Source organism: Gossypium arboreum, chromosome 7 (assembly GCF_025698485.1).
Source record: "Gossypium arboreum isolate Shixiya-1 chromosome 7, ASM2569848v2, whole genome shotgun sequence".
In the NCBI taxonomy this organism is placed as follows: domain Eukaryota; kingdom Viridiplantae; phylum Streptophyta; class Magnoliopsida; order Malvales; family Malvaceae; genus Gossypium; species Gossypium arboreum.
In genome coordinates, this window is record NC_069076.1 from 63,762,364 (window position 1) to 63,834,452 (window position 72,089).

The 72,089-nt window shown below is 32.2% G+C and overlaps 2 protein-coding genes and 1 long non-coding RNA gene across 5 annotated transcripts; 2 read left to right on the forward strand and 1 right to left on the reverse strand.

The window, feature by feature from the left end:
- Positions 1–15,173: 15,173 nt before the first annotated feature.
- Positions 15,174–17,631, forward strand: LOC128295123 (uncharacterized). The gene is made up of 3 exons (XR_008285441.1): positions 15,174–15,399; positions 16,319–16,360; positions 17,371–17,631. It is a non-coding gene; the product is annotated as an uncharacterized LOC128295123 (long non-coding RNA).
- A 24,284-nt stretch (positions 17,632–41,915) lies between these two features.
- On the forward strand, positions 41,916–43,638 carry LOC108474136 (piriformospora indica-insensitive protein 2). The gene has a single exon (XM_017776060.2). The coding sequence runs from the start codon at positions 42,027–42,029 to the stop codon at positions 43,407–43,409; it is 1,383 nt and encodes a 460-aa protein (XP_017631549.2). The 5' UTR covers positions 41,916–42,026; the 3' UTR covers positions 43,410–43,638.
- A 1,280-nt stretch (positions 43,639–44,918) lies between these two features.
- LOC108487170 (serine/threonine protein phosphatase 2A regulatory subunit B''alpha-like) lies at positions 44,919–51,614 on the reverse strand. Of its 3 annotated transcripts, none has more exons than XM_053031127.1 (14): positions 50,777–51,614; positions 49,555–49,797; positions 49,303–49,408; positions 49,065–49,164; positions 48,828–48,933; positions 48,620–48,710; positions 47,466–47,607; positions 47,062–47,209; positions 46,824–46,933; positions 45,989–46,145; positions 45,776–45,901; positions 45,520–45,677; positions 45,231–45,442; positions 44,919–45,154 (listed from the first exon to the last, which is right to left on the reverse strand). In XM_053031127.1, exons 1-12 carry the CDS (start codon positions 50,942–50,944, stop codon positions 45,537–45,539), a joined length of 1,638 nt encoding a protein of 545 aa, XP_052887087.1. In that variant the 5' UTR covers positions 50,945–51,614; the 3' UTR covers positions 44,919–45,154; positions 45,231–45,442; positions 45,520–45,536. The 3 variants fall into 3 exon arrangements, with proteins under 3 accessions (XP_052887087.1, XP_052887086.1, XP_052887088.1); XM_053031126.1 differs by having other exon boundaries at positions 45,231–45,361; positions 50,777–51,610; XM_053031128.1 differs by having other exon boundaries at positions 45,231–45,677; positions 50,777–51,613.
- Between the last annotated feature and the right edge of the window lie 20,475 nt (positions 51,615–72,089).

Consider the following 72,089-nt stretch of genomic DNA (forward strand, 5'->3'; position numbering starts at 1 on the left):
AACACATTTTTATACAAAATCCCAAAATCCACCATTAACGACCCAATTTTTTGCTTTTATTCTAAACATTAGATTTAATGGGTAAAAACTCTATTTAAAAAAGTAGATAAAATTAAAAACTAATGAGGAATTGAACTATGTTGAGTGTTTTTCTTGAAGTTCTATGGAGATTTATGGCGTGGAGAATGATAGAAATCTAGGAATTAAGTTTGGGAATCAAAATTGAATGAAAAGTAGCTTTAGAATGTAATAGACGACAAAACAAAAATACGGAGAAGAGACTAATGTGGGATTTATAAAGATGAAGCGGGAAAATAGCATGAAAATTAAAATTAGGTTTAATTGCCTTTTAAAAACTCATAATTTAGAACCTTTTACAAATCAGTCCTTATTTCAAAATTGAAAATCTTTTGAACATTATTTTCAAAATTTGATTTAATTTTCTGAATGCCATAGGCAAAAACATTTTTGAATACCATGCTAACAAAATTGCCGAGCTTACTAGAGCTAAAATCCCCATTTTACCCTAAAAACTCCCAAGCCCAATTTTGGGGTGTGACACTAACCCCACGAAGTCCAAGGGGTATGAAATTTCTTGGGACATGCTAGGTTTTACAGGCGATTTATAAAAGATATTTCTCACATATCCAAATCATTAAATTAACTTTTTTAGAAGGAAACACCATTCATATTTAATCAAGAGTGCATCCAAGCTTTTGAAGTAATAAAAGAAAAACTTATTTTTGCGCATATTATTATTATTACCCCTGATTGAATGAAACCTTTTACCATAAGGTGTGATGCTAGTGATTATGCTATAGGAGCTATGTTGGGACAAAAAAGGAATAACATATTCTGGGCCATTCATTATGCAAGTAAGATGTTAAATTCAACACAATGTATTTACACTACTACTGAAAAAAATGTTTGTTATTGTGTTTCCATGTGAAAAATTTCATCATTATTTAACGGTGAATAGTGTTTATGTTTACACTGATCACTCTGTATTGAAATATGTCATCAAAAAGAAAGAGACAAAAGCTGGATTAATGACATGGGTGTTATTGTTTCAAGAGTTTGATAAGTGGATAATGGATCAGAAAGGAACGAAAAATCAAATTGCAAATCACCTTTCTAAATAGGAAATGAGATGGAAGAGAAAAACTTTGAAGAAATAAAAGAAACCTTCGTCGATGAACAACTATTACGAGTAGACATGTATTAGGCAAGACAGAAGGATAAAAAGATACCATGGTACATGTAACGCCCCAAAATTTGTGTTTTTGAATTGTTAAAATTTGTCAAGCTAATTAATATGGTTAGTGGTTAAGTGCTAGAGTTGTGTATGAGAGGTTTTGGGTTTGAATCATTTTCCTTGAATTTTTTTTAATTGTGCTCCAACCCCTACTTCTGAGTATCTAGAGTTTATATTATTTTCTCTCATTTATTGACAAGAATGAGCTTACTACTTCAGTGGTAAGGCTTCAACTTACCTAGAGGCCTTGTGTTTAAATCCCTGTATGTGCAAATTGGAAATATTTTCACTATTTCTTAGAGGTGTCATCTATGTGGTAAGGATTGGGTCTCCTCAAAAATCTCCTTCACAACCGTCCACTCCTCTTCCCACTTTTCTCATTTGTTTTCTTTCCACGTTAGTTTTCTAGTAAAATTTTCTCAGTTTTCTTTCTCTTTCTTTTTCCAAATTTTCTATTCTTTCTTGCTATTATTCTTTGTATTGTCCAAATTTTAGTAGTTGGCTTTTTTTTATCTAGTAGATTGTACTTCGTTTCTTGTGTAAGTATCATATACCTTTCTTTCGAAAACAAGATTTTTAGTTCTTTTTGTTCAAAGTTAATGGTTTTTTGGAGCTTTGTTTCTCATTTTTAATCGCATTGGTTTTTCTAGGTGAAGATCTTGAGACATCTAACCCTTCGGCGATTTATTTATTGCCCATAGTTGCATTTTCTTTAAGGGTAAGTGATCAATGTTTTGGTTGGAACCATTTTCTTTGGTGTAGGGTCTAATGCCTAACATTTACGGTCATTTTAGTGTTTGAATTTGGAATGTCTATGTTAATTAAATTCTTTCGAATGTCGATTTCGGTACTGGAATCCTCGTTGTTTTGGTTTCATCGAGAAATAGTCAGGTGTGTAATGGAAATCCCAAAAAGCTGCGAACGGCGTGAAGTTGAAAAGTGTACTGTCAACATCACACGGTCGTGTGCTAGAATGTATGAGTCACACAACCGCATGTCAGGCCGCGTAGGCCATACGGAAATGTGTTAAGCCATGTGCCAAGCCATGTGGACCACACGGGCTAGGCTAGTTAAGCCGTGTAGGCCACACGAGTATATGGGCCCATTTTCTTTAAATTTTAATTAGGGTCGTAGTTGAAGTGCGATTCAAGGTTGTTACTTCATAGGGCTTATTACGTGTTTTTTTTAATTTCTGTATGCGATATCAATTGTATAAATAATGTATGTGTAATTACTACAAGTATGTCAAAAAGGTAAAATTCATATTTAATTAATAACCTGATAATTCTATTAGCTTGTTCTGATTACTCAAAGCATGGCTCATCCGTATGCATCTGAGTATGTATTATGTTCTGCATATGCATCTAGTATCTGAGTAGTATTGCATGTGCATTGGGGTGGGATAATGATGTGATGGAGGAAGTTTGGTAGTTTAATGATCTGCCTTACTTGGTGGTTAAAACCACATATCTGTCCTGGCGGCTTGGCCACACTTATATGATACTGGCGAGCTACCACATTATATATTGCAACTTAACTACACTATTCTGAAAAGTGACATACAATCACTTATAGGTGTGTGGGGTTGGATGGGTATTTATTATCCTAACTAGGGTGTAAGGATGGATGGAGATAGTGTGTAACAAATGGGGGTAGGATTTAATTCTATATCTGAAATTGCATCTGATTTTGTATCTAAAATTCATTTTGTATCTATAATTCAAATTGCATCTGTATTTGATTTTGAAAGCGTAAACACATCTGTATTTTAATTGCATATGCTCTGTATCTATTAATGTATCTATATACATTCTGTTATCGAGTTGAGTTACACACTGAGCTCTTTAGCTCACCCTCTATTTTATCTTCTCAGGTAATTAGCAAACTTAAGACCAAACAACATGCTAGATCTCGGACTAGATTCTCTAAATAAATGGCTATTAAAGGTTTTTGGTGTTATAATTACTTTTCAAACTTTTTGGACTGTAGTTTATTTTGAATTATATTTTCGTATTAACTTGCTTTTAGTTGGACCTAGTGATTATTATATTAAATTTCAAATTTACATGTTTTGTTTTACAAACTAAATCACAGTTTTCAATATTTTATAACTTAGAAAATTTCCGCTGCAAAATAAGGTGACCACTCAAATGCTTTTCTACAATAAAGTAAATATTTTTAAAGAGTTATTCCCTAAAAACTGGAAAGTGATTTAACAAATGTCGTAATGTTCTACTTACACGATTACTAATTAAAAATTTGGTTTTTAAGCGAACTTATGTAATTCCTCAAGATTCAACCATAACATCTAGGTCGGGTGTGGGTAGTTATAATACGCAAATTATGTGAATTATATTACCAAAGGAGTTTTTCCAATAAATGCATCATGGCAACATGATGGTCACTAAACTAACTAAAATTACGAAAAAAGTAAGCGCACCTATCGAATAATAGTATAGCTATGGTGAGTCGGAATATCGTATCCACGAGAACTAAAAGTACTAGCACATACTATTTTTCTATTATCTAGCCAATAAATTGAAGGAATTGTTTTTAATCTAAAATTAACTAAATTAATTGCTAAGAATGCGACAAAGAATGAATTAGGAAAATAATCGAATTAGACCAATGAGATAGACAATACCCAGGAAAGAATCCACCTACACTTCACTTATTATTCTGAATCTAAATTAAACAATTTATTCCCTTGTGCCTTGATCCGTAGAAATCCCTTAAATTATGTTAATATCTCTTTCGAGAGTAAAAACAACTGACTCTAGGTTGATTAATTGAAATCTCTTTCTAATTAAAACCTTTACTGTCGCATTAACTCAATCTATGGATTCCCCTAGTCGAAATTAATTCAGTTTAGACCCTAGTCAGAATAGTGGTTTTGAGACCACAAATTTGAGTCAAAAAATATTTTAATATTATTTTTTGTGCTTATAATATGTTAATTGATATCTGTGAAAGTTTCGCGTGAAAATTTGATCGTTTGTATGGTCAATTTAGAAAAAGGACCTAATAGCGTAAAATGTAAAAGTGGCTAGTTATTTGTTAAAAGTGCTTAAATGCTAGGTCTTATTAAAGGACAGGTCCTTGTGATGAAATTAGACCATTGATGAGGTTAATGGACATTAATGACCATCTATTAAGTGATTTCATAATAGACCAATAAAGGTTAATGTGGTAATTTAGTAAGTATGTTAATATAATTAAAACAAAACACCATTTTGTTCATATTTTCTCATCTTTTCAAAAAGTACAAAGAAAGAAGAAGCCATATTCTTGTTTTAGGATTTCAGAACTTTGAGCTTGAATTTAGGTATGTGTTTTGATCCGTTTTCGATAATTTTTACGTTTTTGAGATTCTTGCTTAGTAATTTTTCAAGCCCATGCCTCAATTTCTAAATTTGATGATGATTTTGAGTTTCTCCATTATTTATAATGTGATTTTTATGAAGTTAGATGATAGAAAATGAAATATATGTGTTAGATTACTATGTTTTGTATTGAGATTTTTGATGAATTTGAGTGTTTTGGACTAAATTGTGAAAATGAGAAATTAAGGGGCTAAAATTTGAAATAAATGAAATATAGACTTATTTGGGCTAGAGGAAAATTTGGCTAGGCAGTGTGAAAGAAAATTATGCATATTTTGTGATTTTATGAAATAGGGACTAAAATGTTAAAATGAGAAAATGTGTGAGCTAATTTGTAAAATGCCCTAAATATGTGTGTGAGCTAATTTGTAAAATGCCCTAAATATGTGTTTATGGATTTATTTGAATGAATGTGAGATTCAATAAGTAAAATTTGAATTTATTTAGATCAAGAACCAAAAAGAACAAAAGTAGATGGGGGGAAAGTCGAAAGTCGTTTAATAGCCGTTCGTTTTCGTTCATTTCTGTACAAGGTAAGTCTATATACAAATAAATGTGTTTGAAATGATTTATTCATATTTATATGATATTGAATTGTGATGAATGGTTATAGAAGCTGAATATGTGAAATTGAGAAAGTTTCGATAACGTAACAACATCCGAAAGCCCCGCACCAACCATATGAATAGTTAGGATACATATGTCATGACATAGGATTTTCGATATGTGATTTCATGTAAGACCACGTCTGGGACATTGGCATCGATTTTAGATTTACGTGTAAGACCATGTCTGGGACATTGACATCGTATTTGATTTCGTGTAAGACCCTGTCTATGACAGTGGCATCGATATTTGATTACATGTAAGACCACGTCTGGGACTTTGGTATTGTACGAGCTCTCTGAGTTATCCGCGTATCCTATTTGATTCCGTACAGTTCAACGGGAATTTTGAAAAATACGTGATTGAATGAATGAATATCCAGTATGTAGAGATGTTAAAAGTGGCTAGCTATTTGCTAAAAATGCTTAAATGCTATGTCTTATTAAAGGGGGTCCTTATGATGAAATTATAACATTTATGAGGTTAATGGAAATTAATGACCATCCATTAAGTGATTTCATGATTTTGAATTTTCCATTGTTGATAATGTGAGTTTTATGAAGTTAGACGATAGAAAATGAAATATATGTGTTAGATTACTATGTTTTGTATTGGGATTTTTGATGAATTTGAGTGTTTTGGACTAAATTGTGAAAATGACAAATTGAGGGGCTAAAATTTGAAATAAATGAAATATATGACTTATTTGGGCTAAAGGAAAATTCGGCTAGGCATGTTGAAAGAAAATTATGCATATTTTGTGATTTTATGAAATAAGGACTAAAATGATAAAATGAGAAAATGTGTGGGCTAATTTGTAAAATGACCTAAATATGTGTTTATGGATTGATTTGAATGAATGTGAGATTCAATAAGTAAAATTTGAATTTCTTTAGATCAAGAACCAAAAAGAACAAAATTAGATGGGGGGAAAGTCGAAAGTCGTTTAATAGCCATTCGTTTTCGTTCATTTCCGTACAAGGTAAGTCTTGATTTATTCATATTTATATGATATTGAATTGTGATGAATGGTTATAGAAGTTGAATATGTGAAATTGAGAAAGTTTCGATAATGTAACAACATTTGAAAGCCCCGCACGAACCATAAGAATAGTTTTTGAGATTTACATATAAGACCATGTCTGGTACTTTGGCATCGTATTTGATTTCTTGTAACATTGATATTTGATTACATGTAAGACCACGTCTAGAACGTTCGCATTGTACGAGCTCTCTGATTTATCCGCATATGGGCATTCTGAGAAATACATGATTGAATGAATGAATAGCTGATCCAGCTATGTAAAGATGTGTTCAAAACTTATTAATGAAATTTCAGTATATGTGCAAGTGATGATATGTGATATAAGTATGAGAAATTATGCTATATGTGCAATAATTTGGGAATATGTGAAAGGTATATGAACTATGTGGTTTGTGATAGTATTTGGTTGTGGAGTATGTGTATTTTATGATGCTTATATGTTTAAAATGATAAGTTATTTGTATATGGCTTACCAAGCTTTTGAAAGCTTACTTTGTACGTGTTTGCATTGTGTTTTAGATATCGAAGCTGCTAGAGGCTCGGGGATTGTTGAGGATCATCACCACACTATCAAACTTCATTTCGGTATCTTTTTGAAAGTGTAAATATTAAAGTATGGCATCTATGGTCTAGATAATTTGAGATATGTTTTTGAGTTATGAATATTTAGCCATGTGATATGGCTTGGTTTTGGTTGTGTTTATGAATGCCTTTGGAATATAATCTACGTGATGCAATATTGTCAATATGATGTGTTCATGAATGGCCAAGAGAAATGGTCAATTTGGTAAGATTTTGATATGAGATTGAATGAAGTAAATTGAAGTTATGAAACATATGTTTTGGTATGACTTTGGCTTATGAATTGGTATGATTTGGTATGGATTATAAGCATGAAATAAGTTGATAATAATATGACATAAATTGTGTATGTTTTGGGAATGAAATTGGTTGAAATCATAGTGCATTTGATGTTTATTTGGTGCTTGGAGGGAGGACCCAAAGTGGGTGGCATATTGGTCTTGTAAATGGCCTATTTTTTCCCACACGGGCGTGTGTCTCTGCCATGTTGCTCGAGTGCCATTTCAAAATGAGCCTGAGTAGACCACACGGTCGTACACACGGGCGGTGCCAAACCGTATGGCCAAGTCAGTTTCGAGCATGGGCTAGAAACACAGGCGTGTGACTGGCCGTGCGACCCAAGTCAGTAGCTACCTTAATTTTCACATGGCCTAGTACACGGGCGTGTCTAGTGCAGTTTGAGGCGCACAGCCTGTTCACATGGGCGTGCGACCTTTGTAACTTAGAAAAATTGTTAAGTTTCATTAAAATTTTATCTGTGCTCAGTTTAATCCCGACCTCTTTCTAATGTATGATTAAGGTTTTGTTGACCTAAGAAAGAGTCCTTATGTTGAAATTTGACTTTGATATGATAATGTATGACTTTTAACTGTGAAATGATTGTGAAATGTTCCAATATGTCTAGTGATGCCTCTTAACCCTAGTCCGGCGATAGATACGGGTTAGAGGTTTTATATTTGGTTGGTATCAGAGCTACGATTTAGTCGATTCTAAGACTAACGTAGCGTATATGAGTCTAGTTATACATGCCATATATATGAACTCTGATAGTGTGATGATTCTTGAAAATGAAAATGTGTTTTTATATAGTAAATTGATCCTGAACGAGCCGTAGCTAACGATGTTGAAAGTAATGCGCCTGCTCCCACTCAAGGGATAGGGCCATCTGATTCTAGACCTGCTACTAGTAGCCAAGAGAGAGAGGCTAAGCAAGCCATTTACCAAATGATGAATGATCGGTTTCACTTAGTATATTAGAACTAATCTGGCTGTGCCACAACCTTTACCCTCGCCTAATCCTTCATAAGTCTCAGTTGTGCCACAAGCTATAAATCTGATTCGTCTGAATAAGCCTCTAGTTGATAAGATTAGAAAATATGAAGCTGAAGAGTTTTGAGTTACTACCGATGATCATGCTGAGAGAGCTAAGTTTTGGCTCGAGAATACAATATGGGTGTTTGATAAAATGTCATTTACTCCCGAAGAATGTTTTAAATGTGTCATTTCACTTCTGAGAGATACGGCATATCATTGGTGGAAGACATTGATATCAGTAGTTTCGAGAGAACGAGTCACTTGGGATTTCTTTCAAGCTGAATTCTGAAAGAAATACATTAGTTAGAGATTCATCGATCAGAAACGTAAAAAGTTTCTTGAGTTAAAACAGGGTCGTATGTCTGTTACAGAATACGAGCGAGAATTTTTGAGATTGAGCCAGTATGCACGAGAATGTGTCTCGACCGAAGCCATAATGTGTAAAAGATTTGAAGATGGCTTGAATGAAGACATCAAGCTGTTAGTTGGGATTCTGGAGATAAAAAAGTTTGTTGTGCTTGTTGAACGAGCATGTAAAGCTGAAGAACTCAGGAAAAAGAAAAGAAAAGTCGACTCAGAAGTTAGAGATACAAGAAAGAGATTCACAAGTAAATCATTTTAGTCTGCGTCAAAGAAATTCTGAGATGATTATAATCGTTCAAAGGCTAATGTGGGACATTCGGGTAGAGATCGTAATAGATCGGATTCGAGTTTCAGAGCTCTACCTACTTCTGTTGCAAGTGTTGGAAATTTCGATCTGATCGACCCGAGTGTAGACATTATCTTAAAAGACATCCGGGAAGTTGTAGATTGAATGACCGAGCTTGCTTTAGATGTGGATCCTTAGATCACTTTATCCATGAATGTCCTAAGTTTGTAGAACAAGAGATTGTGCAAAATTCGAGGCTTAGTGGCAATACAGCTCGAGGTAGACTGCCCAAAAATACGAGTAATGTGAGTGGCAGCCAGAGGGGAACTAAAGATACAACTGTTAGGTCTAAGGCTCGCGCACCTGCCAGAGCCTACGCCATCTAAGCTCGTGAGGAAGCTTCGTCTCTAGATGTGATTACGGGCACATTTACTCTTTACGATACTTCTGTGATTACTTTGATAGATCCTGGATCAACACATTCTTATATATGCATAATCTTAGTGAGCAGTAAGACTTTGCCTATAGAGTCTACTAAATTTGTAATTAGAGTATCGAACCCCTTAGGCCTGTGTGTTTTGGTTGATAAAGTGTGTAAGAATTGTCCGTTGATGATTCGAGATTCATGTTTTCTGGTTGATTTGATGTTTTTACCATTCGACGAATTTGATATAATTCTAGGTATGGATCGGTTAACTTTCCACGATGCTATTGTAAACTGCAAATAGAAGACTATTGATTTGCGATGTCAGAATGATGAGATTATTTGGATTGAGTTTAATGATCTGAATGGTTTACCAGTAGTGATTCCTTCGATGTTAGCTCAGAAATATGTGAGAAAGGGTTGTGAAGCTTACTTTGCTTATGTGATTGATTCGAAAGTGACAAAAAAAACAAAATTGAATCAGTGCTTGTTGTCTATGAATTTCCTGATGTGTTTTCTAAAAAACTTCTGGGATTACCTCCGATTCGAGAAGTTGAGTTTGGCATTGAATTAGTGCCAGGGACTACTCCGATTTTGATAGCTCCATATAGAATGGCTCCGATTGAGTTGCAAGAACTAAATCTCAGTTGCAATAGTTGATTGATAGAGGATTCGCAAAACCGAGTTTCTCACCTTGGGGTGCTCCCTGGCTGTTTGTGAAAAAGAAAGATGGTAAGATGAGAATGTGCATTGATTATCGTCAATTGAACAAAGTAACAATCAAGAATAAATATCCTCTGCCATGTATTGACAGTCTGTTTGATCAGTTGAAAAGGTCTACACTATTTTCAAAGATAGATCTGAGATCGGGTTATTATCAGTTGAGAGTAAAGGATTCAAACATTCCAAAAATTACTTTCCGAACGAGGTATGGATACTATGAGTTTTTAGTTATGCCTTTCAGATTAACAAATGCACCTGTTGTTTTATTGGATTTGATAAACAGAATTTTTAGACAGTATTTAGATTGATTTATTGTCGTATTTATTGAATCTGAGCATGGCGAACATCTGAGAATAGTGTTACAAAATTTGTGTGATAAGCAGTTGTATGCGAAGTTTAGCAAATGTGAATTCTGGTTACGAGAAGTTAGTTTTCTAGGACATGTTGTGCCAGCATCTGTTATCCAAGTTTATCCGAGCAAAATTTCAACTATCTTTGATTGGAAGCCTCCGAGAAATGTTTCTAAAGTTCGCAGTTTTCTGGGACTTGCCGGTTATTATAGACAATTTGTGAAAGGCTTTTCTATGATTGCTACTCCGTTGACAAAATTGCTACAGAAAGATGTGAAATTTGAATGGTTTGAAAAATGTCAGAAAAGCTTTGATTAGTTGAAAACCCTATTGACAAAAGCTCCAGTATTGGTACAACCAGAATCCGGTAAAGAATTTGTGATATATAGTGATGCTTCGTTGAACGGTCTGGATTGCGTTTTAATTCAGGAAGGCAAAGTCATAGCTTATGCCTCAAGACAGTTAAAGCTGCACGAAAAGAATTATCCGACCCATGATCTGGAATTGGCAGCTATTGTGTTTGCTTTGAAGATTTGGCGCCACTATCTGTTTGTCAAGAAATGTAATGTTTATTCTTATCATAAAAGTTTGAAATATATGATGACTCAAAAACATTTGAACCTGCGACAGAGAAGATGGCTAGAGCTGCTAAAAGATTATGAGCTTGTTATTGATAATCATCCAGAAAAAGAAAATGTTGTCATTGATGCTTTGAGTCGGAAAGCATTGTTCTCATTGCGTGTGATGAATACTCATTTAGTTCTGATAGATGATGGTTCGATTTTAGTCGAATTAAAAATGAGACCATTATTTTTACAACAGATTATTAATGCTTAGAAAGTTGATACTGAGATAATAGCAAAACGAGCTCAGTATGATTTAAATTCTGATTCTGAATATTGAATTTATAATGATGATTGTTTGAGATTTTGAGGTCGGATTTGTGTTTCGAGAAATTCAAAGTTGATTCAGATGATTTTGAACAAAGCTCACAACAGTCTTTTATCCGTACATCCAGGTAGTACTAAAATGTATAATGATCTGAAACATCATTACTAGTGGTCCGGAATAAAAAGAGATATCTCTGACTTTGTTTCAAAATGTTTGATTTGTCAGCAAGTTAAAGCTAAACATCAAGTTCCATCTAGTTTGTTACAACCAATTAGAATTCCGGAATGGAAATGGGATAGAGTGACGATGGATTTTGTTTCGGGTTTACCCTTATCTCCGAGAAAGAAAGATGCAATTTGGGTTGAGGTTGACCGATTGACGAAATCAGCTCATTTTATTTCGGTACATCTGATTACTCGCTTGATAAATTAGCTGAGTTATACATTTTCGATATTGTGAGATTGCACTGGGTGGCATTATCTCTTGTGCCAGAGAGAGATCCGAGATTTAATTCGCGATTTTGGAAGAAACTACAAAAGGTTTTAGGTACGAAATTACAGTTCAGTACTACTTTTCTCCCGCAGACGGATGGTCAATCCGAATGGATTATTTAGCTTCTCGAGGATATGTTGAGATGTTGCATTATTGAGTTTGAAAGTATGTGGGAACAGTATTTGCCATTGATTGAATTTGCTTATAATAATAGTTTTCTATCGAGTATTAAAATGGCATTGTACAAATCCTTACATGGTAGAAAATGTCGTACACCTTTGTATGGGACAAAACTCAGTGAGAATAAGATTTACGAGGTCGACTTGATAGAAGAGACTGAACAGAAAGTAAAAACAATCTGAGAAAATCTGAAAGCAGCTTCCAATCGTCAGAAATCATATGCAAATTTGAAACGAAAAGATATTGAATTTAAGATCGGCAACAAAGTATTTTTGAAAGTGTCTCCGTGGAAAAAAGTACTTCGGTTCGACCGTAAAGGCAAATTGAGTCCAAGGTTCATAAGGCCGTATGATATTATAGAGCGTATCGAGACCGATTGCATATAGATTGTTATTGCCACCTGAGTTAGAAAAGATTGATAATGTATTTCACTTATCGATGCTTCGACGATACAAATCTGATCCCTCGCATGTGATTTCCCCATCTAAGATAAAAATCCAGTCCAATATGACTTATGAAGAAAAACTGATCTGTATCTTGGCTCGCGAGGTTAAAGAATTGAGAAATAAGAAAATTCTGTTAGTAAAACTAACGTGGCAATTACACGGTGTTGAAGAGGCTACATGAGAGCCCGAAGATGCTATGAGACAGCAATATCCGAATCTGTTCAACGGTAATATTTTCGGGGACGAAAATCCCTAAGGGGGGAGAGTTAACAGCTTGGTTTAGACCCTAGTTAGAATAGTGGTTTCAGGACCACAAATCCGAGTTAGAAAAATATTTTCATATTAATTTTCGTGCTTATAATATGTGAATTGATATCTATGAAAGTTTCACCTGAAAATTTTATCGTTTGTGTGCTCAATTTAGAAAAAGGACCTAATCGCGTAAAATCTAAAAGTGGCTAGCTATTTGTTAAAAGTGCTTAAATGCTATGTCTTATTAAAGGGGGGTCCTTATGATGAAATTATAACATTGATGAGGTTAACAGAAATTAATGACCATCCATTAAGTGATTTCATGATTTTGAGTTTTGCCATTGTTGATAATGTGAGTTTATGAAGTTAGATGATAGAAAATGAAAGAGATGTGTTAGATTACTATGTTTTGTATTGGGATTTTTGATGAATTTGAGTGTTTTGGACTAAATTGTGAAAATGAGAAATTGAGAGGCTAAAATGTGAAATAAATAAAATATATGGACTTATTTGGGCTAGAGGAAAATTCGGCTAGGCATTTGTGAAAGAAAATTATGCATATTTTGTGATTTTATGAAATAAGGACTAAAATGATAAAATGAGAAAATGTGTGGGCTAATTTGTAAAATGACCTAAATATGTGTTTATGGATTGATTTGAATGAATGTGAGATTCAATAAGTAAAATTTGAATTTATTTAGATTAAGAACCAAAAAAAACGGAATTAGATGGGGGAAAAGTCAAAAGTCGTTTAATAGCTGTTCGTTTTCGTTCATTTCCATACAAGGTAAGTCTATATACAAATAAATGTGTTTGAATTGATTTATTCATATTTATATGATATTGAATTGTGATGAATGGTTATAGAAGCTGAATATGTGAAATTGAGAAAGTTTCGATAATGTAACAACATCCGAAAGCCCCGTACGAACCATAGGAATAGTTAGGATACATATGTCATGACATAGGATTTCTGATATGTGATTTCATGTAAGACCACGTCTGGGATGTTGGCATCGATTTGAGATTTACGTGTAAGACCATGTCTGGGACATTGGCATCTTATTTAATTTCGTGTAAGACCCTGTCTGGGACAGTGGCATCGATATTTGATTACATGTAAGACCACGTCTAGGACATTGGCATTGTACGAGCTCTCTGAGTTATCCGCATATCCTATTTGATTCCGTATGGTTCAGCGGGCATTCTGAGAAATACGTGATTGAATGAATGAATAACCGATCCAGGTATGTAGAGATGTGTTCAAAACTTGTTAATGAAATTTCAGTATATGTGCAAGTGATGATATGTGATATAAGTATGAGAAATTATGCTAAATGTGCAATAATTTGGGAATATGTGAAAGGTATATGAACTATGTGGTTTATGATAGTATTTGGTTGTGGAGTATGTGTATTTTATGATGTTTATATGTTTAAAATGATAAGTTTATTTGCATATGGCTTACCAAGCTTTTGAAAGCTTATTTTGTGTGTGTTTGCATTTTGTTTTAGATATCGAAGCTACTAGAGGCTCGGGGATTGTTGAGGATCATCACCATACTATCAAACTTAATTTCGGTATCTTTTTGAAAGTGTAAATATTAAAGAATGGTATCTATGGTCTAGATAATTTGAGATATGTTTTTGAGTTATGAATATTTAGCCATGTGATATGGCTTGGTTTTGGTTGTGTTTATGAATGCCTTTGGAATATAATCTATGTGCTGCAATATTGTCAATATGATGTGTTCATGAATGGCCAAGAGAAATAGTCAATTTGGTAAGATTTTGATATAAGATTGAATGAAGTAAATTGAAGTTATGAAACATATGCTTTGGTATGACTTTGGTTTATGAATTGGTATGATTTCGTATGGATTATAAGCATGAAATAGGTTGATAATAATATGACATGAATTGTGTATGTTTTGGGAATGAAATTGGTTGAAATCATGGTGCATTTGATGTTTATTTGGTGCTTTTAGGGAGGACCCAAAGTGGGTGGCATATTGGCCTTGTAAATGGCCTATTTTTGCCCACACAGGCAGGGACACGGGCATGTGTCTCTGCCTTGTTGCTTGAGGGCCATTTTGAAATGAGCCTGAGTAGAACACACGGTCGCACACATGGGTGTGTGCCAAATCGTGTGGCCAAGTCAGTTTCGAGCATGAGCTAGACACACGGGCGTGTGACTGGCCGTGCGACCCTGTAACGCCCCAATTTTCGGGAATCCTGTGAATGTTGGCATAGGTTTAATTATGTTAGTGGGCCTCTAGAAGGCCCAAGCTTAAGATAGAACCCAGTAATTTTAGTTAATTTTTGTTCCATAAGAAAAAGGGAGTGAAATTATGAAATAGGACCTATGTGAAAATGTTTGAAAATGCTATAGGCTAAATTGAAGTGGCCAAATAAATAGGAGTGCAAAATAGGAGGATTTGCATGACAAACCTCCCATTTTACATGAAGTGGCCAGCCATCATGTTGTTGTAGACAAAATGTGCACTTGATATCCATAATTTATGGTACAAATTGATACAAATTGATAATAGGTTAGGTAAATGTTCCATGATAATGGGTTAGGTAAATGTTTCATGATAATGAGTTAGGTAAATGTTTCATGATAAGAATTTCATGTCTTTTGTATTAAAGAATTAAATGGATGAAATATGAAGTTTTATTAAAAGAAAAAGGGGTGAAAAGAACAAAGTTTTGTCCATCTTTGTTCATCATAGCTGAAAGTTAGAGAAGAGAAAGGAGAGGAGAAAGCGCTTGAGTTTTCGGTCATTAGGAGGAGGAAAATTGAAGGTAAGTTCTTGGTACCTTGCTTCTATTTTGAGGTTCATGAGTTCTTCTTGATTCTACCTTAACTCTTGAAGTATATTTTGATTTTTGGTTGTGTTGTGAGCATTTGGTCATGAATTAAAATGAAGGAAATGGTTGTTGTTTCATGTTCTTTTGATGAAAAATGGAAGATATGTGAAGTTGAGCCAAACAAATGAGCATGCATGTGCCTTAGATGCTAAAGGGAAAAATCGGCTAACATGTTGTGCTTTAAAATGATGAAATGGAGATTATGCTTAAGTAAAAATCATAGATATGTGATGATTGATTGGTGATATACATGTTTAAATAACATGCATGCAAGATAGGTGTATGAAAGAGTGATTTGGTAATAAATCTGCTTGGGACAGCAGCAGTAATGTGACTTTGGAAAATCACCATAAATTGTGGGAGATGAATTAGAAGCTGAATAAATTATGTAATTAAATCTTATTGAGTCTAGTTTCTAATGAAATAAATAAGAACATATTTTGAATTCTGTACAATGAGAAATTTGATTTGTAATGAAGAGTGGTCAGATTAGTCAAACAGTGAAACATGGGAAACTTTGAGAAAAATATGGTATTGATTGGCTAAACCAAAAATTCTGAAAATTTTATGGATAGAAGATATATGAGTCTATTTTCAAGGAAAATTAACGGAACTTGATTTGGAGTTTCGTAGCTCCAGTTATAAATGATTTAGTGACTGTTGCTCAGGAAGACAGCTTGCAGTGAAATTATGATTATGTGGCAAACATGGACAAAAATTTGTTAATGAGCTGCTTATTGTTTTCTTATAAGCTTACTATGATCTGTAGGTATGGTTGGCCGAATATTGTAAGGGGTTAATATGTAGTTTGTATTTGAATAGTTAGATTAACGTGTTAGTAATCCAATTGTAGGCGGTTCGTATGTGGATCTCATCAGCATATCGTCGCAAACAGGTGTGTAACTAACACCCTCTTTCTTAGTCTAGATCGGCAAAAGTCGAAAAGCCGAAATGCCAAAAACTGGTATTTTGTAGATTTGCGAGTGTGCGAATGCTCGTGAGGTAAATCGATTAATGTTTTAGGTAAGTTGCAATGTTTGGACTGCAAAGTGCATGATTTCTGTGCCCTCGATATTTTTGGGCTTAATGGGCCAAAATTGGAATGATGGGCCAACGGGCCCAATTCGGTAAGAACCCTTGGTACGTGATTCTGTTAGTACGTGAAAAGTAGGAATATGCATGAAAAACCCTAAAATAGATAAATTACTGCTATACCTTTAAAAGTGGAAAATTTACAGTTTTACCCCTAGTAGATAAATTACCGAAAACCCCTAGGGTTAAATTGACCTAAATGCATGTTTGATTGTTGTTATTTACTGCATGCCATGTTGTTATTATCGATGCATGGGATGGGATATTGACGGAGGAAGTCTTGAAAGTGGCTTGTCCACGTCTTGGAGGCTTTGCCTCAATTTACTATTAACGAGCAAGCAAGGCGCAAGCTGTGGAGTGTTAAATTTGGGTGGGTTGAGCTATTCCCACATGGAGTGTATGGCTGGTACGGGTGGAGTATAGTGGTTGGTGGGTTGAGTAGTCTCCCAAATGGGCTTGCATATGTTTCTTGATGTTGCATGTATTTTAAAATGGGCCTATGGGCCATCTTATTATCTGAATAAGGGGCTAAGGCCGGTTTATTATAATCTGAAAGGGCTCGCCCAGTACCACTATTACCCAAATGGGCTTGCATATGTTTACCGATGTTGCATGTATTTTGAAATGGGCCTATGGGCCATATCATTATCTGAATAAGGGCTAAAGCTCGTTTATTGTAATCAAAAGGGCTCGGCCCAGCATCACTATTACTGAATGGGTTTAGGCCCAATGGGCTTGAGTGACTTGGGCTTTGAATGGGTTTTCCTTACATCGAGTTTCCCCAAACTCACCCTTTTATTTTCATCCACGCAGGAAATCCCCAACCATAGTGGGCTTGGAGTTGTGAGGGAATTCGGAGTGGCCACCCGTTCTGAAAGTTTGATTTTCTTCTGGTGAACTGGACATCCTTTTATTTACGTTTGAAGTTTTGGGCTTTTAAATGTAATAAGGCCGCTTAATTATTTTTGATGGTTTTAATATGTATTACTAAGATAGGTAATACTTATTTTAACTGTTGAAATTGGATAGCTTTAGGGCGCGTTTTCAAAAATAACAATTGATTTCAAAATAACACGACAACAAGCAAAGCTTCCGCAATGAAAGTATTTTCCAAAATTAATCACTTTTCCTAAAAATGACTTAATCAAATCGATTTCCTAGAAATATCCATGACGTTAAGGTGTGGCAATGGCGGTATGCATGTCTAGGATTGGATCCGAAGGGAGCTTGGTACTTAAGCAGTCCGATGGACTCACCACCTCTTTTCCGGTTTCCTACCTGGTGCATAGCTTCCATTCACTTTAACCTTTAATGAATTAATCTTTTGAACATCAAGTACGATTTTCTGGACTTAGAATGGAAAAAAAATTTACGTTTTTGATGTGGCATGCCGGATCCGACCATAACTTCTGGGCCGGGTTTGGGGTGCTACAGACCCAAGTCAGTAGCTACCTTAATTTTCACACGGCCTAGCACACGGGCGTGTCTAATACCGTGTGAGGCACACGGTCTGTTCACACTGGCGTGTGACCTTTGTAACTTAGAAAATTTGTTAAGTTTCGAAAAAATTTTATATGTGTTCGGTTTAGTCCCAACCTCTTTCTAATGCATGATTAAGGTTTTGTTGACCTAAGAAAGAGACCTTATGTTGATATTTAACTTTGATATGATAATGTATGACTTTTAACTGTGAAATGATTGCGAAATGTTCTAATATGTCCGGTGATTCCTCTTAACCCTAGTCCAGCGACGGATACCGGTTAGGGGTGTTACATTCTTCTTAACACTAGAAGAATCGGCAATCATACTGGTTGTGCAGGATTTCTATCTAGCGTTAAAGGAAAGAGAAGCAATGAGACCATATTACAAGATGTGATCGCAAGTTACAGTCAGACAGGTAGATGTTTTGGTAATTGACAGACATATTTATCAATTTTATGATGCTCCATAATACTACGTTGATTTCATGTTCAAGATAGATCTCAATCAATTCAAAAACGTAGACATGGAGGAAGTAGTAATGTCCTTAACTGAAGGGAAAGAAGAACGGATGTAACAACCCTTTTTTCAGTTGTTTCAAGACCACAATTCCGACGAGAGATTCCATAGATATATTTAATTAATATTTACAAGTTAAATATAGTATAATAGTGAATTGTAATTTAATAGATTTTGTTAATTGGTCAGTTAGTTAATATACAAGTGGTGCATACAGAAAATCAAGTGGTTTTAGAAAATGATGTTTCGGGACCTCATTTCTGTAAATTGAGCCCGTGAATATTTTTATTAAATATTTATGGAGCTATTATATTGGTGAATTGAAGTTTGATCCGAAAATGTTAGTATTTGGATGGTTAATTAAAGAAATTGACTAAATCTTAAAAGTCGTAAAAGTTAATCGGGATTGATTTTTATTAGTTAAAATGTTTAATTATTAAATGCTTAAGTATCAAAGTGGCAATTAACCACTTTTTAAATAGTAGTAAGTTTAGGGTTTAGGGTTTATGGTTTTAGTGTTTTAGGGTTTATGGTTTTAGGGTTTTATGGTTTATGGTTTAGGGTTTAGGGTTTAGGGTTTATAGTTTAGGGTTTAGGGTTTAGGGTTTTAAGGTTTTTGGGTTTAGGGTTTAGGGTTTAGGGTTTAGGGTGGAAGCTTTAAATTTGACCAAACGATCCTTCTTCCATGTAAGTCCTCCGGTCACCCTTTTTCATAATCTTTATATTTTTTAGATCGTTGCAACTATATCCAGTTAACCCGTACCTCCATTTTCAAAACTGTCAAAGATTTAAAAAGTTTTCATTTATGTTATTTGAAGTTTTTAAATGTTTATGGTAGATTTTGAAGCTTAGAAATTAAATAGGATTAATTTATTAAATAATTTTTTTAGTTTTGAGTTAGGGACTAAATTATGAATATATTAAAACTGGTATGAAATTTTTGTAAATTGTGATAATAGGAGGCTATATATGAACATAATTGAAGTGGATTTAAAATTTGGAGTTCAAATTTGGAAGATATGATAAGTTCAGTTTTAGGGACTAAATTGAATAAAATTTAAAATTTTAGGGCAATTTGAAAAATGAAATTTAATTATTATACTATTACAATAGGCTACTTGAGATGTTTGAAATTGATAAATTGAATTAGATTGTATTATAGATCGAGATTTGAACCAATTGGTTGATAAGCACGAAAAAGGGAAAATTACGAATTAATCCTCGAAGTAGTGTTTGTGGTTGTTTTGGTTTGGTAAGATCATATTAGACCTATTTTATTAATTCATAATGTGTTTTTATTATATTGTTTTACTTATAGATTGAATTGTTATGTAATTATTGTCTTTTGGTATCAAATGGACTGAATCGTAAAATATTAATTAAATGGAAAATATGGATAAATACATGATATCGAATGAATATGACATTGTTATATGATTGGATAGTATATTTATGATGATGTTACAAGGTTAAAATTGTAAATGGATTGCTATTTGAAAAGTAAAAAGTGTGTATATGGCTGTTAGGATCGTAACAAATTGCATATGGTAAAAATGCCAAAGTGAACATATTGAAGGATAGGATACGATTGGCATACCAATAAGGTAATTTCTACGTTGTATGGGATATATGTGATGGTACAAAGATATTATAGATTATAATGGAATCCAACGTTTGTTGCGGATTACCGAGTTATACTGGTGTGGTGGAGGGATGTATTGATACTGATTATATGATGACTACCAGCTTTGCAGTTCGATGCCCTAGTATGATGTAGTTTGAGTTCTTACGAGTATTTTGGTGGGATGTAGTTACCTGTGTATCTGAATCTATTCTTTATAGTTCATGGGGCTAATAGAATAATGAAAAAGAGAAATGGCGGTGAAATGATACGACTCACACGCTCAATTGGTTATATGATGAAGAAATTATACTAGTGGTAAAATATTGACTAATATATTACATTTTATAATGTTATATTACTCTGTTATACATTGAACTCATCTTAATATTGTAAAATGCTATGTCGTAATAAATTGTATCAAGTTATGAGATTGATATGTTTATAAATGAGCAAAGTTGAATGGCATGATTGTACTTGTATATAAATTGGAAAATATGATCTTATTTTATAAATAGACTAACCTTCTAATGAATTTTTGAAGTTGTATATGTATGCATAAGGACGCCAAAGGAGTGTCATATTTTGTAAACTTGTGTTTCAAATTACTTTAACTAGTTGAAATGCCAAGGTATGTTTAGTTATTTTCATATGGACTTACTAAGCATTTGATGTGCTTACCTTATTGTTTCCCTTTTCCTATAGATCACTAACTTGTGGAACGTGTTAGGTAGATCATCAAGTATCTCACACTACCTTGGTATTGATTCTGTAGTCTTTTGACCATATTAAGGCTTAGTTATGTGTGGCATGTACTTAAGACTTGTTTTGGTTTACTTATATAGTGGTTCAACTTGAAACTATTATTGTTGTGATTGTGACAAAAAAATATGCTTGTTGAAAACATATGCATTAGTAAATCGTTTGAATTATGTACTTGGTATTTGAGATGACATTCTGAGTATGCAATTGTATAGGTAATATGATGTCATGATATAGATTAGTTGGTTTAAAAAAAAGGTATATAATATTTGGCATGTACCTAAGAAAGTTATGTGGTTGTATTTGTCATACTTTGAATGAATTTAGCATTTTAAATGTTATGTGAATATGTATATAACTATGAGTTTGGTAATGATCTTGGTACTTGGTAATCTTTGTTGATTGTTTAAGTATATATGTTATAATTCTTATTAAAGTAACATGTTTGAAATATGCTTAGTAAATGAATGGTATGTATATGATTGGTTTGAATGAATTTGGTAAGGTATCGTGCATGCTTGAATGGTTGATATTGAATCATTATTATAAGGTGTTATAAATAGTTAAATGAGGTATGCTATGTTAATTGTTTTGAGGTGTCTTAGTGGGCATATTGAATTATTTTGAATATGGTTTTATGTTTGAATTTGAATTGTTGGATTGAGGTGCCAATTGTGGCATACTGGTTGTAAGTTTGTAATGGATTGAATGAGTTCTATGTAGGTTATTTGTGTACCTATATATATCTATGAGCTAAGATAGATTTGGGCATAAAATGAACCTCTAAATTTGTGAGTTTGACCATCTGGGTAAAAGTATCGATACTAGGACTAAGGTATTGATACTTGACCAAATGAATAGTGTTTTGAAAATAGCAAAATGCCAAAATGGTATCGATACTGATTTTTGGTATCGATACCTTTGTTAAAAATATTAGTACTTGTTCCTTTTGTATCGATACTTGGTTCCAAGTTTTGAAAATTTTCAGATTGGTCCTTAATCTTGCTCGAATCTATTAAACTATGTTTGTATACTCAAGTATAGTCTCTGTTTGGTTCATAACTTCTGTTATGCATGTATTTAGAAAAACTTGATCATTTAAGTTGAATTAAAATGTTATGATTTGCATATGAATGTTTTGATAACTGTATTGGAATCTTGAAACTTGGATCCGATGATTGGGCAGGGTGAAAGATGTTACACTTAGTGGTATCAGAGCTACAGATTTAGTCAATTCTAGGACTGAATGTAGTGCGTATTGAGTCTAGAAATACATGCCACAATAATATGTGATAGTGTGATTTCTTTAGATCCAGATTGACTCTATTTATATAAATATATCTTGATGATCAAGTTAAATTGTTCTATATCTGGTAAGTAAATAGTGATGTTCTTGATTTCGATCAGGGAATTGTTATAGAGTGTTCATTCTGCAAGTGTTAAGGAATGAGGGGAGATATGCCTACTCCTAGTTGTTAAACCAATGATTCACCTAATACCTCGAAGCTACCCTTTTAGCTCCACAACCACTAAAACAGCCTCTATCCCTGATTATGCCTTTTGCGACACCCCATTATCCTCAAAACAAAAATCTAATAAATATTAATCAATCCTAACCGAAAAATTTGTAATAGAGGAATAAAAGAATTCCAATTTGAAATGCACAGAATTGTTGTGGAAGAAAGAAGCATATTAGTGGTAGGGAATCCAAACATTAGTGATACCGAGAAACCAAGATGTGCATCTGTGTTGAATAATACTTGAACAAGAACATTCGAATATATGTGGAGGCATTAGAGCTAAAAGAATTTGTTGTATTGTATGAGTGAGCTCAGAGATGGTAAGGTTGTGACTTGAAAAAGTTTGAGCTAAGACAAAAAGTCGAGACACCAAAAAACGTAGCATGACCAAATCTTTTTCAACTCTTTATCTAAGCAGATGAAAGATTTTAGAATATAATCCTTCGCCCTACAAGAAATCTGAGGAAAGGTATGTCAAAATAGAGTTATTCAAGGCCTTAGATTAAGTCAGTGGCTAGTACAGGAAGTGTCTGGAACACGAGTAAACTAGTTTGTTAAGATTGTGATATAAACCATTTCAAGGAAAATATAGAGTAAGAATGGGAGCCTATTTTAGGTGTGACTCTACCGAGCACTTGATGAATGATTACTTGAGAAATTGAATGTCATTAGTGATCAGATTATTAAACTGATACCAAATCCAGAAAGAGATAGGAAACCAGGAACTAGTAATAAAGTTAGAATTAGTCAAAGTGGGGCTAGAGATAAGATGTTGAGATTTGAAGCTTGTGCACCAGCTGGAACTAATGTTATCTGAGTTAGAGAATAAGCTACAACCCCTGACATCATAGTTGATAGAAACGAATTGTGTTGAGACATCAGAATGGTGAATTGTTTAATGTTAAGACAGATATATTTGATTGTTTTATCAATATCATATCAGCAATATTTTCTTAAGTACTAATTAGAAGGGGGTGTAAAGTGTATTCGACTACAGTTTAAATACTAGAGTACTGAAATCAAAAATCGAACAAGTTTCAACATGTAATGAATTTACTGATGTATTTCATGAAGGATTGCCAGGTTTACCGCCAGGGTGAGAAAAGTTGAAATTGTTATTGAAGTAACATTCAAAAATGCTTCGATCTCAATTACACCCTACAGAATGGTACAGATAGAAAGGAAAGGATTGAAAGCATGGTTGCAATAATTATTAGACAGGGGATTTGTTCAACTAGGCATGTCAACTTGGAGTGTTGTTTGTATATCCTTATTTTATATTCTATCAAATTCTCATTGTGTCAATGTTATTTTTGAAAAAGAAAGTTGAAACTATGAGACTGTATACTGACTACAGGCAGTGGATATTCTTATTTTAGAACCATAGAAACATCGAAAACAACCATAAGTAAACTCAAGGTAGACAGAATCGACAATCACCATCATTATTCCCCCTTATTCTATTCATCCCCAACTAAATTGAACCATGTCATTCAGAATGGCTGAGATTAAATGCAACCTTATCAACAAAATGAGTTGTAGCTCATGGAACAATAATACGTTTTTCCTGGAAACCTCGATGACGTTTGTCCAATGCTTAATAAATATTCACCATGATTATCCTAAGTTATAACCTTATTTTTCACATGAGCATTAATCAAATGTTGATCTTCATTACTTAAATGTGCTTGATCCTTCCTTACCCAAATTTGCCAATGTTATGGTGTTATCGTTCTATTCATTATCCTAATAGGTTTTACAACTGAATTGAACTTCTTCCAATTTGGCATCATGTAACACCCCTCACCAAGTCTGATCGCCAGACTTGAGCTACGATATGCTATGAATAATTTCAAAAAAATCACACACAATTTAAAACATTGAATGATCATATTAATACATACATTAATTTATTATAAATGAAAACAGAACTAAACCGAGCTTTAAAATACAACAAATTAGATTCGGGCATGAACAATGACCGAACTGTAAATTTTTAAAACTTTAGAACTAAGTATCGATACCAAAGGAATAAATATTGATACTTTTATAGCAAGTATCGATATTATGATAAATATCAATAACGTTTTGGCACTCTACAAATTTGAAAACACTATCCATTTGGTCAAGTATCAATACCTTGGTCCCTGGAATCGATACTTTTATCCAAATGGTCAAAATCACAAGTTTGAAAGTTCATTTCATGTCTAAACCTATTTATTAATTCATAGATACAAATAGGTATACATATGACCTGCATAGAATTCACTCAATCCATTACAAACATGCCATGATTCAACTATGATCTATTAATCATCTTTCCTATTATAATTAACAACTAAGTATGCTTTTAGGTACCATTATCCTAATACTAATCAATATATTATTTGGCACCATCGCAACCAAATTCAAAACATAAACTCAATTATACATACAAGCATGTATCATCATGGTACAGTTTACCTTTGTACATAATCAAAATTTACGATGACATTGAAATAACTTAATTTAATGAATGCATATGCCACAACTATCAACTAACACATATTCCATACATTTCACCCAAGATTTACCATTCCCCAACCATTTGATGATCCAAAATCAAGCATACCATCACCACACATACTATCATCATTTACCCTACATACATACCATAGTAATCACTAAATTCAACCTTATGCATGGCAACCATTATAACAAATTACAACTTCAACTTATAACTTTAAACCATCAACCCAAAATAGTCTATGTGCATAACATATAACCATTTAAAACATAAACCAAAATCAAGAACCAAGGTACCAACATTCAAGATTGACCAAAAATGAATCGTTTATATACATGCCACAAAATCAGGTTTTAAACTATAGAAAGACTACTGAATCAATATTGAGATAGTGTGAGCTTCTTGACAATCCACCAGACACGTTTCGCAAGTTGTCAGTACAGGGAAAAGGGAAACAAAAGAGTAGACATTACAAATGCTTAGTAAGTTTATAGGTATTAAAACCAAGTAACTTACCTCAAGTTATAATTTTACACTACATGCTACTTAGCTTGGTAAAGTTTGCCTATCATGGCAAATCAAATATCAAAAAGGTGAGTTCAACATTTATCAACCATATAGTAACTTAATCATACAACATTTTAATTCACATATCCAACATTTCATTACCATTCACAAAACAAAGAATCATCTAAATCAATTTGCTATCTTAACTTATCACATAATCTATTTATTTGCAATACATCCCATTTCAAATTAATGCCAAACATAAACTTTAATTTCATACTCTAAATTCTCAATCCAAATCATATTAAACCATATGAACTTCAATTCCCATAATATACCAATTCATATTTATACCAAATAGATATTGAATGCCAATTAAATATCAATCACTACTTTATTATATAGTACTAATTCTGAATCACATTCATCGATCATCACGTTTTCATATTAACCCTCTAAGCTGACATAATCGATTCTCAATATGAATATATATATCATCCAATCATCATATCAACTCATTTCAAAAATAGACATTTCATTTCACATTTTTCTTCCATTTTTTATCTATTTACCATCTCAATATCAATTATCACATCTCATATTCAATTTTCCAATTTTATGAATTTCAATGCTCATTCATTATTATCATTTCAACTATGAACAATTTTTTTTTGTTTTATCTCCCTATTAACACGACTCGGACTCAAACGGATACACGGATCCAACCAACACACCAGTTTGGCACCCAGTGCCTCAGTGGATAAATTCAAAGAAAATAGTTGTATCGAGCGCTTATCAAATAGTTTGACACCTACTGTCTCATTGGTATAACCGAAGAAATTTGGCACTCAGTGCCTCATCGACTCGTAGTCAAAGTAACCTTGAACTCTTCCTATACTATGGCATGGCAACTATATCGAACTCTGTTCAAACAATTAATAGGGTATTCGTTACTTAATTTATTATTAATCAACATATAAATTCACATATATTTTCATCATTAAATCATTCATCCATTTTCATGACAGCATCAATCATCTCTATATACATTCAATTACACATTTATATATACATACGCATTTTCACATATATTCAATTTAGTCTTTATTACCATCAACAAGTCTAAATCAAATCAATTGAGTTCTTTTCATCACATCATCACATGATATATCCTATTTCGATTCAATTTAAAATCAATTCCATAATTATTTCCACTTGCAATTCATCGTATTCAATTTAATTTGCTATATCACCTAATTGTACCGAATCGCAAACAATTTAAATTTCAATTACACATAATTACAATTACAATTATAAATACATAATAATTTAATACAAACATACCATATGAACTTACCTAGTACAATCGGCTAACGAATAGATTTGTAGGGACTAGTCTGTGATTTTCCCTTTTCTTTGGTTATCCTCCGTACGGTTCAATTCTTTATCTATATAATAATTAAATTCAATTTATCAATTTCAAATACATTATCAAACTCATTTTTATGCATATGACCAATAATTTTTATTTTACAGATTTTCTCTAAACTTTTACATTTTGTTCAATTTAGCCCCTAAAACCAAAATTATTTAAATTTTCACATTTAACCTCAAATATCCAAAATCAATTCTAACAGAACCTCAAATCAGCCTTTACACATTTGAAAATTTTACAAATTACATGTTGAATTTTATATTTTTTCATATTAGTCCCTAAGTTCAAAACTATCAAAAATTCTTTTATGCAATAGTCATATTTAACAATGAAGTTTACAAATTCATCATTTAAAAACATCAACATCAAAGAATCATCAATGGAAAGTTTCAAAATTATTAACATTTTTACAAATTAGTCCCCAAGTTAGCTAGATTACACAACAACGATCTTAAAAAAACATAAAAATTATAAGAAATGGACTTAAAAACATACGAATTTGAGGGACTGATTATATGGAATCTTTGAACCCTATTTTTCCTCTTTAACTTTTGATGAAGAAAATGGACAAGGAAATGACAATTTGTTTCTTTTAATTTGTTTTTATACTTATGATTAAAACTAATTTAATTAAATTTATTTAGTTAAACACAATTAACAAATATTAATGACCATTAACTAATATGGGTGGACGAAAGTTGTCATCCACCACCGTTTGCATCTTTTAGAGTGGTCCAATTACCTAATTGGTTCTCCAATTAATTAAAATCTATAGTGATTAATTTTTACCACTTTTACAATTTAGTTCTTTTTCCTTAATTAGTTATCCAAACTCTAAAATTTTCAATTAAAATTCAATTCATCAATATAAAACTCCATAAATATTTAATAATAATATTTATTGGCTTGGTTTATAGAAATGGGGTCCCGAAACCTCATTTTTTAAAACTAATTGGCTTTCAGTACACACCACTTATACCTCGACTAACTGACTAATTAATAAAATCTATTATATCACGATTCACTATATCATTATACTTGACTCGAAAATATTAAATAATAATATTTACAAACTTAATCATCAGAATTGTGGTGTTGAAACCACTATTTTCGACACCACTGAAAAACGGGCTGTTGCACATTATCTTGAAACAAAAGGGTCTGATGTGTCCTTCTTTCCCATAATAATGGCATACGAAGATTCCTTTCTCCTTGTTACATATATGTTGTTGTCTAGGTGTTATTGCATTCACCATTGCACCATTTTTCACATTTCTCCTTCGATCACTCACCAACTTGTAACAATGATAACTAATATGTCTAACCTTTCTACAATAGTAATGAATAGGTTTTCTATTCTTCTTTTAACATGTCTCAAAGAAAGAAGTAGCAATCATTTCATTAGATTTAGCAAAATTCATAGGAGATATAGGTTTATTACCAAGTACATTACGACCAGATTCGGATCTCCCAATAGCTAAGATATCATTACTTTGCCTTTCATATTTTCTGGGAATGGATTTGGCATCACTTAACTCTTGCTCATTTTCTTTCAAAGTTGCATTCATTTTAGCAATCATTGTAACAACCCGATTTCAGGCCTAGTCGAAACAGTGGTTTTGTAACCACTAGCTCGAGGTCGAAGAAATTATTTTTAATATTATTTTATGTGTTTTAGAATGACTATATGAGTGCATGAAAATTTTGGTGAAATAATTTTAGCGATTGCATGCTCAATTGCGAAAAAGGACTAAATCGCATTAAGGGAAAAAGTTTTGTTTTTCTAACAAATGGTGTTAAATAGCTAGAGAATCATAATTAGGGGTCTTTAAAGGTAAATAGACCCATTTCAATAGGGTGGCAGGCCATAGAGATAAGAGGAGTCAAAAAAGTCAAAAATTTAGTAAGGTTGGTATTTAATGACATTAGCTAATTAAATAAAAAAAATCAAAATCAAAATCAAAAGGGGTCATCTTTCTTCTCCATATTTTCATCCGAAAATTGAAGTGAAAACCCCCATGGGAGCTTGAAAATTTTCAGCACAATAAACCCTTACATGTAAGTCATTTTGATGGTTATTTTTGTTGATTTTTGTACTTTTGGGACTATTGTAGCTTAATTTAGCTAATGGAGGGACTGTTTTGCAAAATGGATAAATTATAGGGTTTTTCCATGAGAGTGTTCATGTTTTTTTCTAAATTTTTATGGAAGAAAATGAATCATGGTTGTTAAACAAACAACTTTTGTGAAATGGATTTCATGAAAACCCTAACTAAGGACCATTTCGCATAAGTTATAAATTATGGGGTAAATGTGTGAAATAATGGGAATTTTGGGCTGATTCTAGTATAAAAAGAATTCGACTAGGCTTGGTTAGTGAGAAAATTCGATAAAAATCGATTTACGAACCTAGGGGCAAAATAGTAATTTTGTGAAAGTCTAGGGAAAATGGTCATTTTGCCAAAATATGAATTATGAAATGCATTGATTAATATAATGATTAAATTAGTGAATTTTTATCATTTTAGATCAAGAAATGTGAAATTCAGACCTAGACCGGGGAAAGGCCAAGCAAGTAGACTAAATCTAACTAGTCACCCACTTTTTGTACACCGAGGTAAGTTGTACGTAAGTAAGGTAACTTTATCATTGTTATGTGTTGAATGATTAATTTTGCGTAATATGGTTAAAATTGCTTATGAATAATGGATGATGAAATTCAGTGTAGTAGAGTCCCGATTGAACCTAGGAATAGATTGGATATTCATGCTAGGACATTTGGGTGATATGTATGCCAGTGTAAGACCATGTCTGGGACATGGCGTTGGCCACGATATGAGAGCCAGTGTAAGACCATGTTTGGAACATGGCATCAGCGATGTTGTGAGAGCTAATGTAAGACCATGTCTGGGACATGGCATCGGCATTCATATGTGTGCTAGTGTAAGACCATGTCTGGGACATGGCATCGGCCACAACACGAGAGCCAGTGTAAAACCATGTCTAGGAAATGGCACCGGCATTGAGATGAGAGCTAGTGTAAGACCATGTCTAGGACATGGCATCGGCCTCGACATGTGAGCCAGTGTAAGACCATGTTTGGAACATGGCATCGGCAATTCACCCTTTTATGTAAAGCTTATCAGATATCCTTTAGTATTCCAAATGGTTTCACGGGTTATTTTAAAAGCTTATGACAATGATATGGAATGATATAATCATGTTGTGAGTGGTACAGGTTCTTATTCGAAACTCATAAGATATGAGTCTAGTTATGTTGCCTTGATGGTAAGAATGACATGAGTAAGTTCTAGCTATGAAAATGATCTTAGGACGATATTGAATTCTTTGGTTTATACTTGCGATATACATCAGCATGTATGGATTTATAATGCATGGTTGATGTAGTTACTTATTTATATGCAACTTACTAAGCTTTATGCTTACTCCCTCTCATTTCCATTTTCTTATAGTGCCACCAAGCTAGTATCGGGGATCAAGGGACGTCAGAGACATTGATCACACTATCACTTGACGCTTTGGTATAGCTAGTTTAACATTTGATTTTGGCATGTATAGGGACTTGAATCTTTTGTTTAGTGTCTTGTTAGTTTAGCCACAAGGGTTGGCTCATATGATGGATGTGGCATTCATTTTGTATAGGTCATTAATGTTGGCTAATATTGATTATTATTAAATGCATTTGATGCAAATATCTTATGGTTGTGGTGGTTTTGGTTATATGTGTTATGCTTGAATTGGTTTTGGTTGAAATTGTGTAGGTTGGTGGAAGTAAGGGTGGCAAAAGGCTTGGTAAATAGCCTTATTTTTTTCCACAGGGGCGGACACACAGGCATGTGTCTAGACCATGTGTGACACATGGCTTGCCCCATGGGCGTGTAGTTTGGCCTTGTGTCCCCTGCACCTTAATTTTACAAGTCAGTATGCATGGTAGTAAACACACAGGTAGAGACACAGCCGTGTGTCTCAACCATGTGGAGGACATGGCCTAACACACAGGCGTGTGCCTTGGCCGTGTGCCCTTAATTGGTTGATAACGTCAGAAACAAAATATCAAGGTTTTTGTACACGGGCTGAGACATGGGAGTGTCATGGCCGTACGAAGGACACGGGGCCATGGACACAGGCATGTGCCAGGCCGTGTGAAAACCCCTATAGGTTCAAATCAAAAAATAAATTCGTACGAGCTAGGGACACGGGCGTGTCCTGATATGTTCAGGTCATGTGAGTCACACGGGCCTTAAACATGGCCATGTTAAGAAGACACACGGGCGTGTTGCCCTTCCACACAGACGTGTGCCCTTGTTAGCTTGAAATTTTACAAAGTTTTCTAGAGTGCACAGATTAGTCCCGAATCAATTCCAAAATGTGTTCTGGGCGTTGTAAGTCTATAGTAAGGACATTAAGGTATTATGAAAAGTTTTAATTTGGAGTAAAATTTCATATATAGGAAATGTATGTTTGTATGTGTTTAAGTCTGGTAACACCTCGTATCCTATTCCAACGTCGAACTCGGGTAAGGGGTTGTTACAATCATCTTATTATTTTTATTGATAGTTTCATCAAGCGCAGCGTTAGGCTTCTTAATATTGCCGACAACATCATATTTTTCTTTGACCACAATTTCAAGCCTTTCTTTTCTCCTTTGAGAATGATAACTTCTTTCCTCAAGGACTCGTTCAATTGGCACAACATTTTCATGTTCTTCAACATTTGGTTGAATGCTTCCTCTTGGTTGTTCAAAGGAACCTCATTGTCATGGTTTGAATTTGATGCTTTAATTATCTAAAGGTGGACGAGAAGAGAACGACCTTTTTTTCTTGGACTTCATTATTGCAAATTGTAGCTCAAGATCTACTTCAAGTGTGTCTGAAGCTTGCTCTAATCCCTATTAAAAAGTCTTTGGTTTGCACTTGAAAAATAGTTTCGTTCCTACAGTTGTTAGAACAAAAACAGACAGAATAGATTAACTGCAAAGAAATGGAATGAGCAAAGTAAAGAGTGAACTAACACTTGATATTTGTTAACGCAATTCAAATTCACCAATCCTACTCTGCTAAACCTTGCTCAATGAATGATTTTATTCAACAATTGTTTGAATCACCCATTAGCTTAAGCCCAATCTACTCTTGCCCAAAGAAGTAATTGTAGCCCCAATGTCAACCCCAATTGTTATAAGTCACTCACCCAAATACCTCACAATACAGTCAATAACCTCTCTAAAGAATACCAAAAAAGGTGTCACAAAATAACGACAAGAAAACACAACAAAGCTATCGACAAAGAAACTCTAAAACTACTCCCCAAGTGACGCTACAAGCAACCTTCATAAATTTGTCTTTCAATAACTCCAAAACTCTCTCAAGAGATAAGTATAAAGATAAATGGTTTCAACACTTCAAACTTCTCAATATGATCAATTGAAGATTTCTAGCCAAAAACCAACTATTGTTTTGTCAAAGATGTCACTCCTCAGTATGCCAAAAACGTCAAACATCCATGGGTCAAAATAGCCCATGACCAAGCAAATTTTTTTCTTCAATCGAAGAGAGCATGGAACGAGCAAACCAAAAATCCCCAACAAAAAAATTTGAAATTAAAAATTTAAAAACAACTTTCAGAATGGTTTACAAAGATGCAGAAAAATACCTTATTTTTATTTAATAAAATATTATTTTTATTTTATAACATTTCACAAATGTTTGCAAAAGTATGAAATTATATTTCTTAAAATATAAAGCTGTTAACCCTATTTTATCAAAAATTCTCGTAAAAAGGATTACATTTCTTAAAATTATTATTTATCGATATTAAGATTTTATTTTATTCATATCTACGTCTAAAATTGTTTATCATTAAAAAACTGTCTATTTAACTTTTTTTATTTCTAAGTGATAATAACAAAATGTAAAATTTTAAAATGTAAAGTTTACGTATACTTTTACTTAAATTATGCTACCTAACAGATAAATTATTTAATTTTACTTGAATTATTTATATTTTTTAATAGATAAAATAAAAAATAGAAAAAATAAGGATATAACACTGGTCGCAATGTGATAGTGTTCGTACCTTGTTTTATTATATGATATATATATATATATGACATTTGAGGTCAATTTTCACCTATTATGGATAATTACTATCAAAAATTTGTTAGATTATAATATTATAATTAAAACAAAATTATGTGTATAGTTTTACTTATGGTCCCGTCTTGATTCTTGTATGCACTACGTAAGTATTCACTCTAATGTGGTGATATAAATTTACTAGTTTTTCTATCACGTGCAATGTTGAAGTTGCTTGTGTGCTTTATTAAATTATTATTTAAATAAATAATTTTAAATATTTAATAATCACAATCATAAAACAAGTTTATTTGAAAAATTATAACTAATATTTTGAACTTTAAAACTTGTGAAATTGTTTTAAAATATAATTTTTATGATAATTATTTTTATATGGTATTTAAAAATAATATTTATATTTTGAAAATTAAATATAAAATATTTTAAAATTAATTTTAAACTTTTAAAAGATTTTGAAAATTTATACAAAAATTTATTTTAAAACAATTTAGCTTTAATATTATTGATAAAGTGTTTTTCAATTTCAATTTTTAAATATATATATTCAACATTTTAGATTTGAAAAATATACTATATTTGCAAAAATATTTTAAAAAATAACATCCATGTAAATATTTTAAAAGCTTCAAAATTATTATAAATCAATTTAATATATTTTAGTAATACATGAACGGTTCAGATTTAAAAATATTTTAATTTATATTTAAAAATATTTGGGATAATTTCGGTTTAAAAATAAAGTATACTGATTAAATAATTGTTGGGATAATTTAAGTTTTTCTTAAAAGTATATTGTTAGGTCCCAAAATACGAAGAGGGGGTGAATTGGTATTTTAAAATTCTTTGTAAACTTTTCTAAATGACAAGGATATGAAAGAAAAGCTTCAACAATTCAATTTATAGTGGTTCAGCCCCAATTGTCTACCTCCACCTCAGGGGCAAAGCTAGAAATTTTTTTTTAAGTGGGCGAAATTAAATTGTAATTTTTACTATAGTAAATATGCAATTTTACCATTCTAATAGCTTCTATATTTATAATTTTTAAAGGATTAAATCAAATTTTTATCATTTTTAGGGGGCCAAAGTATAATTTTACTTTCATTAATTTATAATTTTAAAAATTTCAAAGAGTCTAAATGGAATTTTTTTCATTTTAGGGGGCTTGAGTCCCTTGCCAACCCCCCCACACCTAGTTTCACCCCTGCTCCACCTCAACCAAGGATTTCTCAGTTCACAATGCTAAGATAGAACTTTTCCCCTAGTTTTTATGGCTAAACTAGAACTCTTCTTAGTTTTTGTGTCTTAACTAAAACCCTCCCAATTTACAATTAGTGATATGAAAGAGAGTAAACAAAGAGACCTCTAGAATATGTGTTTTTACAAAAATTAAGCTCTCAAAGAAATGAAACGAAACGAAAGTGATAAAAAAATCTAATAATAAACTCCTAGAGAATATTTACAAGAGAATAAAAAAAATATTTGAATACTTTTCTCTTGATCTTGATGTTTGGATATCTCTCTCTTGAATCTTGAAGTGTCTTTATATCAAGGAATAAGTTTGTGGGCATTTATGATAATTGGGGATGAATTCTAGCAGTTGGAAGCACTAATTACGGGCTTAAAAAAAATCCCTTCATGTCATATCACGAGACCTAGCACGATGTCTTGAGACAAGTCTGAAAAATAGTCACTATATAGTCGTTGGCAGCAATGTCTCGAGACAAACAGATTTTTTATCTCAAGACATGCAAGCTTTTGTTTCAAGACAACAACCTTTGGAGCAAAATTTTGCTTCAATGTTTTCTTATCTCAAGACTAACATACAAAAATCCCTTAAAAACATTTTAAATACCATAGAACACTTTGGTATTAACCCAAAAATATTTAGATAAATTAAAACATATCTATGAGTATTTTGCAAGTCTTTGAAAATGTTTGATAAAATTTTCAATCATATTTTCACCAAATGATTTTAGACATATAATACATATAAAATTTATATTTAAATATTGTTATATTAAAAGCTTGGGATATCAAAACTAACATATATTAATAAAAGATAACTGCTAAAATTTTATCAAAATTTTTAAACCGATAAAATTAATATATATCTACATTTTTAAAAATATATTTAATATAATTAAAAATTTTAAAATTAACAATCTAAACACTAGACGGTATTCCAAAAAATTTTGAATGGTTTACAAAGATGCGGAAAAATATACTTTATTTTTGTATAATAAAAATATTATTTTATTTTATAACATTTTAAAAATAATGAAATTACATTTCTTAAAATTATATAGATGTTAACCCTGTTTTGTTAAATAAAAATATATTTTTATTTAATAAAATAATATACACGTTATTTAAAAATTCTCCTAAAAGAAGTGATTACATTTCTTAAAATTATTATTTATCGATATTAAAATTATATTTTATTCATATCTACTTCTAAAATTATTTGTCTTTAAAAATTTTGTTTATTTAACTTTTTTATTTATAAGTGGTAATAAAAATAATTTAAAATTTTATTTAATTTTAATTTTACTTAAATTATCTTATGTAATTGATATATTATTTAATTTAATTTAATTATTTAAATTTTATTTAATAAATAAAAATAGAAATATAGAATTTAAATAGAAAAAATAAGTATGCGACACTTCCCGCAATATCATGCTTTCGTACCTTATCATATTATATGATATATATGTATTTATGATCTGTAATTAACATTGGGTAAACTACATCCAAAGTTATTAAACTATTAGTAAGTTTATATTTTGGTCATTCAATTTTAAAAAATTACAAAATAGTCATTGAATTATTTAAAAGTTTTCATTTTAAGCCATTAGATTGTTTAAATCGCTATTGTATAGCCTTATTTATTCGCACCGCTTGCACCCCTTTTCTATTCGTACTACTTGCATCAATTGAAAACTCTATTTTCAATTTCTTTTATAATTTACTTTTTTCATAAAACAACTTTCAACGTTATGAATTTTTGAACCAAAATTCAAACAGCTTTCATTTTCAATATCTAATATTGACCGTCAAATCGACTCATATCTAAAATATGTTCTTTTATTCGTCAATGAGTACCAATCCAATTTACTAATCATCAAATCATCACTTGAAGGTTGCTAAAGTTTTTTTTTTTTAAAAGACACCTTACACCTCAATTATTTAAATAAAAATTTTCAAATATTCAATGACTTAAATAAAAAATTCAAAATAATTTAATGATCATTTTGTAATTTTTTAAAGTTAAGTGACCAAAACGTGAACTTACTAATAATTTAGTAACTTGGATGCAGTTTACCTATTAACATCATAGCTGCATGAGAGTATACATAGAGCAAAACCAAACATCCAGAATAATGCCAAGTTCCATGTTGAGGGCACCGACTCGAGCACACTTATTGGAGTTATTAGTTGGGCAAATATAGAATGCTAATTATCGTGCACTTGATACTTTGTTGAAGTGTTTAGCAATGGCAGGGGACATTAGGGATACTTTCGAAAGAAACTGGGCCGGTGCTCACCTCAAGGGAGTGTTGTTAAAGGGAATAGCGTTAGCGGGTGTGATACGGGATGAAAATGGCACATGGTTGATGGGGTATAGTACAAATGCATGTTATAATGGGCTGTTAGTTATGAATTATTTGGTGGAGTTATACCTAGAATTTTTTAGTTTTTTTTTTCTCCCAGTTAAACTCTGATTTTAGTTTCTCACTTAAACTTTAATTAGTGTAGCTTATTTTAATATTAGTTTCCCACTTAAACTCTAATTAATGTAGGTTTTTTTAATAATATTTGACTTCAAATTTAGCCTATAAATAGGTCTTTTTTTCACCCTAGAAAAATAACTCATTACACATTTAGATATTAATTTTTACAAGTTTTCAGAGAATTTTGTTTTTATGTTTTGAGGGTTCTTATTTCAGGTTTCAAGGTTTAGTTTTATCTCCATCTTTTTTACTTTTTATTTTTTTTGTTTTAGTGAAATTATCTTTGCCCGTGACTTTTTATCCTCTTTGGAGAGGGTTTATATATAATGGTTTAATAATATTATATGTTATAATATATTTAAGTTATTATAATAATGTTAAAAAGAAAAAAAAAACATTATGGTTTTCTTCTCTATTTTGTTTTTGTTTTCACCGAAACACCATTGTAGAGGGTTTGAAGTTTCCATTCATCACCCGTTTTTCATGAATTTAGTATTTTTTATATCGTTTTAATTTAATCTAGTTAATTCTGGGGTTAATTTGTAAAATTGTTAAATATTTTGGAAGATGTCATTGATGAGTTTGATATGTTTTTGAAGTGAAATGGTAGATTATTAAGTTTAATTGTTAAATAGGAATATTTTGTAAAGTAATTTTGTATGACTTAAGTTTAGGGATTTAATTGAAAATAATGAATTTATGACATGATTTTCTCATGAAATTTCAACATGTGTAGGTTGATTTGGAGTAGTTAAAAAATCAGTTCAATGGGTATAAATTTTAATTGTAGAAATAATCTTGTTTTGGTCTTAGGGATAAAATTGAATAATAAAGTGTAAAAGTTTGGGGGAAAAAGTGAAAAAAGCTGTAAATAGGATGAAATTTGTACTAAATTGAGTATTAAATGAAATTGAAGCTAATAAATTGAAATAAACTATTTTATATACCAAGAACAAGTAGATAATCGAGGAAAAGAGAAAGTTGTTGAATAGTCCCTGAACTTTTGCTATCACTGTAGTTTAGCCCTAGTAAGCTCGTACGGTTTAGTTTTATATAAATTAAAATGTTATATTAATTGTGAGTTAAGATTGTTGGATATTATGAAATTATTGAATTGAAGTAAATGGATGTGAGTCGAGAAAGTAATTAATTTGAGCATTGTTACTCAATAATATATTGAGCCGATGAACGTAGGATATGATACAATTGGCATGCCAATAGATTTTTAATGTGTGCAATACGGGTTTGACTTGTTATGAGATGGTGATTATTGATTCGTTACTATTCACTGAATATACTGAAGTCCAACATTCATTGTGGACTTTTGTGTTATATTTACAATAATTCTGGTGGGTTACTAGGGGAGGATGTAAGGCCTTCAAGCATGGCACTTAACGCCCAGGTGTGTTTGGAAGGATGTTAGCCTACGGGCTAGGCACTTGGTGCCCAAGTGTGTTCTCAGTTGGTTAAGCTTGTTTGCGCCTTCTGGATGATTAACCGCATATCCGAATCCGTTATATTACTTACCGGGAAAATTTTCACCGGTTATATGATTTGTAATTCATATTGTAAATGGTTATATGATTTTCTAATTGGTTAATATGAGTTGATATTGAATGATCTAGTATAATTGAATTGATTATTTATTATGATTATTGATATAAAGACTCACCTATTGAATGGTTGTGATTGATAGGATTATAGTTTATTAATTGTTACTGTGTGATTTATATGTTTTTTAACAGTAAGTTTATCATTTTAACCGTTGAACTTACTAAGCTCTATTAAATCTTACTCGTGTCTTTTCTTCTATTTCTTTGTAGATTATATTTTGTGGAATCGAGTGGTCGAATCAACTCAAAGAATCACTCTATCTGGATATCTTTTGGTAGTTTTTTTATATGTTTATCTTTAGGTTATATGGCATGTAATAGGTTTGGTTTGTATATGTTTTGAATATTTACTACATGTGTTACATACGAGATTGATGCAAAGATGTTTAAGCTTCGTATTAGCTTGCTTGTGTATGTGCATTTAATCTTGGTGTGAATATATTCATATAAAGTTGTTTTCGTCATCTGATATAAACCTTATGTAAGTGTTTGAATCATGATATGAATGAATGTGAATGAAGAAGAAGAAATGGTAAGTTTGGCATGAGTTTTATATATGAACTTATGAACTTGAATGCAAATTAGTTTGGTGTGACACGTGAATTGAGGTTGATAATTGAATTGTAGTGTCAATGAGGACATATTGGTTAAACACTTAAGTTGAATGTTTTGGCATTTTTTAGGTTTGTTTAAATGTGTTTTTAAAGTATGGAAATGGTTGGTTTTGATATGGCTTGGTGCCTAAGTTTTGGATGAAAGTTTGTCTTGTTTTGGAAGCTTTTTAAGGTGCACATGACCTGGGACACGGACTGTCACACAGTTACAGTTAGTTACACGGCCTGAGCACACAGGCATATGGGGTAGTCGCACAACCATGTCCCTGAGCCATACGATCTAGGCTCTGTCATACGGCCGTGTGACCCCCCCTATTTCCAAAATTTTCAAAAATTTTCATGTTTTTCTATTTTGATTCAAATTAGTCTTTGATTGTTCCCAAACTATTTTTAGGGCCCCATAAGCTCATTTTAAGGCCCGTAAATGTTATTTTTCTATGAATGAAATGTATATTTGAATGTTGTTATTTAAATTAATAAATCAATAGTTTAGTGAAGTAAATTGTTTTGATATGTGACGTCAAACTCTGTAACCCTAATTCGGCGTGGAGATGGATTAGGTGTGTTACATTAAATCTTAAATAGAAGGATAAAATGTATTTGAATGTACTTGAACTTATGTCCTCCTGTATTGACAACAATATTAATACCAACTAAATTAATGTTTTCATAAGGTAATGTTTGAAAGTGATAATAGCCTAGTAGTAAGGATGATTAACGACAAAGAGATGATGCTAGTAGCTTAGCTCTCGTTGTAAATATGAAGGGAGACAATGGGAAATCAAGTTTAATCATGTTTATAGGGAAGCTAATCCCACACCGGGCTACATGGCTACTTCAGCTGCAAATGATGATCTGGGGTTGTACTAGGCAGTAGGATGATTTTTTTTCCACAACGTTATTCAAATTTAAATTATTTTTAGAAAAGAAGTTCATTACATTAGGAAAAATATGGGAATTAATTTTAATAAATAAGAAATAATTGAGTGTGAGAGTCAAATGAATCGAAAGATTCATGTTTAGTTTGGGAAGGAATCATAAAATTTTTTTAAATAAAAAATGAATGGAAAGATAATCTACTTTCATTAAGTGATTTATTGGATAATAAAAATGAGAGGATCTTGAATACTATTCGAAATTTAGAAGAACTATGCAAGAGGCTATTGAACGGTTGAAAGAGGCTTGACCTGCTTACGAAAAGTAGAAATGGAGGCGGATCAGTTTCGAGTGAATGTATATTTTGAGATAGAATGGGAAAATTTGAATTTGATTAATTCAACTTATAAGATTTTGGAACAATTAGAAATTAAAAAAATAAAACTATTTATTTTGAACAACAAAGAGCAATTAATCAAGTCCTACAACGGGTTTTTCAACAAGCTTTACAAAGAGCTCTATGAACTCTGAATAGTTTTTTAAACGAGTTACATTTATGCACCTATGGTACTAATATTGACTTATTTGAGGTGATGAAAAAAACAACTGATAAACTTTTTTTTTTTTACTTTTACTTTCTTGAAGCAGAATTCTTATTTATTTGCTGGAAATAATACATAATCGCAATTGTATTCTTTTGAGTTTTATTTAGTTATAAATATATATATATATATATATATATAGTAAGGCTTAAGCCTCTTTTCTGTACCCAAAAGAAATTATTAAAGAAATGGGATTGAATTTTAATTTTTAGTGAAAATATAATATATTTTTATTTTCTTTTCCGCCATAATAAAAGATTAAATTAAAACTAACCAAAATTTGAGTAAAAATACAAACCATTAAACATCTAAATCTAAAGAACAATTTCTTAAAGAAGAAATAAAAATGTAAAATTTACACCTCAATACAAAGCAAAAAGAAGAGTAAAAACAAAATAACAAGGGAAATAAAAAATAAAAGGTAGCAACAACTATGAATATTCGTGACAAACACTGAAATGCTACTTCAAATAATTCTCGTCTTCCTGCTCAATTCAATTTTATCAGATTTTTTCTTCTCTAAATGCTCTCAGATGGGATTGGAATTCGACTTAAAGTGGTAGATAAAATTGAATCAACAAAGAATCTGAAAGGCATAAAATTGAAAAGCACTTCTGTTCAAAGGCATTTCTACATTTTATATTCATTTATTTTACCTTTAAATAAATCTATTTCAACCATGTTTACTCCCAACTTTATTCAAATATTTGAGAGAAGAAGCCCATTTTCACTTACGGCCTCAAAACACCTTTGGTGAATATTTGGTCGTAATTTTGTTATTAAAACAGCAGGTTAGAACTTAAAATAAAAAATTACTGTTGACTTACCTGGAAATTGGGGACTTCGCATGCACGGCCATTTCCGGAAAGGATCCCCTTCCGTACAAAAGACACGAGTCCTTGTCTTAAGCCACTGTAATATGGACACGTAGCACCATGCATGCCTCGTTCCCTTTGTCAGTTAAATGTCGCTTTCACGAAACATGTTTTGAGACAGTAAGTCGGCGGCTGCGGCGCTTCACTATTGGCTTCCCCCGGCTACCTTTGCTCCGCAGGTTTTTCTGTCGGCTATCCTTTTTCACCATTACCGGAGTTAAAACCAAAGCTCTCCAACCGATCGACGCTTTCATTAACGCCACTGCAGGGCTGGAATGGAACTCATATACCCAAAGAAAAAGATGCTCTTGTTTTGCATTTCGATCCAACACTTGAAAAGTTGCATTTACTACCATTAAGGATTTATCTTTTTGTTTACTTGAGCATAATTGGGGTTAAAATTTTACAAAAGGTAAAAAGAAGAAATTTTGAAGTTAGGTTGGTCAGAGATTCAGAGGGTCAGAGCTAGGTTGTTTTGGGTGTTGGCAGAGCCAGTCTACAGTCTACACACTACAGTCCAAGACCAAGGGGGCCAAGTCCTCCACAATATATGCAATGGCAAGTGCCAATAAACCAAAAAACAAAATCCCCTTCTTTTCGCTTCCATCCCAACCAACCTAACATCCCCCCCCCCCCCAAACAACACTGCTTGGTTTTCTATCTCTTTTATCTTCCACTCCCAGTGAGAAAACCATGACTGTTGTTTCTATTTTCAAGCTGGCTCTTTTCTTCACGCTTACATCCACTCTAGTTACTATTTCATTGCAGCAGGAGCAACCTCTCCTCCTCAACTCGGCTGAGCAGGACTCAGTTTACCAAGTTCTCTCCTCCATCAACTCAGCCACCAATTGGCGGACTCTCTTCCCTGACGACCTCTGCTCTTACCCTCCTCACGGTGTTGTTTGTGATTATTTCACCGACCCAACAACGAAGAACGTTACGGTCCATGTCACGGAACTGAGTTTCGGGTACGTTTCCGATTTTACACCAAACCCATCTTGCTCTCCAAACTCCACTTTCAGCCCTCTCCTCTTCACTTCCTTCAAACATCTACGCAAGCTTTTCTTCTACCAATGCTTCACCCAAACCCAAGCTTTTGTCCCCGATATCCCCACAACTTTCGGCTCCTCTCTTGAAGAGCTTGTGTTTATAAACAACCGAGCTTTTGTTGGTCCTCTCAGTAGCATCACCGGAAATTTCACAAGTTTGAGGAGGTTGGTTTTGTCCGGAAATGGAATTCATGGAGCTATCCCAAATGCAATCGGTGATTTGGCTAACATTGAAGAGATAACACTGTCGAGAAACAAGCTTAGTGGAAAGGTTTCTGTTAATCTGTCTAAGCTAAAGAAGCTGAAAATTCTCGACTTGAGCGGCAATGGATTCCATGGAAATGTGCCTTCTTCTGTAGGTAATCTTACTCACCTTTTGAAGCTGGACTTGAGTTCAAATGGGTTTTCTGGTAAAATCCCAGAGAGCTTGAGCAACTTACAAGCTCTGGATTTCTTGGATTTGAGTTTTAACCGTTTTGGAAACTTTGGGGTTCCTTTGTTTCTTGCTGCAATGACCAGATTGAAGGAGGTGCATTTGAGTGGGAATTTACTAGGAGGGGAGATTCCTGAAATTTGGGGCAATATAGGGGGTATTTTGGGGATAGGATTTTCAAACATGGGATTGGTTGGTGAAATCCCAGCTTCCATGGGGTTGCATTTGAGGAACTTGTGCTATCTAGGCCTTGATAACAACAAGCTTAACGGGAAAGTACCTGAGGAGTTTGGGTTTCTGGAGTTTGTGAATGAAATCAATTTGGAAAACAACAATCTAAGTGGAAGACTTCCCTTTTCTGCTAACTTCACTGCTAAATTTGGTGAAAAGTTAAGGTTAAAAGGCAATCCAGAACTGTGCGTTGATGAGAAATTGAGCCATCGTGAAAGCGTTGGCGAACTGAAGAAATGCAGCAAGCCGGACATTCCCAATCCAGTCCTCTTCATTGGGGTTTCTCATTCTGGGCTGTTATCATCTTCATCATCTTTCCTTGTTTTTTTGCTGTTTTGGGGTCTCTGGATACTTTTGGCTTGATTGATTATCATCAAAGCGCATGGAAAAAAGATACTAATAGTTCTTACAGAAACAACAAGTTAATACTGGCTAAAACTAATAGAAATATTTGGCAAGTTTAATTTAGTAGTAGCACTGTATTTCAGTAGGTAAAATTATGGAATTACCTTTTTATTTCCTGTTCTGTTTTGGGGAATGAATCAATGATAAATTATTGATTTTGTAGCTAGTTATCCATTTCACTAACAAATACATTTTGCTTTCAAAGCTGTGGGACTGATTGACAGCAGTGAATCATATGTATTTTGTACAATGTTTTGGGCTAGGATTTAGCGAGTTAAGCTAACTAGATTCTGGCTGAAGCCATTCGATTCATGTCATGATACAACTCTCGAGACAAACAAAAGCTGCAGTTCTAGAGCATTAATCATGGATCAGCCAGAGCTGCATTTCAGTGGTTACACTAGTAGTTTTATTACATTTTATCTTCTTTACTTAAAATGTAGATAAATTAATACATATAGATTAAATAAAAGAGTAAATTAATTATTATGTTAAAAATTTTGAGAAAACAATCAATTCAAATTGATCTAACAATGGTCAGTTTTCTGTTTATCATGATTAACAGTCCATTTCTGATAAAATGGATCATGTTTTGCCTTGATTTGTGATTGTAGGAGTAATTGAATTTAGCCAGGAGGGTGAAGGAAGTTTTAGAGATGGGGCATCCCATCCTATAATTAATATGGGCCACATGCAATTACATACATATTCTGTTGTGATATGGTGTATTTCTGTTTCACTTTCACCGTCTTCGGGGCAAGTTAAAAAGGACATTTTGTCATTATAACTAAAAAAACAAAAAACCAATCCATGCAACTATGGTGGCTTGCATGATTCTTTCGGTGTTTGATTTTTCAACACTCCTTTTGAGCACAAGTTTGAAAAAGTTTCCCAAAAGAATTGAAGCATATCTCTCAAATTTTGGCAAGTTTTCTGCTTCTTTTGTTAAGATAGAATTTAAACAAATACCAAATTTTAGCCAAGGACATTTAGCCGCCACTTCATCTTGGTTTTTACACTTTTTTGATATAATATTATGAACTAAAGCTTTAACTTCCCAGTCGGAGAATTGTTTATAATTTCAATAAATTAATGTGAGACCTAGAGTTTGATTCATTATCAATCGAGGAAGCTTAAAAAGGGGAATATATATATATCACCTTCAGTACTTTCAATAAAGTAAATTAGACATTTCTTTTACTAAATTTATGTTCCATAATTTTTCTTAAAAAGAATTCCTTTTGAATCATTCGTAGAGTGCAGATTTTTACATTACTGATTTATTTTAATTTTAGACAAGAATAAACTTCTTAAATAAAGTGATATCAGTAGTTAATTATCAATTCAACAATTAAATTTATATAATAAAAAAATCAGTGTATTAACCATTCTTTTGGAATATAATATAACTAACTTCTGTCAGCCAATTTTGAAACTGAAAACCGTGACATTGCTTACTAAGAAAACTTTTCCTTTTTTAAAAAAAAAAAAGTGTTCATTTCACCCACTGGATCAAAAAAATAAGGAACATGTACATTGTACCAAAAACTGAGAAAAAAAGGTAAGAGTCGTTGAGCTAGTAACGAAGGGGGAACGAAATTTCTGTTTGGCAACAAAGATAGGGGCGGCCACTAAACCAAAACAAGGCAATCGCAGTATCCACCATCCACCTTTACTTTCCTCCACGACCCCAAAGGCACAGACTGATAACAGTAAATGATTGTTTCACCAACTAAAAACAGAACAAAAAGTTTTAACATAGTAGCAGACTGTTGATACCTGGCCTGGGAGGGAGATGGTGATTAGTTAAGAGCAGGGAGAATCAACCCTCTCTTGTATGAGAAGCAATTGGCTTTCCTGACAGAAATTTTGTTGCCGCCACTTAGTTGCAAAAATGGCAACTAGATAGCCTGCAGGTGAACTATATAGGTAAAATCTATACGAATGAATTTGAAGCTTGTGGCCAATCACTTTGCAGACAAGCACACCATCTGCAGAATGTCCAAGTAGCCAATTTTTCTTCATTCACCTTGAATATTATCTTTTGACAAGGTACTACAAAACTCACCTCAGCAACCTTAAAAATTAAAATGGAGCTTCAAGCGACTCATCCCATACTTCAGCACTCCCATTCGAAGCGTCTTCAACATCTTCTTCCATTGAAAGCCTGATATACTCTCTATGTGCAAAGTGATCCCACTCTGTCAAAGTTGGTTCCTCACGTTCCTGCTCAAGCAAAAAGGGGGAAAATGCCAGCAGACTATTGTCATTGCAGAACTATAGCATCCATTCAGTACCCAATACCTAACTGTGCAATCACTAACCTGCCGTATGAGGAATGGATCACGGCTTTCGAAAGCCACAAACTTATTAAGATTGAAAAGGATGTTAAAAACATTTCCTGAAAGTTTGCATCTTTTCAAATCCTGTAGCGTGATGCAATATTCTCTCTGCAAATTATCGTGAGTTAAATCAAATTCGTATGAAACAAGCAAGTAGAATGAAATCATGGTTATTAGAAAGAAAGTAGCTTTAACCTCAGGAGCAATCATGTCAATTATTTGACACAATATGTCCTCAAAGAGCACAGGTTCCTGGGCCATGCATTCCATTCGATGCAGCTGCTCCTCATAGAAAAATTGCATTTCATTTGGCGTCAGCACACCATTTCCATCCAAATCTATGCACTTAAACCTATAAAAATAACTAATCAGATGCAGAAAGCTAAATAGTAGAGCATCGAAAACACGTTGCTAAGGGACGAAAGAAGATTATGCTAGAAGAATTCAGTTCTAAAATAAAAGCAAGGAAAGCTACATGCAAAGTAATGTGCCATTTAGGCCCAGACAAGTACATGAAAAAAATGCTAATATTCTTTAAATACAGCATGCATGTACATCTTACTTTTAATGCATTCTACAACTAAGTGCAGAAAATGACACCCCACCATGCTTAAGTTTTCATATAAGTATCTAATATAACCTTCAGCATCTGCTGGCAAAAGGGATAGGTGTATTGCACCATGTGCTTATCATGATGTTATCTTATTGAAGAAAAAAGACAACTTTTTTAGCTTCACCTGCATTTTCAAAAGGATAAATAATGCTTCATTGCTCAATGCTCTGAAAGTGTGTCAAGGCTAGATATTGATGAATACAAGAGAATTGAATCATCGGAAAAAAAAGAATAAAGTAATTTTTTGCATGAAAAGTGAGAAAATAACGCAAAACCGCTAAATGCAAACCTAAGAATAGGAGGAGGGGTTAACAAGGCATCACTTGAGTTGAAATTTTAGGTAAAGCAAGAACCAGATCATTTCCAATAAGCAAAATTTGTAGTATAAAATTAATATATTTTCAAAAATGAAGATACCAATACTCAAGACTAGGCTGAGATGATTTGTCCTCCTCCGAAAACATGAAGTAGACAAAGTCCTCATAACCCATCTTCCCTTCTACCTCACTAGTAAATTTTCGTGGAGCCTGAGATGAAATTCATGGATTCACAGCCAAAGTACACTTCAAATATATGAAATTGTTTATTGTAGATGAAAATAGAAATTAATTGATTTCAGAAATTAAGAGGGGATTGAGGATCGAGGCAAACTAACCTGTGAAAATATTCTATCAACAATCCTGTAGGTAAGGGCATGATTGCCATATCTAATGAGATTTTCTCTGTCGATGAAGAAATCATGGTCCGTGTCCAACTCCCAAAACTTACAGTATATAACATAGAAATGTTCATATGAGAAGTACCTACAAAAGGAAGCAAAAAAAAGGTTCTATAATTTATAGCATTAGTTATTCATGACATGAAAATATAATAAACCCAAGCTTTCACCATGTCGAATTGTTTACGTCCATTCAGAAGAGAAAAATGGGAAGAACTTCCATCCATTTATCAGACTATAGTCCCAGTTTAACATATTTTACTCTTTAATGTGAAAGGATTTGTTTCTTGAAGCTCTCAATAAAGCAAATACATTCTAAAAATGTCCAACGAGATACTAACCTAAGGACTTTGTTAATGTCCTCTTCCTCATCAGCATGTTGCATGGCAGCAACCAGACTTCCTCTTTTGAGCTCCCTGAGGGTAAGACGGCCATTTCCCGATCTATTGATGTGATAAAATATTCTGTATATGACAGTTTCAGCTGGAACATTAACACAGAAATTTATATTGTCCATTATCAGTTCTGCAGTATTAATGTTCAATGATAGAGAACCAAATCATACATAAATAAATGAAAGATCCACGGTACCCCTTCAAATAACTCTAACAATGAAAAAACTCTTTTTGAACCATTGTTCTCAGCTTGGTTACACAGAGTGAATTGTTTCTCCCCTTCTTAAGTATTATATCATTTGGTAAATTTCCTCAAGCAGAAATGCAGTCTTAAGAATCAAATTCAATGACACCCACCTTCAAAATCTTTTTTTACTCAGCCTTAATCACACAACTACCATACAAAAACTACATTCAATTCCTAAAAGAATCGATTATGGTTTTTTATTGACTAAACTTAGGTATTGGGTTTTTGAGTTAGATAAATGAAGAATTGTGTGCAACCTTTCACTGACTAAACATTTCTAATTTGATAATTGATCTTCGTTTACATTCTATCATCAGGTTCAAGATCCATTTAGCCACTTTTTGCCAGGAGATTCTGCCGGAAATTATTAAATCAGCAGGAATAAATTCAGCCTGCAGGCTATAATGACAATGGCTAGCATTAAACAATCAAACCATGCTCCGACTGCATGATAACTCACTTGGCAGGGATTAGGGTAAGATTCAAAAGATATTAGCAATTTCAGTCTGAATCAGTCAGGATATCTACTGACATGTCACAAAAATTAATCATAGTTTCTTGTAGAGAAGGGAAAAGAACCAATGTAGTCAACAAGATAACACCATATGACTTATACATACAATTGCTGCTAAACTATGAGCTCAAAATGGAAGCCAGTCAACATCACCATCTTTCACATCGAACCAATCGTTGGGATAACACTGCAGTTAAACTAGCTAGTAGATTGCTTAATCAAAAATCAATGCAGCTTTGCACATAAATAATTTTTAAAAATCAGACATGGGACAAGGAAATAAAGTGCACTACTTGATAGTCATTTAAGAAAATTACCAACTACAAATGAAATACATACCGTATCTATCTTGAAATTCAGGCGTGTTCCGCAGGAATTCTAATCCTGGATGGGTCGCCAAAAGTTCTCGAAGAACAGGTTTGAAGTCAACCTGCATCCGAGTCCCAAATGATATTATGAAGAAAAGTATAAACCTTTGAAAAGATAACTTTAAGAGGAACAACTGCTAATTAAGACAATTTGTCCAAAACAAATGCAAAAAGAAAACCTGAGTGAGGTACTTGCAGCCTGGACGCTTAAGAATTTCAAATATTTGAGTTGCTATATCCATCGTCAGCATATTTCCATCAACCCAATACTTAATGAAAGCATCTCTGAAGTTAAATGATAAACTTGAGAATGTATAATAGAAGAGCTTATTTAAAGAAGAAGCAGTCAATGCCATCTACCAAGTGCTTTCAAACAGACCATGTTTAACCAATAGTGTAATTCACAGAACACATACCTGGTCACTATTCCAGTCCACTCTACATCTATTTTTCTAAAAAGTGCAGAAGAGAGGAAAGATGGTAGCTTGCAAACTTCCTTTGTCACTGCTTTAAACTCTGCATAACCAGAAAAGGACATTTGTTCCTTAGAAGTTTGAAGGGGAAATTTTCACAATTAACGACCAAAAGATAAGGATGTGTGGAAGGGAGAAACAAAAATAAAATGAAGACATAAAGATCAAATATATATCTCACCATCTATTTGCAATCCATTTAGAGGATTATTAAAAAGGTGATTAATTTGAGAAAGACATTGTTCTTTCAATTCCTTGGTTGGTGGACAACCATTTTGGAAATAAAACTACAAGAATTACAAGGCAAACAAATATGTAAGAAGTATTTTCAGAAATTTAGGTAGTAAAACCTAAAATAAACATTTCCAATCTAATAATGCATTAAATATAACAATATCTAAACCTCTGGAATGACTTTCATTATCAAACAGACCTGTGGAATGATTTCTTGCATTGGTTCACTAACTAATTTCAATGGAGAGCCAAGAGCAGAAGGGCTGGACTTCTGCTTTGACGTGCGAGGAGAACCAGATGAGCTTCTTGGAGAAAGTGGAGGTGCATTGCTACTTGGAAACATGGAAGACAACGAATGGCTCCCAACAGCATTTAGAGTAGAAAAGTTTGCAGAAGCGTTAACTATTGTCCCTGACTTTGCATCATCAATCAAAGATTTCACCTGTGCTCAAGTTAAAAAAGGGAGAAAACCAAGCTCATTGCATGAGAAAACATCCATACATTGATTGGGATGAATATTTTATAAATCTATCAACCAGAAACGAAAATTAATCTAAATGCAGAAAAGTTTCTAAATTAATCTAAATGCAGAAAAGTTTCTAACTTGTCATAGAGGTGTATTCTATCAAATTCAGACATTACGGAAGTATATATTATTCCTAGCATAGACAGTTACAAAATCGAACAATGAAATGTTACAGTTTTCAACGGTAAGTTAATGGGTTTTCTTAACCTATCATGAGAACTAATTAACATCTTATAGCAGATCAGAACCTATGGAAATAATCCTTTTAGTTTTCTGCATCCTAGATACCCCTAGAATCCTATGGAAAAAATATATGAGGACTTCCATTTGGTAGCATAAAACCACCAAATAAGATACTCCATGACTATGAGTGGACCATCAAAGGTATTCGTTCTTGGCTGTAATAAATCTATGTTTGCACTTACTTGCTCGCCTCTGTTTACCTATTAAACCACAGTGATATTATCTCCTCATCCCGCACAGAGAATGATGCACAGAATGATAATGTATCAATATCATTCACCACCTTTTTAATGTTGAAGTTATATATGTCAGTTCATTGAGATAAGCAGTTTTTGTACCCACCCAATCCTCATAAATAGAGTCATTTTATTCATATGTATTTTATTAGGTGTGATGCCTTCGTGACCATCCATTCACTGAAACCTGCACGGATCATTGGTTCACTACACCAGTCGGCTTCAAAGACATCATCATTGTTATTAATTCGAATGAACTAAGGTAAACTAAATTTCAAATGACAACAATTCGCAGCATTGGACGTTTTATTCAACAATGGGCAGCCAACTAAAGTTGAAAACAAATTCTAATACCGAAGTAATTAAAAATTACTAACAAATCAATAGCAACAATAGTTTAGTTACAAAAGCAGTACCAGATGGCCGGTCCCAGGAAGCGAAAGCCACTGAGAGAAAAAGTCCTCTACAAGTTGAGGACTGGCTTTTAGTGCAAATGGAGAAACATCAGGAAGCTGCAAAAGCTCAGGGTCCAAACAAGTAACATCCTCCACTGCATCAATATCCATCTTTATAGATAATGACATCTCGCCTACCTTATCAAACAGCACTAAATAAAAATAAACACCCTAAAACTTGTAACTCTTTCAAATTCTTCAAATGCAACAGCAAAAAGAAATCAACGCCACTTCGGAGATTTCTCTAACTGGGAAAAAGAACACGCTCCGAAATGATATGGTAAATTGACGATACCGTGGAAATAATTACAAAATCTTGCTCCAAAGAGTTAAGGAAAAAAGACGGTAAAATCCTTTTTTTCTTCAACGGAAGTAGAAACGTAACCGTTTAAAATACGCCGTTCTCCAAAACCCTAGCTGCCGGCGTTATGAATAAACTGGAATACCAAATCCTTCGAAGAGTCTCGAAAGAATTTAGCCTGTTTTACTTCCAAAAAGAGAAACTGATAAATTCTCGAGTACTTTCCGTTAACTTTCAGTGCGGAAAAAAAACTTAAAAATGCCAAGAAGATAATGAGATTTGACGTGAATTTGATTAAAAGTAGGGAATGGTTTTAAAAATTAAAAAGAAACGGAGAGAGGAAGAAAACAGGAGCAGAGAAATCAAAGTATTATTATTAGCATTTGATTTTATTACAGAGAGAGTGGACATAGGGGAAACTAAAAGGAATAGGAAGCTGCAGCGAAGAAGGATGAAAGATAAAAGATATAATTTTTTTTTTCCTATTCCGAACTTAAACAGTAAAAAGCGAACAAAGCGCGTGGAGGTCAATTCATAGATACGGATGTTTATACGGTCTACATGGTTTCATCAACCCTCATTTAAAATAATATATACACATCAACTCCATTGATATAAATAATATTGAGGATATGTTAGTTTTGACAGCAACCTGCTTAAGAAATTACGGGAATGTCTTTATGTAATTAAAATAAATAATATAATTTGAGGATGTTTTAATTTTTTATTTTAAAAATTAATAAAATATACATATTATGATATTTGAATCCATGCTAATTGCATTAATATATCATTCAACTAAAGTTTTATTTTAATATTTTTATATATTTTAATTTTATTAAGCTCACTCTATTACCTCAAGTAGTTATATCTATACTATTATTTAAACTCCTAATCGAGTTGGTGCCACGAGTTAATCGGATACAACTAGGTTAGAAAATTATATGAATGTCTTTTGTAATTAAAATAAGTAATATTGTTCGATGATATTTTAGTATTTTCACTAAAAAATCAATAAAATATACATATAATGGTATTCAAACCCACGTCGATTGCATCAATAAAACATTTAATTTACCATCAATTAAAACTTTATTTTAATACTATTATACATTTTTATTTTATTTATGTAGACTCTATTACCTCCATAAGTTACATTATTTATTGTATATTATTTTTAAACACATATTTGTGTTTTAATTTTATGGTTACATACACGTGTGATAGGCTTTTTAGTATTTTTACTCCATAAATATAGTACAAATAAAAATTCCTAATAATTATAACTATTTGTACAAACTATAAAATATGATATATCGTAATCAATAAATAATCTTCCTAAATAATATATAATCAATATTATTATAATGAGGAGAGATCCACTTACACACAGTAAAAATTAAAATAGTTTTACACACTTACATAATTATCTATATGATTAATAGTTTAATGATTCAACGGTTATATTTTATGGTAAGTTCATGTAGATTATGTTTGTCGATTTGATGTAAATTTAAAACTTCTAGCTAGTTATTTTATATAAAAAAATTCAACCATTGATCATATATTAATATATAAAGTATTTTAGATCGATATGGTAGAGATATCGGATCGGTTCAAAATTTTACATGTAACAGCCCTTACCGTATTCGTAGCCGGAATAGGGTACAAGGCATTACCGGAGTTTACCGAATTAATTTTCTATTATTACGAGTTAAATACTGTTCATTTACTAAAACATGTCATGACGTCCTTTATTTGGGCCTCCAAAGCCCAAAACATACTTCGGGACCAAACCAGAATTAAATCGAAACCATAGGGAATTTTTTGCAAAATCCCAAAGTTCTTTTTTTTTTAATTTATAAGCTCAATATAACCCCTTTATAAATATCTAACCTTCCTTGCAAATTTTAAAACCGAGACCAATCCAACCAACTAATTTGATACCAAATTATACTTCTATTATAATTATACCATTTAACATATTCATCATTCTTTACTTTAATGCATATTCATTAAACAAGTCTTAGCATTTATATAATCATCAAACCTTATACATGCCATATAAATCAAAAAGGAAATTTACAAAAGCTACCGGAGATAATCTGGATAGTGTGATCCTCTGTGTTGATCCGATCCTCCATATACTTCCACGCCAATCTAAAAGAGACATTGAATACACTCAAGTAAGCTTATAGAAGCTTAGTAAGTTCATAGGCATAAAACATAAATCTTACCAAATATTTATACAGTTATACAATATACACAATTATTAAGTTCATCTGTCAACCACAGTTATTTGTGAGTTCTCTTGTATAAACTCACTACCACTTATCCATTTCCTTTAATTCTTTTGGGCTCATTTGTCATATATCATTCTTAACCAAATAAGGGAACGATTACAGAAATTGAGTACTTCACTTCCACGTTGCCATAGTATAATTATGGTATTGCGTATGATCACTTATCACTTTTTGAAGTCATAGTCCTGCCACGGTCTTACACTGATCACATTTATCACTTGTCACTTGTCACTGATCACTTGTCACTAATCAGATAAGTGCAGCTAAAGCTACCACTTATCACTTGTCATTTGTCACTGATCAGATAAGTATAGCTGAGGCTACCACTTATCACTTGTCACTGATCATAAGTACTCAAATCTGACATTCCGCTCAATTTGATCATTTATTCAATTTTCGGGTTGTTATTTTATTCTCTATTCATCAATAAAAATATCTTATCATACATTATATAATTCATAAAATTAACATTTAATCATTAAATTTCAACCATATGAACTTACCTGGGTCGATTTGCAAAATTTGTGAAAGTTCAATGACTAATCAACTACTTTTTCTTTTCCTCGACTTACTTCGGGTTCTCGATCTATCATTGTAAAATCATTCACTTATCAGTATTGACTTCATCTTCACTCTATTTCACATTCTTAATGCTTATAACTATAAGTAATATTATCTATAATTTCATTATTTACTTATGTATATTCCAATGTTGTCCATCCGTGTCATAGTCACTAAATTATTTTTATCTTTATCTATAGAACTCCAAATTAGGATCTGCTAATTTTCACTGAAACTAGACTCACATATCTTCTTATCATAAAATTTTAAGAATTTTTGGTTTAGCCAATAAGTACAGTTTATTCTTTAAAGTCACCCCTGTTCTACTGTCTAACAATTCTGATCCTTCTTCACTAAAAATTAATTATCTCCTCGTACAGAATTCGGATGATGTCTATGTTTGTTTCTCTTGAAAATAGACTCATTAAGATTTTAAACATATAAATTGAAGTCCCTAATTATTTTTATCAAATTTTTTATGATTTTTCAAAGTCAGAACAGGGGAACCCTAAATCACTCTGACATTGTCTCACAAAATCTATTATATCTCATGATTTACAATTCATTTGCTTACACATTTCTTCTATAAGAAACTAGACTCAATAAGCTTTATTTTCATGTTTTATTCATTCTCTAATTCGATTTCTAAAATTTTTGGTGATTTTTCAAAATTAGACTACTGCTGCTGTCCAAAACTGTTTTAGTGCAAATGCTGATTTCGATTTTTGCCTCAAATTTCACAGTTCATACAATTCAGTCCTTGCTCAATTAACCCCTCAATTAAGCTAATTTTTCCCAATTAATGCTTTACCTAGACATTATAAGTTATTTCACAATTATTTAAATTCAGAATTTCCACATAAAACTCTAACTTCAAACCCTTTCACTCTTAGGTCCCAAACATTCACTTTCTATTCAATTCTTTCAATAAAATCAGCATATAAACAATTCAAAGCTCTAATTCCATGCTAAATCATCATATAATTCCAGCAAATATTCATAGCAACTTTCAATTTCTTTTATAGAATCAAAAACTAATGAATTCAACAAGTGGACCTAGTTGTAAAAGTCACAAAAACACAAAAATTTTAAGAAATAATCAAGAATTGAACTTACTTGCAGTAAAAATATGAAAAACCAGCTTAAGGAAACCCTTCTATGGTGTTTTTGCTGATGAGAATACAGAAAAATAAAGAGAAATCTAAATAATTCCACTTTAGTCCTAGCTTTATTAAGTAAATTCTGCAATATTCCAATTTTACCCTTAATTCTCCTTATTTTCTTGCTGATTTCATACCTTTGCCGTCCAGCCCAAATAGACATTGGGTCTATTTCCCTTTTAAACCCTCTTTCTTTTATCACTTAAACTATTTAATCATTTTTCAAAATTTTACATTTATTACAATTTAGTTCTTTTTATTCAATTAACTATCAGAACTTTAAAATTTCTTGACGAAACTTTAATACTAACTTATTAACACTCCATAAATATTTATAAAAATATTTATGGCTCGGTTTAAAATTTTCAAAGTCTCGACACCTCATTTTTTTTATTATAATTATTTTAATATTTATTTCTAGTCCACTATTTGCTACTTCAAAATTTTTCCTAACTTCATATCTAACTTATATTAACTAAATTAATAATATTTTCTACTCATTTGTCAGATTTAGTGATCTCGAATCACTGTTCCGACACCACTGAAAATTTAGGCTATTACATTACATGCATGACAAGCACATTATATTGATAAATTCAACAGTTAGATCATTAAAATATTAATCATATAAATAATTACGAAATGTGTAAAACCACTCTAGTTTTTATATGGTATAAGTGGATCATTCTCCAATTATAATATATTAAATTACATTATATAAATGCATTATTTATAAAATTTCATATATTAAATATAAAGTTGATTATTATTTATAAAATTGTAATTTAAAACTACTCTAGTTTTCATATGATCAAAATCTGTTATTTTAAAACAAAAGTATTATGATTTTTTTGTTAATGGAAATATAATAGTTTAAATATTAAGTAATTTAATATAAATTTTAAATTATGTATTATTATATAAATTCACTAAATAAAAGTTATTGTTTTAAATGAGAATTGTATTATTTAAACTATTATTTTCCAGTAATTTTTAGATATTTTTTGAATGAAAATATCATACTAATGCATATATTCATAGTGCTAAATATTAATTTTAATGGGTATATAATTTTAATAATAATGAAGTAATAATTAATCTAAAATAATAAGTATAATTTAATATGGATCTAAATTCTAATTAAGTAATAATATATATTACATTGACAATAAAAACGTTATTAGTAAAATAATTATTTTTATATTATATTATTAATTTTATTGATTTAAAAATATTAGAAATATAGGTAATACAAAATACTAATTATTAATTGATCTATTTTATTTATCTTAATTTCTCAAATAGATATGAGTCATGTTATTTTTGAGTCGGGATTTGTGTTGAATTGAACCAATTTGATTATATGCAATTAGTATTTATAATTTTTTAATATTTAATTTAATTATAAAATATATATTTTTTGAGTTTTGACATTTAAATTAAGAATAAATAAATGTCTTGACTTGTATAGAGCGATGGTTAAAACTCTTACGAGACATCCATTTGATACAAATTCAAATCGTGACCCCATCCCCACTACTATATTGTATAAAATAAATAAATAAATAAATTTATAAATTATAAATCATATTACCAAAATATTGATATTTATATATAATGTTCATCTCAAACATTTAATTTTTATTAATTTTAACATTATTAATTATTATCATGTTTAAAATAAAATTATATTTATTTACTTAAAATTTGAATTTTATTATATTTAATTTACCCAATTATATCCCATTATTTTGCAAATTTATAATTTTTATTAATTAATAATATATTATGTTATTTTTTAAGTAAAAAATTTTAAAAGATATGTCCAAATTAAATAATTTCACATTAATATACTATTATGTTAATTAATATTTAATCTAATTAATATTAATTTTATTATTATCACATAATAATACTAATAAATTATAGTTCTAATTTCAATTTAGTAATATAATTAACAACAAAAAATAATTTTGTCAATTTAAAAATATTTCTAAACTCGTGCTTTTATATATATTATAGATTATAGATATATATTATAAATTATCATATATTATAGACGATATTCACATTGTGAATAAAAATATTTAAAATTAATACAAAAATGTTTGAACTTGTACTTAAAAAATTTAAATTTGATAACTTAACTATTCACTCTCTTTAATGTTTTAAATTGTAGTTTAAATTATTTAACTTAAAAATTATAAAAATATAGAAATATATAAATATTTATAATAAAAAAATTAGAAATTTGGCATTTGATTTTTTTATCCGATTTGAAGTTCAATTAATTTGTCACATCAATTCAATTAAGAAAACTTTATATAGATTAATAATAAAAGTTGGAATTTAGTGTTGAAAAAAATATAAATTTGTTATAACAAAGTAAATCCAATTTATAGTCGGCTATAAGACAGACTAAGGGTGGGTTTGGATGGGTGATGTAACACCTTCAACTTGATTCGACTTGTCAAATCCAGATCTTGAGCATTACAATGAATACAGATACAGACTTAGTCTACTTATACGAATTACAATCAATTACGACTTATTTAATTACAAAATTTCTAACATGACAACATGAGCATGTACAAGAATTGAATACAACTACAACACGTGATAATTAAATACAACAACATTTAATTTGAAATCCTAATCTATTACAGACACCCAAAAGTATGAAATTCTTAGTGAAGATTCATACTTTGAAGGCGCCGCCAAACTTGCTTTGTATGCATAATAACCCGATACGCCATTTTCTTTAGCGTAGCCCTGGCATCGTTCCCCCTAGTGTTCCCACATTTAACCTGAAACAAAAGTATAAGCTTATGTAAGCTCATAAAAACTAAGTGAGAGAAATGTCCTTTACCTGCGTAATAATTGCTCATTGTCATTGATGAACATAACAATTTCATTGTTCTTGTCCTTCAACTTGTCTCTAAGCGAAGAGGGTTCGAATGAATACTCGACTGATAAGGATAAGGGGGGAAATTCTTTTTAATGAGGGATTACTAAGCCGGTTCAGGTCCAAAAAATTTCCTGAAAAGCTAGTCAAATGTTTTTTCTCAAATTTCATTCTCCATTCCTTATAGGTTAACATGTCTTGCTCTGAAATCATTACTTACCTATCAACATCTCCGATACATCACTTACATTTTTCAATCTGATCTTTCCTAAATTTTTATCCATTTATTTTCCAAAGGTCCTTACAATCGAAACACCGTTACTCTTGCATACATAACTCTATGCCATCATTTTATCACAATTCGTGGATGATCATGTACACAAATAGCAAATACCTCCTTCAAATATCAAATTTGGAATCTTTACTCAGAATATACTTTTCTTATGTTAACCCATCACCTTTCTATATCTCTTCAATTCATTATTCACAATTGAATCATGGTCTTGTTTATTATTTTATTGTAACTGTGAAACCCAATTTTAGCCCGGGCCCAAACCAATAAAAACCAAAAACAACAAATAAATAAAAATGTCCAAATTCAGTCCAATTACAAGAACGACCCAAAATATGACTGGCCCAATGCACTACCCAATTTTACAAGCACAATCCCTAGCCCAAATTTATCAAAAAGAAAGAAACCCTAGGGTTTCTATGCCAGCACCTTGTGCCGCGCCTCCATGCTGCCACCCACGTGCTAGGTTGGCGCGCCCACCACCCGAGGTAGCCTCCCTTACACCAAAATGGTAAGCTACCTCGTATTTTGACTCCCTCAGACCTGCAAAGAAACCCGAAAAAGAGCAAGAAAAAAGCAAAAATGCAGCAATGAAAGCAAGGCCAAACAGTGCGAGAACAATGACCAAACAATGTGTAAAACGGCTATAAAAGCCACCACCATCGTTATAAAAAAAAGAGATTTTGAATACAAAAAAAGGGTTCAAATACACAAACAAAAATAGCGGGAAAATCGAAAAAAGGAAAACAAGTCGGAAAGGCGCAAGGTCTTTTGTTATTTTGCCTTATTTTTTGTTTTATTATTTACAAAGTTTCTTTATTTTCTTTAAAAAAATGTATATACGCATATATATATTAAAAGTATAAAAAGGGATAAAGTTACCTTTTCTCGCGTTTCATCCGGCCATCGTGCACGGCGGTCAACGGCGACGGAGCCCGTGGCGGCGATCGGCCAGAGTTCGGTCGGAGGCAGAGAGGAGAAGAAAGGGCTGGGGAGAATTTTTTGTTTTCGTTTTAAGGAAAGGGAAAAATGATTTTAAAAAAAATGGCCTTTTATAGCTTAAAGAAAATGACGTCGTTTCACTTGGGGGTTTTAGCGCCCAAAACGGCGACATTTGGCATGGGAACCCAAAGACCCGACCCACCTGTGCTTAGGAGCCCCGTGTTTCTTAAGCGGAAGGGATATTTGCGTTGCAAGTCCTTCCGCTTTTCCACATGTTTTAATTAGATCTTTTTTTTTATTTCTTTTTTTTTTTAATTTGGCATAATAATTTCACTTTGACTTCATTTTAATCCTACGTAAGGTGCAGCATTTTGGAGGGCGAGGATATTTTCCCTTTGGTCCCTCCACTTCATTCGCGCATCGCAGTATGGTCCGTCCTCTTTTTTATTTATTTTAGATTTGTCCCAAAATTCTGTTTTGAGTTTAAATTAGCCCTTTTTTGGTTATTTTGGCCATTTTATTATTAGATTAATTAATTTTGATAATAATAATATTATTATTTTAATATTATTATTATTATTATTACTACTACTATTATTATTATTATTATTATTATTATTATTATTATTATTATTCATTTATGTATTTTATTATAAGTTGTACCCTTAATTTCATTTATATTTTAACTTGGTTCTTTACTTCCAATATTTTATAAATTATTTCCTTATATTTATGTTTACATTTATTTATTGCTCTGTTATTATTGTCATCACTATTATTTATTCGTCTTTGCTTATTCATATTTATACGTTTGTTTTATTATTGTTGAAATTTGTTTGTTAATATTACTATGACTATTATAGTACATTAATATTATTACAACATTCATTTATTTATCATATATACTCTACTCATATAGTTGTTTCATATTTCACTATTATTACCCCATGCACCATGTTTAAATATAATCGGTCATCTTTGTATTATACTTCAAATAAGACCATATCGTTTTAAAATTACGTTTGATAATTATTTAGAAAAGAGAAATTTTTAAAATAACGCAATGTTCTGTATTTGGAAACTCAAAAAGTCGTACTCTAACTTACGGGGTTTCGATCTTTCTCGTTGAACCAAAATGACCAAATATCCTTTTAAAATTAAATACGTGAGTTTTAAATAAAATTAAAAGGTGAGCTTATTCTCGAGAGTTCAAAATGTCTTGTCCTAACTTACGGGATGTGATATTTCGTTATCTCGAGACTAGTGGGTCTTTAATATTCATTTCGATTTATTCAAGTAATTATTTTTTAATAAAATTAGCATCATGCAAAAAGGGATCGTATTTTAAACTCTTTTGGAGTTTTCGAATTTCGACACTAAGATATTAATTAATCAACTAGGTACCAATTTTGCGCGTTACGAGGGTGCTAATCCTTCCTCGTACGTAGCCGACTCTCGAACTCGTTTTTCTGAATTTCGTAGACCAAAAATCATTGTTTTAGTAAATTTAAACTTTTATTAAAATAATTTGGATTATTAGGTGATCTGATCAAACCTGAATAAAAAGGATTGGTGGTGACTCCCGTTTTTATTCGTTTTCATTTTCAAGCCGACCTGTTTTTCAAAAAAATGGTTTCGACAGTAACCTATAGAGACATTGTGCCTTACTAATATTACTGATCACACTTGTGAACCATACTGAACGCACCAAAATTATTTAATGCAGAAACCGCAACAAGAATCATTCTTTTTGGGTACGCTATTGAGAGCATTACTATGATACGCCACAAGGGCATTGTTTTCAGAATTCGCCATGTAAGTCGTTCCTTCAGAGTACGCCACAAAGGATTATCTCTAAGATTATTACCATAGAGGCTATCATTGCAAGGTTCTCCACAGAGGCTATCCCTTCATTATTTGCCACAAATGTTTTTCTTTTATATTGCACCACAAATGCATTCCTTTCATATTGCGCCACAAAAGAATTCTTTCAATGTTCACCGTGAGGGCATTTTCTTTCCTGACATGTTTGTAATATGGATTTGCCTAGACTCACACTTCATGAGGTTTGCCCATCATTGTCTTGGAACATGTAGAAATCCTCATTAGGTAATAACCATCCTTTAGTCCCTTATAGAGAGTGTCATGGCCATGGAATTTTCCTTTCAGATTTTGTGTTTAAAGTCCCGACGGACCCCTTTAGACAATACCGCGGAGACAAACACAGACTCTTAATAGAACATACTAGATAACCTATACCTGAGACACACATACACGATCATACTTCCCAACACATAACTTGAACTAATCATATCTATACCAGATGTATCTATCATCCTTAACAAACAAACACACAACTACAAATATCATTAAATAATCTCTTATATAGTCACATTCTTATTGAATTTTCTTATCTAAGGCGTACAACTTCCGAGAAACCTAATTGAGTATTTTCTTATCTTTTAAATTATCCTGGTTTATATTCAGTTGGTTTTTAACCAACTTACCTTGCAACTTACTTGTACAATATTACAGTAAAAAGGTGTACTGTACTTCTGACGTGAACTCATACCCTCCATATCATTTTTCTTACCCATTGTCTTATTCCAATTAACATAGACATATGACATGGAACCTTCGTTAACTTAAACACATAATTGAACATGCCCACTCTATACACCAAAAGATGTACTTGGCGAATTCTACTCTGTTAATCATACTACTTTAGGACTAAACACCAAACCTTGTACCCGCTAGAATCGAAGTGTTACAGGAGGTGTGTTTACTTGCAATTAGTGTAAAAACAGTGGTGGCGGTGAGATTAGACACTGTAGTGATGCTCTAATGTGAAAAAAAAAGTAAACTAAATACATTGCACCACCCATCCAAACCTACACTAAACATAACAATGATTCTTGCCATTCTATGGACTTGTCTATGCAAATGATGATGACCTTGTATGTATTTGATGTATGTTTGTTGTTGTAACTTTCAAATATTTGATATTAACGGTTCCAGCTTCCAGTGCGTAGCAGTTTTATCTAGGGTTTGTTGTAAGCTTCCAAAATAAATTTAGATAATCTTTTACCGATTTTTTCGATGTTAAAATAAATTTTAATCCTAGAAATTTTCCTAACTCAAATAGTTATAGGTATTACTTGTAATACCCCTAACCCGTATCCGTCGCCGGAATAGGGTTATGGAGTATTACAGGACTAACCTCATAAACAATTATACATTTCATATCCATATCTCATACCCAAACAAAAATCATTCAAATTCAGTCATATAGTCCCTAACACGAGCCCTCGGGGCTTAAAACAAGCATTAGAAGTGGTTCGGGACTAAATCAAGTACTAAATAAATTTTTAGAAAAACATGAAAAATTTTTAAAGTGCAGGGGACATACGCCCATGTGGCCAGGCCGCGTGTCTCACACGACCAAGAAACACGTCCATGTCACAGGTCGTGTAGACATTCGAAATAGGATCATATGGCCGTGTCTCAGCCCATGTCTGACCCCGTGTAACTCACTAACTTGGGTCACACAGTCAGACTATACGCTCGTATACTAGGCCGTGTACCCTATGAAGTGGCCACATACGCCCTTATGCCAGGTCGTATGCTAGATCGTGTGAAATCTGGAGGGTATACTGACTTGTGCCACATGGCCAAGCCACACGCCCATGTGCTAGGTCGTTTGAAGCTATTAACTTGATTTCTAAAGAAGTATCATGGGATACACGGCCGTGTCACTTGACCGTGTGTCACGCGAGGCTGAGACACATACCCGTATAGACAAAAATAGGTCATTTTCTAAGCCTTATTTCTCACCCAAAGTGGCACCAATCTATACATACCAAATAGTATATGACCATATCAACAATAGGCATTCAAACCAATCTCAACCAAGTCCAAATCATGCCATACCAATACCAACAACCATAATGCTCATAAACATCACAATTTTCCATTTAAAAACATACCAATATCACTTTCAAGAATTCACCTAAATGGTCAATTTCATATATGCTCTATCTTGCCTAATACTTAGCATGCTAATACATTCTCATTTTCAACCATCTGCTACCTTAAATACTAATTCACAACAAGGAATTCACATAACAATTATAAACCACATATCAAAGGGTCATTTACACATATTTACATATCAAAGCATATACCATTGTCAAGCCACATCAATGGCTAAAACATAACAAAACATATAGGCTTTCAATAACCAGTTAACCTATACATGCCATATAACCAAAATACATTAAATTCAAAAGTACCAAAATAAGAGTTCGATAGTGTGATGAAATCCCCGACAACTTCCAAAATGAGCAAGCTTCTGAATCACTATAAAACACGGAAAAATAAATAAAGTAAGCAGTTAAGCTTAGAAAGTTCATATAACTGCAAATATAACTTACCATTCAACAACAATTAAACAAGTAATTTGAATCATATTGCAATTCAATTTGGCGTCATTAGCTTAACATATAATCACCAACAAAGTTAATTATGAAATCACCAATCTCATAGATTCAATTTCCTCATGATTCACGTACGTACCAGTATTGTTTCATATCGAACTGATATACTCTCGTAAAACCATTGTGCCTGTTGAACCATTTGGAATAATATCAGATACTCGAGTATCTTATACACTAAGTGCCAATGCATGGTCGAAACCATCTCTATCTCATATCTCATATATATATATGCTCACCCTCGAACTATCACCGGGTCTGCTCATACAAGCTGACGGTTAAGGTGTAGCTTCACCGTGTTGCTCACACAAGTTGATGAGTAACCGCAACATACGCTGGAATACTCAGCCACTGGTAGAATGTACGGGACCAGCACCCAAAACATGATAACCCCTAATGACATGTCATTCGTATCCTATCTATTCCTAAGGTTCAATCGGGATATCATACGTCGCCAAATCTTCGTCAAGTATATCCGTGAAATTGTATATCATCAAGAATGTAATATTAAAGCATTTAACGCACAATTATTTAATGCTTATTAACATACAAACTTACCTCGAATTAATACGGAGAAAATTGACCGATCAATCTACTACTTTGTTTTTCCCCCGATCTAATTCCGAACGCGAATTTTCTTGATCTATATAATCAAATTTAACCACTTTAATATTTATTCTATTTAATTCAATCCAATTTCATATTATTTCAAAATGACCATTTTACCCCTGAACATTTGACTATTTTACAATTTAATCCCTAGCTCATAAAAATGTAAATTCATGCAATTTAACCCACATCCATGCTAGCTGAATTATATATAGACCCATAGCAGCCTATACATTTCATTATTTCACACATTTATCACATAATTTCCATTTTTTTCTCAATTTAATCCCCTAATTTACAATTTCATTCAAAATCACTTAACAAATGTTGTTTATCTAACAACAATCATTCATTTTCTACCGTTAAAATTCAAAATACATATACATTCAACAATGGTGAAATCCTAAATCTTTAACATTTTTGCAAATTAGTCCTTGGGCTAGCTAGATTAAGCTACAACGACTCCAAAAATATAAAAATCATTAAAAACCAAGTAAAAAATACATACCATGCACTCAAAAATACCATGATCGAACTTAGCAAGGTTTAATAGCTTTCGTTCATTTTTCAAAATCAGTGGAAGAAGATGGAAAAAGATGATAACCATGTTATTTTTACTTAATTTGTCCTTATTTACTAAATTAATAATTTAACATTTTAATTAACCAATAAAAATCACTTATATGATGTCCATCTTTGTCCACTATTAATGTTAATGGTCTATTTACCATATAAGGACATATACTTAAAGTTCTATAGCTATTAGACACTTTTAGCTAATAGAACACAACTTTTACACTTTACGCGATTTAGTCCTTTTTATCAAATTAAACAAGCAATTGATAAAATTTCTTAACGAAATTTTTATACGACTCTATCATGATGATGTAGAAATTAAAATAATAATAAAATAAATATTTTGACCTCGAATTTTTGGTCTCGAAATCATTATTTTGATTTCACTGAAAACAGGTTGTTACATTACTTCTTCATTAGTTCCTCACTTTCCTATATCGCCTTTTCCACATTATGATGTCTCTATACTATATTTACTACACATTATGATGTCTTTATACTATATTTACTAAATAAACTCACTTATTTCTTAGTTTTTTTACTTCTCGTGCAAGAATCTTAATTGGTTCCTCTTCATATGTCAAATTCGGCTGAATTTCAATACTATCTAATGTAACCACATGTGATGGATCAAACTGACACCTTCAAAACATTGATACATGAAAAGCATTATGATTTTATCCAACTTTGGTGTTAAATCTAATTGATATGCCACTAGACCTATACGCTCCAAAACCTTATATGGTCCTATGAACTTCAAACTCAACTTTCCCTTATTTTCAAATTGAAGAAATTTTTCCATGGAGACACTTTCAAAAATATTTTTTTCTCCTGTGCTATATTCAATATCTTTCATCTTAATACCAACATAGGATTTTTGTCTATCAAAACCTGCTTTCAATCATTCTCTAATCAACTTCATTTTTTCTTCAGATTCTTTGACCAAATATGAGCCTATCGGCTTCTTTGCTCTCAACTCTGTCCAACAAATAGGAGTTTTACACTTTCTTCCATACAATTCTATATAATGTGTCATCTTAATACTGGTCTGATAACCATTATTATAAGTGAACTCAACCAATGACAAAATATTTCCCAATTTCTTTAAAACTCAATGATTTAACTTCTCAATATATCTTCTAGAATCTGAATTACCCTCTCTGATTGACAATCATTTTGAGGATGGCATGCAATACTAAAATTCAATAAGGTATTTAAAGCTTTATGTAACTTCTCCAAAAATCTTGAAGTAAATCTTGGATCCTTGTTGGAAATTATAGATGTTGGCATTCCATGAAGTCTCACTATTTCATCTATATACAATTCTGCATATCTTTCCATGGTATAATATGTCTGAACATGCAGAAAATGAGCCGGCTTTGTCAATATATCAACTATCATGCAAATAACATCTTTCTTCTTTGGTGTGAGTGGTACATCTTGTACATGCCATAACTCTCGCCCAATAAATATGCCCCATGGTAATTCCACGACCAATTCAAGGAGGAAGAAAGTGAGAAGGGAGGAGAGGATAATGATGATAACAAAGAGAAAGAAGAAGAAGAGGGGATGGAGGAAGATTCCCTAACTACCTACAATTACGAGAAGGCATTCCAACCAGAAAAACCTTCAAAAAAAGGTGTAAGTATCCCCAGCCCAACCCACCCAGCCCATTTATCAGGTGGAAGAACATCTAAATTGGCTGCCAAAAAAGACAAGGGGAAAGTAAGAGTGGAAGAGTGGTCAGAACCCGATTCTGAAAATAATTAACCTTTATATTTATTTTTTGGAGGATTGAAAATATTTTTAAAAATGGATGATTTTAATTTTTGCCTTAGATAGAAACTTTTTTTTTTTACTATGAACTAACTTTAAAAAAAAATTGTTATTTGTTTTCTATGTAGGAACCCCATGTGAGGAGGCATTACAATATTGAGCTAAAAAAAAAAATAACCCGACATACCTTGCAACACTTTCGTGAAGAAACCAGGTAGTTTCTTTCTCTTGTCTTTATGGGAAGCACATTAGAGACAATGTTCCATCTAAAGTGTGGGGGTTGACATAGAAATTTTAAATTTCTTTAATATTTTTTAGTTCTTTTCAATAGATTTTTCGTTTAAATTTTCATATTTTGTAAGTGTGCTTTTTGCTTGAGCTTGTAGAAATACAAGTTGTAACGACTCGATAGTCAGGGTCTCAAAAAGTGAGGTTTAAGACTCCATTTACGTAAAACGAACTCGTAGATGTTTTTATTTAATAATTACAAGGTTAGTTTAGTAGTGAATTAGATTTTGGTTAAGTAAATTTCATGGAATTAGGAATTGTTAAGGTACAGGGACTAAATCACGTAAGGGAAAAAAGTTGCATTATAGATTGAAATAAATTTAAGAGACTAAAATGGTAAATATACATTTACCTTGTTGAAGCGGTCGAAATTAATAAAATATATATTTTATATGTAAACTTATTATGTATATATATGTTATAGTAATTAATAAGTTAAAAACTAAATGTATGTATGTATGCATATATGTATTTATATTATAATAAAAATAATAGAAAGTAAAATAAGTACCATGAAATGAAAGTGGAATGATATGAAACATTTCATGCAAATTAAAGAAAGAAGAAAAGAAAGAAAGAAAATGAGAAAAAGTTACGGCAAACCTAGGGACCTTAGGGTTCAAACTCAATTTGGTTAGTGCAATTTAGTCCTTTTCTTGTAATTTTTATATTTTTGGAATCCCAATACTTAGAGCTACCCGACCCATATTGTAATTTTTAGTATTGCTTAAGATTTTAGATGTTACTATAGTTGAATAGTTTAAATAGTAGGGGTTAAATTGATAGATTTCTAAGTTAGAAGTGAAAAAGGACTAAATAGTGAAGTTAATTTGAGCAATAGGGACTAAATCGTAAAAAAATTCAAAATTTAAGGATATAATTGAAAATAGAGAGCTAAATTTAGCTTAGAGTTAAATTAGTATAAAATTTTGAGGTTAATTGTGAAGGTTAAAATTTGTCTCAATTTAGAGACTAAATTGAAGTTTAAGCTAATATAGTGAAAAAGTAAAAAATTTATTGTGAAATTGAATGGTGTTAATATTAATGCATTTTTAATTGTTTTATGTAGCTAACGTCGTACCGAAATCCTCGACTACAATGGGGAAGGATAAAATCAACATCGAATAACTCAAAATTCATTGTTTGTGTTTCTATAGTTCGAACTAAGTTATACATTATTGCATTTGAAATTATCGCATATGGTAAGTGTTTGAGGTGAGTACTTTGGTACTTTGAGATTGAATTGAATCCATATTTGATTGAAATGGATTGATTTGACATATTATGGATGTATGGACTATATGAATATTGAATTGAATATATGTTCATATGTGTATGTATATGAAAATTGGACATTGGTTGTAATTGAAAGTGGAATGAAACCCTATTAACTATTCGGGCTAAGTCGGATATAGATGGCATGCCATAGGATAGGAAGAGTTTAGGGGTTTCTTTGACCTCGAGTCGATGAGGCACTGGGTGCCAATTTGCTTCGATTTAACTGATAAGACACTGGGTGTCAATTTATAAAGTGTTAGGCGCAATTATTACTTTGGATTTATCCAATGGGGCACTGGATGCCAAACTGGTGTGTTGGTTGGATCCGTGTATCCGTCCAAGTCCAAGCCCAACGTGTTAATAGGGGTAAGTAAATAAATTATGTATTTGATATTAAGATGGCAAAGATGAGAAATGAATATGAAATGATGAAATGAAGTGTGATTTGTGATATGAAATCAAAGAGTTGTATCATGCTATTACATGAGATGAGATTAGCAAGTGCTATATGAAATGCTTTTGATATGTGATTGTACATGTGAAAATTGTATTAGGTGTGAATAAGGAATGAGCAATAATTATATTATTGAATTTTGGCACATGTACATAGCTTTACTTGATGCATTTTTACATTTTAATTGCTTATGTCAAGATTATATTATTCGGATTATAGAAATACCACTGAGTTATACTCAGCGTGCAATTTTGGTTTCTGTGCGCAAGTTAGGTATATTTCAGCTTTCAATCGAATCAGCATCCGACCTCAATGCTGAGCTCAAGAGTGGTGATATTTCGTTTTGTAATGGCATGTACCTAGGAAGTCTTTGGTTGTTAATGGTTTAGTTGGTGTAATGTTGTTTTGGCTTAATAAGGAATGTTGGCCACTTGTATATATAGTTATAGTTTAGGCAATGTTTGTATGGTAGCTTAGTCTAATGTTTTGGTATGTGCATAGCTTCAAAAGTATGGTAACTTAAGGAGTTGAAAGTTAGTTTAATTATGGAAAATGTTGTATGATTTGAAGTTTGAATAGTTGATTGCTTTCCTTGCATAATTGATTATATGAAATGTGGTACCAATAAGGGTACATTGGTTAGGCACCTAAGATGGATGTTTTGGCATGTTTTGAGTATGTTTAATTGTGTTTTGGATAGGTTAAATGGTCAGTATTTGAGTTGCATAATGCCCAAGCAAGTGGGAAATGGTAAACTTGAGTTTTAAGGTGCATTTTGGTTCACACGGTCTATCACACGACCATGTGTCACACACGAGTAACACACATGGTCGTGTGCCCTGAACATGTGGAATAATTGCATAAGTGTAGTGTCACAAATAGGTTAACACACGGCCTGTGACACACCCGTATGGCCCAAGTTAGAGAGTTATACGGGCAGAGACACGGGCTGGGACATGACCGTGTGTCTCAAGTTAGTTAAGGACATGGGTTGGAACATGGCCGTGTGTCCCCATTTCGAAAGTCACACGGCCTGGGGTATTTCACATTGCTTGGCCACACAGCCGTGTGTCCCTTATTTCTAGGTATTTTCAAATATGGCCCTAAACTTTCTGAATGTTTCAAATTAGCCCCTGCTTGTTCTTAGACTAATTCTAGAGTACAAAAACTCGTATTTAAGACTGAATGGGTAAATTTTATTGTGATTTTGAATGAAATAAAATAAATTTTTATTAAATTAGATAGGATGTGATTGTGGAATTAAATGATCTAAATTGATTAGTAATGCTTGTGAACCTAATCTAGCGATAGAGAGGGGTTAGGGTTGTTACACGAGTGATTGGTTAGGAGCATGTAAATAGGACTAATTGTATAAAATATAAATTTGGTATGATAATAAAAAAAATTCTAATTTTTTTTTTAATTTTTAAACTAGTAAGTTCAATATATTACACGGTGAATAGGACAAAGTAATTGAGTATACCAATGAATACATAGGGAAGCATGCATGTTTTGGTTCAAGGGTAGGGAGTTAGAATTTTATAATGTAGTTAATTAAATCCATGAATATTGAAATGCCTAGGGATGACTTGAAGCATTGTTTGGTATAAATGAGAGCCAAAAAGCTAAACCATATGCATGTATACCCTAGTACATATAATTGTGCCTAATCCACTTTCTTGATGAACCTTTAAAGTAAACCATGTGCCTAAAGAAAATTTATTTACCTTTTTTCTTGGTCCTTGAATGAACGCATGAATTTAGACGTTGGACCATAGATATTGAGGGATAGGTAGATACATTAAAGAGGTTTCTAAAATAAAAATCAGAATGAAACAGTAAGAAATGATATGATATAATAAGTATAGGATTCTTGCAAGCAAAAAGTGCCTAAATGAAAAATAGTGTAACAACCCGATTTCGGTGAAATCAGAATAGTAGTCTCGGGATCACAAATCCGAGCTGAAAAATAAAATTTATTTTTATTTTATTATATGATCCATATCATACTAGAAATTTCGTGTGAAAATTTTGAAAAGAAAATTTTACCGATTATGTGCTTAATTACTAGAAGGACCAAATCGCATAAAATGCAAAAGTTGGATTCTAGTGGCTAGAAGAATCAAATAGCTATGGAATTCAAAAATTAAGGTCCTTATATGGTAATTAGACCATTAATAAAAAAATGTAGATATGTTTGGATGATTCATCCATGGAAAATGAGAAAAAGGCTAGGGACTAAATTGAAAAGTAAAAATATTAATTAATTAAAAAGATGAAAAGAAAATAAAAAATAATATTTTCTCATCTTCTTCCCCAAAATAAACATGGAAACCCTAGGAGAGAGAGAAGAGACTTTCATGGCCAAATTGGGTAAGTTTCCTTGTCCCATTTTTAGTAATTTTGATATTTTTGAAACTGGGATAGCCTAAACTATCTATTTGGGGGATCAATTTGAAAATTTATCATGGTATAAAAATTGGGTCAAGGATGTACATGCTTGAAATTTGAAATTTATGGTAGAAAATGAAAGATTGATGAAAGATAAACAACTTTTACTAAGTGATTTTTCATGAAAACTTAATTTAAGGACTAAAATGAAAAAATGGTGAAACTCCATGGAAAATGCTGAAAATTTTGAAATGTATGTGCTGTAAAAGTTGTATGTATAATTCAGCTAGGCTTGAGTAGAGGGTCGGATTTCATGAATTTCATTTTCCAAGCCTAGAGACAAAATGGTAATTTATAAAAAAGTTAGGGGCAAAATGATAATTTTGCCTAGGATGAAAATTTAGTCCAGATGAATATAGAATGTGATAAATTGATGTTAAATTTACTCATATAGATCCGGATAGACCAAATTCGGAGTTAGAACGAGGAATGGGGAAAATGTCGGATTAGTAGAGTTTACGTACATGAACCATTATCGAGGTAAGTTCGTGTAACTAAATTATATATGTTTTTATGCTTTATTTAAATGTTGTGTTTGTGAATTTTATTAATGTCATAAATATGTGAAATGATCACTTACTCGATATAGCTCGATAAATGAAAATGCCCGATAAAATGGTAAATGAATAAAATGTTACTTGTATGCTTGGCATGAATGTGGAATGTATTTTACTCGAATTACATAAATGTTACGGAGGTATGAAATAATCAAATTCCCGATAATGTTTGAAAAGAGTTTAAACCCCAGTTGAATAAATATAAAATTGATGGATGTGTGATTTTCCGAAACGAAAGAGGTCTTGCATTTGTTGCGGATAGGATTTAGCTTCGATGAGTAATCCTTCGACCTCAATTCTAATAGGATTTAGCCCGGACGGGTAATCC

Coding starts and splice junctions, on each gene's coding strand:
- LOC108474136 (XM_017776060.2), top strand. CDS start 42,027: ATGACTGTTGTTTCTATTTTCAAGCTGGCTCTTTTCTTCACGCTTACA.
- LOC108487170 (XM_053031127.1), bottom strand. CDS start 50,944: ATGTCATTATCTATAAAGATGGATATTGATGCAGTGGAGGATGTTACT. Junction 49,409..49,554: donor TGCAAGAAATCATTCCACAG/GTCTGTTTGATA, acceptor TAATTCTTGTAG/TTTTATTTCCAAAATGGTTG. Junction 45,902..45,988: donor TTGACATGATTGCTCCTGAG/GTTAAAGCTACT, acceptor GATAATTTGCAG/AGAGAATATTGCATCACGCT.